Source organism: Gymnoscopelus braueri (assembly GCF_963280865.1).
Source record: "Gymnoscopelus braueri genome assembly, chromosome: 11".
In the NCBI taxonomy this organism is placed as follows: domain Eukaryota; kingdom Metazoa; phylum Chordata; class Actinopteri; order Myctophiformes; family Myctophidae; genus Gymnoscopelus; species Gymnoscopelus braueri.
In genome coordinates, this window is record NC_137613.1 from 5,522,424 (window position 1) to 5,594,512 (window position 72,089).

The 72,089-nt window shown below is 41.9% G+C and overlaps 4 protein-coding genes across 5 annotated transcripts in view; 2 read left to right on the plus strand and 2 right to left on the minus strand.

Moving 5' to 3' along the window:
- The window catches only part of LOC308096100 (uncharacterized protein), a 55,550-nt gene extending 52,488 nt beyond the window's left edge, over positions 1-3,062 (minus strand). Inside the window, exon 1 of the mRNA XM_080443391.1 lies at positions 2,926-3,062. Coding sequence (XP_080299517.1) covers positions 2,926-3,049 — 124 coding nt within the window. The 5' untranslated portion in view covers positions 3,050-3,062. The remainder of the gene's footprint in view (positions 1-2,925) is intronic.
- Positions 3,063-21,531: 18,469 nt separating this feature from the next.
- On the plus strand, positions 21,532-45,578 carry LOC308095768 (uncharacterized protein). 2 transcript variants are annotated; one of them, XM_080442813.1, is made up of 13 exons: positions 21,532-21,665; positions 32,658-32,996; positions 33,890-34,165; positions 34,560-34,682; positions 34,868-34,894; positions 35,104-35,148; positions 37,286-37,903; positions 41,691-42,185; positions 42,287-42,447; positions 42,531-42,751; positions 43,148-43,331; positions 43,600-43,751; positions 44,453-45,578. In XM_080442813.1, exons 1-13 carry the CDS (start codon positions 21,605-21,607, stop codon positions 44,586-44,588), a joined length of 2,838 nt encoding a protein of 945 aa, XP_080298939.1. In that variant the 5' UTR covers positions 21,532-21,604; the 3' UTR covers positions 44,589-45,578. The 2 variants fall into 2 exon arrangements, with proteins under 2 accessions (XP_080298939.1, XP_080298940.1); XM_080442814.1 differs by lacking the exons at positions 34,868-34,894; positions 35,104-35,148.
- A 1,250-nt stretch (positions 45,579-46,828) lies between these two features.
- Positions 46,829-60,323, minus strand: mterf3 (mitochondrial transcription termination factor 3). Its single transcript, XM_080441928.1, has 8 exons — positions 60,271-60,323; positions 58,060-58,482; positions 57,052-57,258; positions 54,592-54,781; positions 52,949-53,096; positions 52,241-52,312; positions 51,679-51,840; positions 46,829-48,654 (listed from the first exon to the last, which is right to left on the minus strand). Exons 2-8 carry the CDS (start codon positions 58,469-58,471, stop codon positions 48,460-48,462), a joined length of 1,386 nt encoding a protein of 461 aa, XP_080298054.1. The 5' UTR covers positions 58,472-58,482; positions 60,271-60,323; the 3' UTR covers positions 46,829-48,459.
- Positions 60,324-67,959: 7,636 nt separating this feature from the next.
- rbm24a (RNA binding motif protein 24a) overlaps positions 67,960-72,089 on the plus strand; it is an 18,637-nt gene continuing 14,507 nt past the window's right edge. The window contains exon 1 of the mRNA XM_080441941.1: positions 67,960-68,557. Within this exon, the coding sequence (XP_080298067.1) occupies positions 68,390-68,557 (168 nt within the window). The 5' untranslated portion in view covers positions 67,960-68,389. The remainder of the gene's footprint in view (positions 68,558-72,089) is intronic.

The window sequence follows — 72,089 nt, forward strand, 5'->3', positions numbered from 1 at the left end:
TGCCTGTGTACATTATGTCTGGAAGCAGCCGTACATTGTAGAGACTGCAGTCAGTCAGTCAGTCAGTCAGTCAGCGAGCCAGCCAGCCAGCCAGAGTCATGTTCTGTATTTAAAGGTAGGGTAAGTGATTTGCAATTATTCAAATAATTGCAAAATAGCTCTATATTCTGATAGTACTCGATAGGGTGTCCTGTCCGTATAAGGAGTCTCCCATGTCTCTCCAGCTCTTTATTAAACAGAAAATGCATTTTCAGTGCTCTCTCCTGATTGGCTTAAGTGTTGTCACCTACCTGAAAATGTACTATATTGTGTTTACTAAAGAGCTGGAGAGACCCCTGTGACCGAACAAACGCTCTGTAGCAATGATTACTATCACAATAAAGTACTTTAACCTTTTAACAAAAAAATAAATAGACGTACTGTATATATTTATTCAAGTGGTCAAACAGAGTAGTAATGCCTGCCAATACCAGCGCCCACACATCAAATAGAGTAGTACCGTCTGAATGCCAGCACACACACTCATCATAGTGTAGTACTGCCTGAATACCAGCACACACTCATCAAATAGAGTAGCACTGCCTGAATACCAGCACACACACTCATCAGTGTAGTACTGCCTGAATACCAGCACACACTCATCAAATAGAGTATGTACAGTACATACTCTATTTGATGAGTGTGTGCTGGTATTCAGGCAGTACTACTGCCTGAATACCAGCACACACACTCATCAAATAGAGTAGCACTGCCTGAATACCAGCACACACATTCATCAAATAGAGTAGCACTGCCTGAATACCAGCACACACACTCATCATAGTGTAGTACTGCCTGAATACCAGCACACACTCATCAAATAGAGTAGTGTACTGCCTGAATACCAGCACACACACTCATCAAATAGAGTAGCACTGCCTGAATACCAGCACACACATTCATCAAATAGAGTAGCACTGCCTGAATACCAGCGCACACTCATCAAATAGAGTAGTACAGCTTACTCACACTGGGTGTGATTTTTTTCTGTCCACACACAGACAGACACACGGACACACGGACAGACAGACAGACAGACAGTCAGACAGACAGACAGACATGGGGTAAAACCTTGGTTCTGTCCTTATGGATGTTTGTTTGGTCACAATATAACGTTCAGTGTTCAGCATAAAAGCAATACTGTATTGAAGTACATTATGTTTGGAAGCAGCCGTACATTGTAGAGACTGTCACTGCAGTCAGTCAGTCAGCCAGCCAGCCAGCCAGCCAGTCAGTCAGTCAGCCAGTCAGTCAGTTGCCTCACTGTTTCTGAGGGAGAGCCCTCTAAGTCTTAACCTACCCCCCCCCCACACACATCCCCCTCCCCGTTTTGTTCTTCTCTTGTACATATTTTTCACTCTACATACCTGATAACTTAGGAAAAACCAGGAAAGTATGCTTTCAAAAAGGATTACCGTAAAAAGAAGTAACACGTCTTAAATAATAATCAGGTTTTCTTAATTATTTGCACAGGAGAGACAAGGTGGTACAGCATCACAATATTCTCTACTGGTAATACAAAATGTTCATCAATATAACAGATATATATCTTTCATTAAGCCCACCCCACAAAATAATATCAACATGAATAGGGGCGAAGGCTCATCTTGGATAAACTGTAGCCACAACTTTCATGGGTAAGAAAGAGTAGGCCAGGGAGCAAGGACATCTTATATTAGTAGTTACAGAACTGTCCCTTCTGAGCAAATACATCATACTTTATGCAATTATCCAAAGTGATACAATACAATAATCATAATCTAATACACTATGGATTATAAATTATCTATCAATACCAGTAACCTGTAAGCTGATTGTATGACGTTCTGTATAGTAGTGTGTATATCTGTCTGTCTCTTATATGTCATCATGATTTGTGTGCATGGGGATCTCATCTTAAACAAGCTCTGTGCTTAATGAGTCTTCCAGTTTAGTAGACCTTGTATTGTGAATTTGTACTTCCATGTACTGTTGTTCTCATGTCTTTAAATAAAGTACATCAATCAATCAAAGCCCCTCCCTCCAGCTTGTGTAATACATTCCAGAGGTGAACTGTCTCTCTTCAGCCAATCCAAACTCAACTGAACGGATCTACCCCAAAGTGTTCTGTATTTAAGAAGAGATCAACGCTGGAGCAACACACACATTTTAAGCCTTTTTTATTTAGGTGCAAGCATACAGTGACTGACGTCTTTCGACCTTCCTCAGAGTCATGTTCTGTATTTAAAGGTAGGGTAAGTGATTTGCAATTATTCAAATAATTGCAAAAATACCTCTATATTCTGATAGTACTCGTTACTATAGGGTGTCCTGTCCGTATAAGGAGTCTCCATGTCTCTCCAGCTCTTTTTTTAAACAGAAAATGCATTTTCAGTGCTCTCTCCTGATTGGCTTAAATGTTGTCACCTACCTGAAAATGTACTATATTCTGTTTACCACTCTGTAGCAATGATTACTATCAGAATATAGTACTTTAAACCTTTTAACAAAAAAAATCACTTACCCTACCTTTAAATTGTATTCATTTACTGACTGGACAGTTTCGCCCTGAAACATGACAGCGCTTGTTCCTGGTTTTCTCCATTTACAACCCGTACATATACATGACACAGTCATGTTTCAGGGCTAAAGTATGTTATACAGATACTTACTTTACTATGAATTGAGGGATGAAGGGTAGCCTATTGATTTCACTACATTTCATTTTGTTTACTATCAGAAACACATCAATTTCATAAGAAAACAACAAGAACAAACGAAAACGTCAACACATTGTTTTTTTCCCCCCAGTAAATACATTATCTGCTTAAATTCCCGTCCATAACTCCACTGTAAATAGTGTAGAGACCCGTGCTACTCTATGTGATGAGTGTGTGCTGGTATTACCTGTGACAGATGTGTTGTAACAGCTGCTCCACATCAGCAACATGTAGAAATAAATACACATCCATGACTTTACTGTTAAAACACTGACTTTTAAAGATAAATGTGAGACGGAGTGAAGCTCCATGTTTTGCTGCTCTTGCACAATAAATCATAAATCCATAAGTTTCGTTTGTGTCACAGTAGCCCTGAACCAGTGGTTCAGGGCTCTTTAACTCATAGAGACACACGGGGACTACAAATTTCACGCCCACTTTTGAGACAGCGCCGCTACTCGAGGTCCGTTAGAACGATGAACTGCAGCTGCCAATGCAATCCCTATGAGAGGATATGAGAATTAGCCTACTTTTGAAATATTCGTACATTAACTGGAGACGATATTGATTTAAATAAAAATATGTTTCCAAATGTATGGAGTGTCTTTGTCAACATATCTTCTTGTTTTCTTAATAGTTGATGTGTTTCACATTTAATTTGCCACTTTAACGAGTTACCCATAATGCTAACACAGCAGAGGGTAGACAGCAGACAGGCATTTCAGTGACATCACTGTCTTTACGAGCGCCGAGCGCCGACCGACAGCGTACCCACTGTAGAGGCAGGAGAGGCGGTCGCCTGCCCAACTAAGATCTCGCCTCCCCTAAAAAAAAAAATAACCCGAAAATGTGTCATTGCGTGCTTAATGTCCTCAAAGTCACGCATCCAACAAGCTTTAAACTGAGCAGATTGGACCTTCTGTTCCAGAGATAATGACCAAAACCTATTGAAAACGTCCACTTTCGCCAGTTTTCTGGGTATTGAAAACCTCAAGGGATGCGTCCGTGATGCGACCACTTAAAGTCTGGATCTCCGATGCTAGCGGTTTTGACATACTGATGGAGTATATTATAGTATATTGTGGGTAGTATATCGAGATGAAAGATATGGGACATTAAAAAGGACAAATTAAACAAATGGGACAGATTATTAGAACACCAAAAAAATCGCTACAGCCTCAGTAGTTAACCAGTGAAATGACGGTATTTTACAATGCCTCTCATAGAGATTGCATTGAGAGCTGCAGTTCATCGTTCTAACGGACCCCGAGTGTCAAAAGTGGGCGTGGATTTGTAGGCCTTCCGCTTCCGGCCGTGTGTCTCTATAGGCGTGTACTGTGCTGTGCCTGTCATGCGTCGTATCTTAGCAACATCTTCTTCTGTCATGTTTTTTTGGCAGTTGGCAACCAATTAAGGAGCATTACCGCCACCAGCTGGACTGGAGTGTAAAACTATAACTTATGCACTGCAAACTAAATGATTTATAAGTGTCCATTCAAATTGTTCTCATTCCCTAATAATCCCACTGTGTCCATTCTGTGTCCATCCCTCTCCCAGTATAATGTCCAAATCCTCCTCTCCATGACATCCACCACATCCAGGAATCTCCTTGCTTGCATCCAAAATCATTTTAATTCTTTCCGACTTGCCTGTATCTCCACTGCAGAGGCGTCAATTGGGTATGGCAGGGGTATTGCAGCTGCCATACCCTGGCTCCAGGGGGGGGGAAAATAAAATGTACTTTTAAAAATAAATCCATGAATGTCTCTGTCTATCTGCGTTATCAGCCTATAATGCAGGTGTAAGACCATTGTGTTATAGCTATAATGCATAGTTTTCTATGCATTTCGGGAGCGTTTTGGCTTGTTTGATCCCCCAAAATAAAATCGAAAAAGGGGCCAAACAATTAATGACCACGGCAATAAATGCCAAGAATCTTTTCTTATCCATATCCTTCCCAGCTGCATTCACTCTTTCCTCTGACTTCTGTTGTGTTGCCATCCTTTCATTACTCCCCTGAGTCCCCTCCACTCTCTACACTGCTTCAGCATATAACATGCCCCTCCTTTCTTTCCTGATCTTATTCACTTTAATCTCCTTTACTTTCCTGGGACATTGTGATGCCCCTACATAGTGATCGCCTTCACAGTGTATGCACTTTGCAGGCTCTTTCATCTCCTTACATTCCTCCTTGCCATTTTCCACCCCACATCTCCCACACCTCCTACTTCCCCCACACCAGTGGTTCTCAAAGTGGGGTCCGGGGACCCCCAGGGGTCCTTGAGGGGGTTCCAGGGGGTCCCCAGCTAAATGATGGATAGTTAGGAAGGAATGGACCCTTATGAGTCTGTAACTCTGAACCAAATGGACCATTCCATTTGGTTCCATTTGTACACTCTCAGAGTTAAATTAACATAGATTTTACGATACAAATTGGGGTCCAATAGATAGAAATGCCATTAAATGGGGGTCCGTAGCCCTAATGCATGTCAAACTGGGGGTCCTTGAAATTAAAATGGTTGAGAATCACTGCTAGAGCCGTAAAAAATCTTCTCTTATGGGGGTTCCTTGGCATATCTTTTCAAATGGGGGTCCGCGGGCTAATAAGTGTCAATTTGAGGGTCCTTGACATGACAAAGTTTGAGAACCACTGCCCTACACACTGCTGCGACATGCCCGTACTGTTGACAACAGAAACCTCTGAGTGGTGCTCTTTCGTAGGGCCTAACGGTTAGGCCCTACGAAAGAGCACCACATTGGAAAACGTAAGAATGTAATGTTTCATGTTTGGCAAATATGAAACATACATTCTTAAGTTTTCCAATATTGTAAAAATTGGTAGAATAAAAAAAAAGTTTAAACATTGCGGTCAACTAAAATTTGCGTCATAGCCTGCGACACATTTATTGGCGAGGAGCCAGACAGGTGGCTTGTGTAAACAAACCGGTGTGATTCCAAATGCCAAAAAGTAAAGATAACTGAGAAAAATAGAGAATTGAATAGTTCATAGACAGAGTTGTTTGCTTTCACAGCCAATGCTGCTGGATTACCTGTATGTTTGATCTGCTGCGAGAAGTTATCATATTTAATGAATGCTCATTAACATGCATTTGTATTTAGTAATTTTGATAGGCTAATATACACTTAATAGCCCGTGTTGCCTTCATTATAAGACTCATATTTATGTTTGCGGCTCCAGACAGATTTTGTATTTATTCTTTGGTCCAAAATTGCTCTTTTGACATTAAAGGTTGCTGACCCCTGGCCTAACCCTATAACACAAATACTCCACGTACACTCGATCTGGGAGTGAATCCCCTTCAAAAGTTAAACACATTCTCTCAGTTTCCTCCCGTATCCCTTTTCGCCTTGCGTATGCCGTCCGTGTCTGGCTTCATAGACCGTGGTACACCGCTTATTACTCCCTTCCTTGTTTCCCCCATTCCAAGCCGAAACACCTCTACCTGACATTCGCCAAACATAGATATATCCAGACCTCTGCACATCTGTTCAAAGTTTGCACATTCTATCATGACCATGCCTCTTCCACTAATTCTCACTAGTTAAACTTTTCCAATTCTCCAAACAACAAACTTTCCCATGCACTGCATGCTGATCTCTGAATAGGCCATCAATTTGTTTGGCTGCTACCATCCCAATCACACAGTTCTCTTCTTGGTCACTTCCTTCATCTATTTTCCTTTTCTTTTTCTTTTCAAGTCCTCTTGTGTCTTCCTCATCATCCTCATCATCTTCACTATCACTGACAGTGACAGCTGAGTATTCACATACTGACTCCATTTCGAAACGCCCGCCGTCAGCCCGTATCTTAGCAACAATGAAAGCGCTGACTCTCATTGGTAGTGTTGCCATATTTACCGCAACTTCTGGACAACATTTTGCTTGTTTTTCTGGCCTTAAAATGGTTTTGTTGCTTTGGTGTGGACTGGCCTTAATGCCATCTACAGGTTTTAGATTCTACCACTAGATGTCAGTGCTGAGTCATATTTACAGGCCACCTGAGGCCTCCACAAGTCAACCCACAGTAACTGGAGAGTTCTCTGTAGCTTTATTTATAAAATCACAAGGTCCACTTTAAAGTCTATTTATTCATATAATACGATAAGGCAATCCACAGCATAAACGAGCCCCCAGTTATTAAGACAAATCATTTAAAACTGTATCCAACTATATTAACATAGTTGATAAGCCCATGCAGGGATGTTGAGGAAAGTAATAATAGTCCCCACTCCTTGGGTGTTTTTTTGCCTCTGTATATTTGCACCTGTATAGTCAAAGGTTACTTTGACTATACATGGGCCTCATGGTACCACAACACCACCAAGGCCTTAAAAACAAGGCTCCAGACATCCCAAAACAAACTGGTAAGGCTACTTCTTGGCCTCACATCTACGACTCATCTAACCCTTTTTTTTTGGCTACTTCAAAAACGTAAACGAAGTCCACAATCACAACACCAGAGGAAGCTACTAGGAGCAGTGATGTCATTACCCATCCTATAACTACTAAGAGCAGGGATGTCATTACCCATCCTATACTGTATACCTACAGTGTGTGGGGGGGAAATACCTTGTGTATTTATTAGAGATTGCCTGGAAATTTGACACAATTACGAGACATGAAGTGATGCGTTAAGACGTTATCACACAGACATTTCCGCAAATTTGCAAAGAAAAAGCTCTAAATACTCGAATACATAAACATATCGTTTACCACACTATAATGATCTCACATCGGATCAAGAATAGGTTCAAAAGTCGGCCATGTTTCAATCAAAGTTCACAGGGAAAAGTGATGTTATTACATTTTATTTCAACTACAGTATAATAAGTGGCAAAGGACAACAATCTTCTCAGTATTTTAATGACGTCACGTGCACGTTGTAACGGTTTCCACTGAATTGGTTAATTTGTATTTGGGGGTGCCAGGTAGACTCTGTCTACCAGAGAAATAATACTCCTTATTCCTCCTTTTTTGTATTTAGTGAGTTCTTCCTCATCTCAGTTTTTTAACCATTAGTGAAACCACACAAAGGACTTATTATAAAATATAAACCCTTTTGTCATTGAGAATAAACCAACAAACACACGTTTTAAGTTCCGTTGCAATTGTTTTAGTGAAGAAATGTCATATTCAACACACAAAGCAGTTCATCAAACTCAATTCAACACCAGAATGAACAAGAAGCCAACTCAATTGATCAACAGTTTCAAAAACAAACAAAAAAGAACAAAATATAATTCACAGAATCACAAAACCCAGGTTACGTATGTAACCCCTCGTTTTCAACGCAAATCACAATTCAATGAATTACCATCAGTTCACAACATCGCACAACACAAGGCCATCATAAACCAAGGTCTTTGATAGATAAAGTCACGTACCACGGGCTTTAATAGTCCGTGCCCGGTCCTTAATACGAACGCAGCACGCAAGACGCAACGCAACGCACGTTATAGTTCAGTCAGACAACTCTTAGATTGGATTAGAATATATATTTATTAGCAATATATATTTAGCAAGCTTGAGCATGGTATAGAAACAAGAGGAAGCATAGTTTGGCGTCAGGCCTCTGAATCCATTCATTCCCTGTAAGGATAACATTTTAATGAATGTTACATGCCAATTAGCATTTACAGGGAATGAATTAAACCCCCAAGGGGATCTAGAAACAGAGCCTACAGGTGGATGCCGGGGAGGCGGGTGGGATGACTTTCATGGGCAGCAGCAGAGGGAGCAAGCAAGGGCAGCAGATCCGGCAGGATCTCGGCAGCAGAGCAGCAGCAGCAGCAGCGTCGCACGTCAGAGCAGCAGAAGAGCGCAACCAGACTGAACAGGTAGGCAGAGCATTACTTATAACTCACCGACCAGGAGAAGAGTGCATGTGACTTAGTCACCTGATCGGTTAGCCCAATCCCTTGAGTTGCCTGGCCTGAACTAGCTCCGTAAACTGCGCCTCATTTCAGTCAGACAACTCTTAGATTGGATTAGAATATATATTTATTAGCAATATATATTTAGCAAGCTTGAGCATGGTATAGAAACAAGAGGAAGCATAGTTTGGCGTCAGGCCTCTGAATCCATTCATTCCCTGTAAGGATAACATTTTAATGAATGTTACATGCCAATTAGCATTTACAGGGAATGAATTAAACCCCCAAAACAGCAAGAACCCCCAAAACGGCTTGAGAGCACAGGGCCTGACGCCGGACCAACCATCTGTGAGAATGGTGGAGCTCCATGACTTGTTTCTTACTAACATGATAGTGTTCCTCACATTTAATTTTTTAAGTTTAACTTGCAAATGCAGCATGCACCATGTGTTCAACAAGCCTGATGAATCCAGGTACCTGCTGATCCCTGAATTCAGGAGTCCTAGACGGTATCCTAATATGGTGTCCACGCTGTGCCGCACCAAATCGGATTCGAAGAGGACATTCTATATTTATTTCTTTTTCAAAGAAATCTGCTATATATATACACATATATATATATAATGAGTCATCCTATGATGAATGATAACTATTGTTTATCATCCATAATAAATAAAGTGTACTGACTATGTGTGTAAAGACGTGCTATCTTTACTTAACATCTGAATCAGTACTATATATATATAATATATTAGCCTGACTGCATAGTCATAAATAGCCCAACATTTTAAAACCCAACATATTAAAGCCCAACATTTTAACGCCATGAAGTCACCACTAACTAAATCCCCAGCAATCCACCCGAGTTGTAATTAAAGCGACAATAATGCGCAAGCAGCATTTATTGAATTAGCCATAGAACAGCGTGAGCACTCATACTCATGAGCTTTTAGCCTGCAGCATGTCATCCTTATTAACCAATATCTACGTTATCTACGTAAGCTCCTGAGGACCCTTGCCCCATAGATTTAAGAGAAGCAGAAGACAAGCAGCGCTGCAGGTGTAGCTACACCAATACGGAGGATGGAGAAAGCCCGCAGCTTGAGCAGATCTCTCGCAGCTTTGCAGTGAACCAGTTCAAGTTTAGGCCTACAGATGGAGAGACAAACACAATGTTATTGCAATTCTGGATTAGCCCGGCCATCCTATGACCAATTTAACCCATTTTGGGTTCATGTTGCCATTTACCGTATAGCAACATGCATTTTATATATATATATATACATATATTTTTTTTTTTAATACTATTTGAAGTTTCCAGAATTTAGTCAGATTTAGAAGGCGATTTTGAATCGGCCATGGTCTAAATGGGTTAAGCGCCATGTGGCAGCATGTTAGCAATTAGCATCATAGCAGTTGATGCAGAAAGAATTTGGTATACAAGCTTAAATTATAGCTTGCAGAGCTTGACGCAGATTATTAGACATGTGAATAATGTTAGCTAACGCCGATATCCCTCTCCATCCATAGCCTAATAGATTTAGCACGAAATGCCATCTGTTGCAAGTCTGGATCGGCCCAACAGAGCCAGACGCCAGAGGGTTGGCAGAATTGAATTAGCAGAGTTTAGCAGCGAGGCTAGGCAGCTCAGTAGATGATGCAGCATAGGTGCCGAGAAGACATTGAGAAGCCCACATCTCAAGCAGCTCTCTCACGCTGCCTTGAGAGCCTTGTGCTGGCCCGCACAGTAGATGATGCAGCATAGTGCTGAGAACATTGAGAAGCCCACATCTCAAGCAGCTCTATCACGCTGCCTTGAGAGCTCACAGTGCCGCCAAGAGCGTAGGTAGCTCAACCTGGAATCTAGAACCAGAAGCAGAATTATTCTTGCAATTACCATGATAAGCCACCCTGGACGAGATGACGCCGTTATAGACCGCTGGGACAGGAATTTACTTCCTGAAGCCACTCACATAGCCACGGTGAATCGTGCGTGCTTCACTGTGGATGAGTGGGGACGCATGCTGCACGTCAATGCACGAGTGTGGCCTCAATCCTGACGCAGTCAGTCGCACACCGCAAGCTGCTGGTTGCGCTGCAACACTCGTCACCAGTGATGAACACACCGTGATGTGGTGCTAAATATGCCGTGAGCATCCCACTCTGGCGGATACAGCAGCGCCTCTTATACGGACGGGGACAAATACTTCCAGTCACCCAGCTTTTGATAAGCATGAGACCAGCAAAGAGCCCATCAACATAGTGTAACTATTGATAACAGGAGCAGCCAGGATCGGAGTCCCTCTTTTATCCGTCCTGCGAGATATGTCGCGGCAAAATATATATATATGTATATTTATTTTATTTTATTATTATTTTTTTTCTTTCATTTTATTTAATTGATGCGCACCAGCCAACCTGGACAATGACTGATATCTTGACTCTACTGAAGCCCCACTATCTATCCTGTTGCAATAACTTAACTTCTGTAATCTTGATGCTCATGACAACATCACTCAGCAACCAACTTTTCTATATACCATGTACCTCCCACATGGAAGCAAGCATGCAGTGTTTAGCTTGTGCTACGACAATCCAGCGCTATCTACATAAGTAAGCATGCTGAGTTTAGCTTGTGCTACAACCAATTTGATAGCTTTACGCATGGGAAGCAAAACATGCTGTGTTTAGCTTGTGCTACCAACAATCCAAGCTTCCACATGAGAAGCAAACATGCTGAATTAGCTTTTGCTACGAACAATCCAAGCTTCCGCGTGGGAAGCACCATGCTATGCTAGCCTGTGTTACAACCAATCCAGAGCTATCCACGTAGCGAGCATGCTGAGATAGCTTGTGCTAAGACAATTCAAGCTTCCACGTGGGAAGCAAACCATGCTATGCTAGCCTGTGCTACAAACAATCCAGAGCTATCCACGTAGCAAGGCATGCTGAGATAGCTTGTGCTAACAATTCGGCCTCCACGTAGGCAAAACATGCTGTGCTAGCCTGTGCTACACCACTCTAATCTTCCACATAGAAGCAAACATGCTGAGCTAGCCTGTGCTACAAACAATCTAAAGCTTCCACATAAGAAAACATGCTGTGCTAACCTGTGCTACGACAATCTAAAGCTTCCACAAAGAAGCAAACGTACTGTGTTAGCCTGTGCTACAACGTCTGTACCATCTCTTATCCAAGTGTATGCAGCAAAATGAGAATCCCTTTAGCTCATCCTGATCCTTAACAAGTGTAATTTAGCAATACAAGAGCATAAGCAACGGTAGAATGCAACCAATAACGTCTAATCTGCACTGCAAGTTCATTTGTTTATTTCATCGTAATATGAAAGGCCTACTTTACCTCCACCACATATTAGAGCAATTGAACTGCTACATGAATTGACAACGTCTGGTGCCATTTCCTACTCTGCAAATAGATGCCAGACATAGCTACACGAGATATAAACTATAGCCACCATCAGCACGTGGAGATAAATCATCCCTACCACTATCCGCCCATAAATAAAATTAACGCGATATAATGCCAGTCTGCACAACTACAGACTGCTTTAAGCATAGAATGATCTATGCACATCCTTACAACATACTCGCAGCCTTCTGATAAAGATACTGCTAAATGATGATTGGAATCCGAACGGACCCGTAACCTATGATATTTAACACCAACTAGACTTGCACATTTATTAATCCTACGCTGTGATACTTAGTATTATTGCTGTTTAACTCATATTGCAAGTCACAAGCAAGTTCATAACGTATAATAATTTTATCAATATAATGCTTTAGTTGCTGTGGCTTACTGAGATTACTTAACATCTTATGCCATCCAGCCTGATTGAAATTTATTTTACCACGCAGACTACATAAAATAATAAATATAGCTTATGCCGCGATCGGCACGTGAATAAAATCTCTCTGCCTGTATCATAACCACTGATCTGACGCCGGAGGCTTGAGCAGAGACTACAATTCCCAGGTTACACCAGAAAAGTCAACCAATCAGAGTCAGACAGCATGACTACGGAACCAAACTTATCCCTTTATCCCATAACGTAATAGTTCATCCGTTCCAGCCCTACGCCAAAACAGAACCTCCTAAATCAATTTCAATGAATTCTAGCAGCATTAACAACTACTTCTTGAACGCTACTCACAAGTTAGCTTCCCATCTCTCCTTCGCATGGGTAGAGAAGTGTTCGGTCATCAACTATAAGCCTCAAACAACATCCGGTGGACGATCTCTTCAGAATAAGAGTACCATCTAAAGCCACTGAACTAACCATGATACATTAAACTATAAATTTAAGCAAGATGCAGCCAACTGAGCATATCCGTGTTTTAACCAGTACATAAAGATATTAATCTGAACATTAGAGCCAGAACAAGCAAAGCAAATCACAAAGTGAAGCCATGCCCTCTCTCTACCAAGCAGTAGCACTTACCAGCCATATCAGCGCGCACAGATCGGTGACGTCATCTCTTGAGAGAGAAGTAAACAACCAGGTCTAGAAACCCAATCTTGAGATAAAGTGAACTACTTTGAACAAATACACGCTAAACTGGGGACCATAACAGAACCCCAAGCCCATCGTTGCTTACGATAAGAAAACATAGCAACTTAAGCAACACTGTTGGTGAATTACCGTCAACCCAGTGCCATAGAGAGAGTTCTGACACTAGCGTCGACTCCCATTGTAAGAATGGAATGCGGAAGTGCTCCGTCTAACTCAACGAGGCAGTCCCATTGTTTGGAACTATAGCCCGGAATGCGGAAGTGCTCCGTCTAACTCAATGTTTGGAACTATAGCCCAAGGAGCCCGTTTTGCGGCGGAATCAAGCGTGTCGTTACTCTATTTCTACACTCTAGTTGACCATACTGATATCGATCAATGACGAACGCTACTGCTTTTGAGCTGAGCGTTTAGCAAGAGATTTAGCCATAATTTAATTTAGTTTTTTACTTTAGTAAAGAAAGTAATACCACGATTAGGACCAGTAGCACGCAGCTGAGTAGCTATGATTACAACCATCAACCAAGAACACCGACGCCGTATGACCACCTACATGAACAATATGTGACTTTCATGGGCAGCAGCAGAGGGAGCAAGCAAGGGCAGCAGATCCGGCAGGATCTCGGCAGCAGAGCAGCAGCAGCAGCAGCAGCGTCGCACGTCAGAGCAGCAGAAGAGCGCAACCAGACTGAACAGGTAGGCAGAGCATTACTTATAACTCACCGACCAGGAGAAGAGTGCATGTGACTTAGTCACCTGATCGGTTAGCCCAATCCCTTGAGTTGCCTGGCCTGAACTAGCTCCGTAAACTGCGCCTCATTAAGTCCTCTTCACCGAGTATATCGGCTCCTTGTTTAGGTTCCCCCAAACAATAAACAAATAAATCAAAATAAAGTTCGCTCTCCCCAAAACAAAAGTAGGCCTATGAGCTCAAATAATAAATAAAATACCAGTACGGCAGGCAGCGGAGGTGATCTGGAACGGTTCCCTGCGTGTCAGCAGGAACGGCCAGAATGCGGGGAATCGCACAGTTGTTCAGGATCCGTTGGCGGGGTGTGTGGCTCCTTCTTTCGTGGGATCAACGTCCACTTCACGGCGGGCTACGAACACTGTTAACGGTCTAAAACACACGGTACAAACACTGAGGGAACGAGGGTCTGACTTCCTCGTCCTCCACGCTTCCCACGCTCACTCTCTCGCACCGCAGGTGCCAGCACCGGGACATTTAATGACAACGGGGGGTGACGAAGGGGTGATTGACGGGCGGCTCGCGGACCATTTCGGGCCGTCGGGTAACAGGCGGCTTGCGGACCATTTCGGGCCGTCACACTCCTCCCCCCCTGAAAAAAGGAAGGTATTATCCTTCCGTTTCTATTCATTTCTTTTCCATACTGTTTTGGACTCCTTTTCCTTAACTGGTAGCGAACAGTAGGAACCTTAGCCACCAACAAACTTTCCTCCTCATCCTCCTCTTCATCTGTATTCACAGGATTCTCTGCTGAGGGGAAAACAACTTTAGGTTGCGAGACTTCTGGGTCCGGAAAGCCAAGAAAAGTCTCCTCGTCGCTTTCCTCCTCAAAGATATCCAGAACTTTGCGGCGTTCCAGCTCCTCCATTTCCTCTGCCGAGGGGTAACAGGCCTTAAGGCGTGAGACATGGACAACACGCATGTCTTCACCTGTTTCTTCCTTAACCGCTCGGTAGTTCAGAGGGCCCAGCTGCTCCACAATCCTATATGGACCTTGCCATTTAGGGGCAAGCTTGGCTGTGAAGGATTTTTCTTTCTTAGAATACGGATGAGACCTCAACCACACCCGATCGCGCATCTGGAACTGAAGTTCCCGTCTCTTCTTGTCATAGTTCCGCTTCTGTTTAACTCTGGCTTTTGTCAGATTCTTGTCAACCAGAGCTTTCAGGTCATGAAGCTGAACTACCTGGTCATAACATGCAGAGTCTGGAGTAGCATTCTGGGGTTGAAGAACCAGGTCTAAGGGTCCGCGAAGAGGACGGCTTAGGTTCAACTCTGCAGGTGTGACTCCAATGGACTCTTGCACTGCAGAGTTAAGAGCGAAGCGGAATTCATCAAGGTGCTGATCCCAGTGTTTGTGCTGGGTCCCTACGTAAGAGGCAATCATTGTCTTCAGAGTGCGATTCACTCTCTCGGTGAGGTTCGTTTGAGGGTGATAGGCTGTGGTCAGCTTGTGCTTCAGGTTCCACCGTTCGCAGGTCTCCTTGAAAAGGTCTGAGACAAATTGGGAACCTCTGTCTGAAAGAATATATTCTGGTACACCCCAGCGCGTCAAGATCTCCCTTGTTAGGATGTTAGAGACCGTCTTTGCGGTGGCCTGGCGAAGTCCAAAGAGCTCCACCCACTTGGAGTAGTAATCTACAAAGACAAGTAAGTACTCGTTTTGCTTGGAGCTCCGAGGGAATGGTCCCATTATATCCACTCCTAACATTTCCCAAGGTTGGGAGACAATGGTTTGCTGCAACATGCCAGCAGTCTTCCGGCCTTCAGGCTTGTACATTTGACAAACCGGACAGTTTTTGGTGTAGGTCTTAACATCCAGGCTGAGGTTTGGCCAGTACAGTAAGCCTTGTAGTCGTTTGTAGGTTTTGAATCTGCCCAGATGACCTGCTATTGGGTGTTCATGGAAGTGTTGTAAGAGTGATAAACGGAAAGGTTTTGGCATGTAAACTTGGTAGAGGGTTCTGTGGGGTAACTCCAACACACGGTAGACTTTGTCTTCAATTATGGTCAACTTTGTGGTAGAGTTGAGGATCTGTTCTCCATCATCCAGGATTTTCTGGTAGATGGCCTGTATTTCAGGATCCTCCTGTTGGGCTTTCCAGACAGTCTCGTCTGAGACAGGGAAGTCATCCTTGGGTGAGTCCCGTTGGCTAGACATGACCGTAGCACAAGTAGGTTGAGATCCAGGGTTGACATAATCTACCGGAGCTCTTGATAAAGCATCCGGGACTGTGTTGTATTTCCCCTTCCTGTACTCCACTGCAAAAGTGAATTCTTGTAAGCGGAGCGGATGAGTCTGGTACTGGGGTTGTGTGTTTTGAACACCCACACAAGGGAAGAATGGTCAGTGACGACAGTGAAGAACCGGCCTTCAAGATAGTATCGCCACTTTTCAAGAGCCCATACAACAGCAAGACATTCCTGCTCGGTTGTTGAATAGTTACGTTCAGCGCTGTTCAGGGTTCTACTGGCAAACGCCAATACTTCTTCAGTACCAAGTCCAGTCCGTTGAGCAAGCACTGCCCCCAGCCCTACATCGCTGGCATCTGTGTATACCACAAAAGGTAATTCAAAGTTTGGGTGTCCTAGTATTGGTGGGGTGACAAGATGGTTTTTAAGGGTGTCGAAGGCAGCCTGACACTCCGCCGTCCATTTAAACTTTGCCCCCTTCCGCTTCAAGGCATTCAGAGGGTCTGCTATCCGGGAGAAATTTGGCACATACCGGTGGTACCATCCGGCCATACCTAGAAATCTTTGGAGAGCCTTGAGGTTTGAAGGTACAGGCAGGTCCTGGACTGCTCTGATCTTTCCAGGATCCACCTCGATTCCTGTGGCAGACACAATGTGTCCAAGGAACTTAAGTGAAATCTGGCAGAAGTTGCTCTTTTTCATGTTGACAGTTAAGCCAGCGTCCCTTAGTTTGTCCAATACTTCCTGGAGGTCTTGTGAATGTTGCTCTCTGGTTTGTGAGTAAATGATTATATCGTCAAGATAAACAAAGCACTTTTTCCCCCTCAGCTCACCCAAAGCCGTCTCCATAAGTCTTTGGAAAGTGGCAGGGGCATTCTTTAGCCCGAATGGCATAACCTTGAATTGGAAAAGGCCTTCTGCACAAACAAATGCAGTCATGTCACGGCTAGATGGATCCATTTCAACCTGCCAATAACCACTATTGAGGTCAAGGGTGGAAAAGATGACTGAACCCGACAAGGAGTCCAAGATTTCATTTATGGTAGGCAGAGGGTAAGCATCATTCTGGGAAACACTGTTTAACTTCCTGTAGTCCACACAGTACCTGTAATCTCCTGTCTTTTTGGGGATAAGGACAACAGGCGAAGCCCAGGGAGACATTGACCGTTCAATTATGTCATTGGCCAGCATATCCTGTAGGAGTCCATGTTGGATGCTGTACTTAGCTGGAGACAACCTGTATGGTTTTTGCTTGATGGGCATATCATCTTGTGTAAGATGTATTTTATGCTTCAAGAGCCCAGTGCGTCCCAGCAGTGATGTACATACATCAGAATTCCTACGCAGCTGTTCCAACAACTTCAACTCTTCGGACTGTCCCAACTGAGCTCTCTTTACTGCGAGTTCAAGTAGATCCTCAACTGGTTTGTCCTGGTTGGGCAGAAGGGGAGCAACAGCAGAAAAGAATGCAACAGTGGGCCGCCAATCCTGTAGCTTTGCCCCTTCTGACAGGAAAGAGTACTTCTTGCCTGGGTGGTGAGGGAACCAGTAATAGTTGTGGGTGATATCCATCTGGATTCCACTGATGTACATGAAATCAAGTCCCAACACTGCAGGAAAAGCAAGGGTTTTGGAAGTTAGGATCACTGAAGGGATTACATAAGACTGATTATCCAGACGAAGTTCAACCTCACACCATCCAAGTGGTTGTTTGGGTTCTCCATCAGCCAGATACAAAGGACCTTCGATCCAAGGTTGTAGTTTTTGATTTTTGCCCCTCACTTCATTCCACAACTGTTCATTGAGTAGGGTGAACGATGATCCAGTGTCCAGGATGGCCTTTCCTGTCCACACTCCTACAGACAGTGGTAACACCAGCTGACGTGGTATGGGTCGATGGGGAGGTACTATGGAAGGATGGACATAAGCATTTCCTCTGGTTCTTTCCGGCGGAGTTAAAGCACTTAGGGTAGGTTGGTTTGTCTGTTGCTGAGAGTGAGGATTGGATGATTGGTTTTTATTGGACTTATTGGGGTTTCTGGGGTGCAGAGAGTAACAAGTGTCCGGGGAATGTCCCTTCTTGTTACATCTCCAACAGAATAGTCCAACATTGGATGCAGACTCGGACTGAGGTGCTTGACTTTGGTTGGTTTGGGTGGGTTGCTTGGTTTGCTGCTTGGTTGAGGGTTTGGTGCGCAGTTCGTATTGTTGTTGACATTCTCTGTCCTTTTCAAACTGCTGCCCCAGCCGAACAAGGGCATCAACCGTAGTTGCTCTCTCTCTGAGTTGGCTGGCAAGAAGAGGGTTGATATTTTTGAGAATCAACTTGATTACCTCATCCTCCTGTATGTCCGTCTTCCAGCGTCTGCACAGTGAGTGATAGCTGTACGCAAAGTCTCGAATACTCTCCTTCTCGCCTTGAACTCGATTTCTGACTCTGTCGGCCAGCTCATCAGTATAGTCTTCAGACAAGAAAGCAGAAGAAAACTTGTTCTCAAAGCCAGCCCAAGAGTGAGTGTTCAAGCGTGCCACATTCCACCAATCTCTAGCGGTTCCATGAAGCACATTTCTTAATGTGGCAAGCAATTCGTCATCCGCTAGAGGATTGAGAGCCAGGAAATCGCGACACCTCTCGAGGTAAAGGAGGGGATCAGAACTGTCATCCTTCTTCCCAAAAGAAGGAAATTCCAATTTAATTGGCCGTACAGGGCGTCTATACCCATCTGTGTGAGCAGACGTATGAGTAGATGAACCAGAAGGAATTGCAGAGGTGGTAGGTGAAGGACTAAGGAAGGAATGGGTTTGAGGACCAGGATGCATAGTGGACTGCATCTGGGAAGGTGTGGTCTGGGCAGTAGTAGACACCATAGAAGCTGTGTGCAGTGACGTTCGGAGTGTAGTCATGTCGACCGTCATGTCCTTTAACATTTTACCACATTGTGTAAGCTCCGCCTGTAAATGGTCAACTGAATTAATCAAAGGAGTAGTGGTTGCTTTGATTTCCTGAAGAAGCGCTTGGTGGTTCTGTAAGCGCCACTGAACGGCAGTGGTGAGTTGTGTTCTGTGGTAGTCAAATTGTTTGTCCATATAATTGGTTATTTCATCCCTTCCCTTCTCATTGAGTGGTGTTAAGTTGTTAGACAGTGCGTCCATGGCATTCTTAATCTCCTTTGTTTGTCCTTCCTGTTCAACGCGGAGCTGTTTGATTTGATCGATGATGAGTGTTTGAAGTGTTAGCTGATTTGTATGCAGACTGCTTATATCATCCTGAATTCGTAGTAATATCCATGAAGGTGTGAAAGTAAGTGGAGGTTGCTGTTGTCCAGGTGGCAGATGGCGACGTTCAGTTAAATTAACGAGGTCCATGTCAAGTAAGGTATGGCTAGTTAGCATTCCTTCCTCCTGCACATCCACAGGGATCTGACCATCTCCAGATTGAGTCACAGCAACAGGTTCCACATTGCCTTCCTCCTCAGAGTCAGTTTCGGATTCAGGTTCACTTGGTGCATTGGTGACATTGGTTTCTGGGGTGTCCATGTTGGCTCCATTGATTGGCTGATTGAGTAGGTTTGGTTCTGTGTTTTCCAGATTGGCTCCATTGATTGATTGATTGACCGTGTTTGGCTCTGGGTTGTCCATGTTGATTTTATTATTCTCAATGTTTTATTTGTCCCACCTGGGGTGCCACTTTTATGTAACGGTTTCCACTGAATTGGTTAATTTGTATTTGGGGGTGCCAGGTAGACTCTGTCTACCAGAGAAATAATACTCCTTATTCCTCCTTTTTTGTATTTAGTGAGTTCTTCCTCATCTGAGTTTTTTAACCATTAGTGAAACCACACAAAGGACTTAAATATAAAATATAAACCCTTTTGTCATTGAGAATAAACCAACAAACACACGTTTTAAGTTCCGTTGCAATTGTTTTAGTGAAGAAATGTCATATTCAACACACAAAGCAGTTCATCAAACTCAATTCAACACCAGAATGAACAAGAAACCAACTCAATTGATCAACAGTTTCAAAAACAAACAAAAAAGAACAAAATATAATTCACAGAATCACAAAACCCAGGTTACGTATGTAACCCCTCGTTTTCAACGCAAATCACAATTCAATGAATTACCATCAGTTCACAACATCGCACAACACAAGGCCATCATAAACCAAGGTCTTTGATAGATAAAGTCACGTACCACGGGCTTTAATAGTCCGTGCCCGGTCCTTAATACGAACGCAGCACGCAAGACGCAACGCAACGCACGTTATAGTAAGTCCTCTTCACCGAGTATATCGGCTCCTTGTTTAGGTTCCCCCAAACAATAAACAAATAAATCAAAATAAAGTTCGCTCTCCCCAAAACAAAAGTAGGCCTATGAGCTCAAATAATAAATAAAATACCAGTACGGCAGGCAGCGGAGGTGATCTGGAACGGTTCCCTGCGTGTCAGCAGGAACGGCCAGAATGCGGGGAATCGCACAGTTGTTCAGGATCCGTTGGCGGGGTCAGGGTGTGTGGCTCCTTCTTTCGTGGGATCAACGTCCACTTCACGGCGGGCTACAAACACTGTTAACGGTCTAAAACACACGGTACAAACACTGAGGGAACGAGGGTCTGACTTCCTCGTCCTCCACGCTTCCCACGCTCACTCTCTCGCACCGCAGGTGCCAGCACCGGGACATTTAATGACAACGGGGGGTGACGAAGGGGTGATTGACGGGCGGCTCGCGGACCATTTCGGGCCGTCGGGTAACAGGCGGCTTGCGGACCATTTCGGGCCGTCACAACGTGCGCGCACTGCACGCGCACATTTTATTTTTTACTTTAAAGTGTATTGGAGGATAAACCCCTTGAGAGATGCATCATCTCGTCTTCCAGGGGGTCCTCAGGCACAACACACAAACATTGATACAAAACAATCACATAACATTCAACAATAACAACAACAAAACATACACAGGGCTCTCACACCATCCCAGACCAGTCTATAAGTTATAACATAGACATGTTTGTATAGGAAATGTTTTTAGCGTAGTTTTAGTATTTTTAAACTAATACAAATTCAAGGAATGCCATGAATTATAGAGCTGAAACAAAAGGTTTGCTTTGAACAAGTATCTTTCTCTTCTTCGAAGATGGCAGGCTGAGGCATTGCTGCGTGCAGAGAGGATACTGGCAGCAGCCCTACTGAAGCCAACATGCTGTGTTGCTGATGTGAGGAGTGAGGAATCTGAGGAAACATTTTCACACTCACTTGTAAACCTGTTATGCAAAGTGGCCATTTGGGTACTTGGCTCGTGAATCTAGGGGGAGGGCGCGTTCTCGCGTGCACGTGCGTGCAAGCGCGTGCTCTGTACCATGCCGTTACCGTACCTTGACACATTTACCAGCCACACTGCCACAGCCACCACTGCATCCGTGAGAAGGAGCAGCAATACTGAGCTTCACTCCGTCTCACATTTATCTTTAAAAGTCAGTGTTTTAACAGTAAAATCAAGGATGTGTATTTATTTCTACATGTTGCTGATCTGGAGCAGCTGTTACAACACATCTGTCACAGGTAATGTTATACGAATCTACTTCTAGTCTGTACACTATTTACAGTGGAGTTATGGATGGGAATTTCAGCAGACTGTCTTTATTGGGGGGGGGAAAAGTTTTGGAAAAAAAAGGGCAAAAATGTGTTGATGTCTTCTATTCTTTTGTTCTTGTTGTTTTCTTATGAAATTGATGGGTTTCTGATGTTGAAAAGTAAACAAAGTGAAATGTAGTGAAATCAATAGGCTCAGTGGTGTGTTCTAGATTTTTTTGGAGGGTATACTGTAACAATTCCCCCCCTAGTTCCTCCCGCACGCACCGCACGCACGCGCGTATAATTAATTAATGTTAAAAAAAAATGCGCGAGCGGAAACTCGGCCAGGCCCACTCAGGCCCAGTTTCACAGTAACACACTGAGTAGGCTACACTTACAATATGCTTTGTACTGATTTTCTACTGTTTCTAATGTTAATCACCCTGTAACTCAACCACTTCGGAGCTGCTTTTAGCCTTGGATGCATTTCTTTTTTTATTTATTTGTATTACCATAGAAGTGCAAGGATTGTTATAAATAAATGCTGGTTAGGCTTATCAGATATAATAGCAGTGTTAACAGCAAGCATTCCTGTATCTATTACAGAATAGTATTAACTTGGCATTGAAGACACAAACTGTATTGAAGATTCAAGATTTTGCTGTGCTATGATGCACAATTTGAATACTAATGAAGTACTCAATTCAGTGACCTACGTTCAATGAAGTGAATGGCAGGTGTTGAAATGTGTGCATTCCTTCGCCAGTAGCCATTAATTATCACCTCAAGAACAATAGCCACACACATGATAAGACTTCACCTCAGAGTTTAGCTCCATAAAGAACCTCTCACTCCGCTATACAGCTCCGAGATGAGGTTCTATGTCGTTCTCATCCAGGATCGGGCGAACGTCCGCCAAGGCTCCGCTGTTTACCCTTTTGTATACATCATATCCCAAAACTAATGGTAGATTTCAAACCGCACGGATGTTTAAAGTTTGGTTCGGAGCATAATATTTTAGGTCCGAAGCGAAACTACCCGTTTAAATCGCTTATTTAGTCAGCCTGTGGCCATGTTTCCCATTGTAGCCAAACCTGGAGCAGTACTGGCAGCGGACGTAGGGGGGTTTTCCGGGTTGAATGGGTACACACACACACACACACACACACACACACACACACACACACACACACGGTGCAAAACATAGTCTCGGTCACGCCTTCGGCTTGGAGGAGACAATAATAAGGTTATCAGGTTCAGTATCTGTTGTTCTGTTCCCATTGTTCCTTTTAGCACACCTTACATCTCACCCACGCATGCTTTAAGACTCTCTCATCAACACAGAATACCTGTTCACATGAATGGAAACCACAGCTATTAAAGCTACCGTGACAAACACACATCTGGTCAAACCTGATCTCCTCTTGTCCTCAACTAACACTGTCCTCACGCTGTGCCATCCACACACCTGCTTTATTATGGGGCCAGGCTCTGCAGAGCAAGGCTCCGTTTTGTTATTGCCATTATTCACTATTTATGGGGCCAGGCTTCAAGCATGGCTCCGTTTTGATATTGGCAATATTCTGTTTCTTCTCCTTCTTCTGCCGTTTCTGGCTTAACCGTGCATACGCTTTTTATGAAACTCGGCCATATGGTAGATGGTCATGAAAAACTATCAAGAAATTAATCTCACAATCTTTCGTCAAAAGGTGGCGCTATAGCACTCAATTGAAAGTGCAAACTTTAAACAGGTACAACTCATGCCCTTTTTGACCTAGAGCCATAAAACCTCGATAGGGTCTTTCCAAATATCACTGAAACCAATCTTACTCCAATTGGTCCAATTGGCGCTTTTTTTTTAAAATGCAAAAGTCATGCCTCGTTTGGCCGACAGCCATTAAACCTGCTTACACATGTGCCTTGACTCTCTCTCTTTGTCTCAATTTCAATCTATTCCGTTTCCATGTGTTATTGTGCTATTATTGCACTTTGCTTTTTTGTCTGTCTGTCTGTCTGTCTGTCTGTCTGTCTGTCTGTCTGTCTGTCTGTGGGTCATTCCAGTTTTTAATTGCATCGCACAAAACATGACTGCATCAAATAATGCATGTGCAATTTTTAAAGATAACATGAAATGCTTATTTGAGAGTATGTTTTTACAATGTGTGAAAATAGCCGATCTACAATCACACAACTTTTCAGATAGCAACCCTTTGTGAGCTTGTAGATCGGATACTTTCACTAGTTTTCGTTCCGAGGAGACAAAAAAAAAAATGAGGCTTGGTTCATAATGGACGGAAATGATTATAGATGTCAACATATACCGTCAGGGAAGCCATATATCTAGCTCAATGAGAAGAGAGGCAGCCTGTGAATCCGTAGGTTGCTGATTCGATCCCTGTGCCCGACAATGTATTGAAGTGATCATGATTTGGCTTTCTTAGGTTTACACATAGTTTCTTGAGGATAGGCTTAGGCGTTGTTTTAGTGAGGGTTTAAAATGCTCATTTGTTAATTGCATGGTCTTCTTTCTCTCAAGTTCAGTCTTCTATGTTTCTATGGCTTATTGTGCATATTACTTATCATTGCTTCTTTCTTTTTTCTTTCTGCATTCACTGGCCCCGTATTATCGCTGCTTGCAGCTATATTTCTTGTTGTTTTCTTATGAAATTGATGTGTTTCTGATGTTGAAAAGTAAACAAAATGAAATGTAGGAAAACAATAGGTAGGCCTACCCTTCTTCCCTCAATTCATAGAGGAAGTATAACATACTTTAGCCCTGGCCTGAAACATGACTGTCATACCTTTATGTAGATGTACGGGTCGGGTTGTAAATGGAGAAAGTTCCAAAACCAGGAACAAGTATGTTTCAGGGTTAAACTGTCCAGTCAGTAAATAAAAAAATACAGAACACTTTGGGGTTTCAACCACTGTCTGTGTGGTCTGACTCCACCGGGTGTACCGTGTTGTGGCATCACGAACAAACGGCTCAAATCAACCTTGGTGAACGAAATTAATACACTTCCTGAAAAGATCTATTCAGTTGCGTTTGGATTGGCTTATGAGAGGCGGTTCACCTTCCTCTTTCCTCATTGGACTGTATTACATGAGCTGTAGGGAGGGGCTCTCCCTCAGAAACAGGCAGCCGACCGACCGACCGGCTGGCTGGCTGACGGCTGGCTGGCTGGCTGACTGACTGACTGATATCAACTGTGACCTTTTTGTCAAGATACAATATATATATATTATTCAGCTTAAAAGATTAGGACATGGAGCTAGCTTTAAACTGAGACCATCTGTTCTAAAAAAAAAAAAAAAAAAAAAAAAAATGCATAGAGTAACTGTCATGAAGGGCGTTTTGATTACTGTGATTACACATATTATTTCACCAGATTATAAGCAACATCTGGTGATATGACACAATACCTTACATGCTCATTCTGCATGCATACAGTTGACATAGAAAACAGAACATTCTCTCTGTTCAGTGTATGTTTGTGCAGAGACCTGCAGACATTAGCGCCAATCCTGTGGGTGCCGGGGAGCCCGAGCACCCAAGGAGAAAGCCAAGCACCGACAGGGAATGTGCTGGTCGGATGACTATTGTGTGATGCTTTGTAACGTGCACAGGATGCATGATGTACCCGCTCTGATACCGTGTGTTATTGTGAACAGATTTCTCTCCCTGTAATCTGCAAAGTCATTATGCCAGTTATGGTTTCATCATCAGCCAATAATCAAATTGTATGACTTGGAATGTAGTAAAAGAAAAAAAGGTCATTTTGCACACCTACTGGGATAGGTGCGTAGGAGTTGAGTATGCCTGCAGAGATGGTAGTTGCAGAGAGGCAGGTGTTCGTTGCAAGGCATGTGGTACATCCTGTGGTACATCCTGGTCACACAGAGGAAGCTGTTATACGCATTTGCATATATTATGCACACTCACAACCGTTAACTTCACCAAAACAAGATGACGCCGACATGCACAGCGGCGAACTTCACCCTGTCAAAACGAGATGGCACAGAGACAAGTTGACTTGCTTGGTCTCATACAACCTTTGATTTCCTTTTCTACAAGTAAGACGCGCGAACGCTGGAAGCGAACGCAGCTCGAAAATATTGTGTATTTACGGACTTGTAATCCGTGTTATTTCACCGTGATGGGGAGAGAACATTGACATCGTGTGTGTGTGTGTGTGTGTGTGTGTGTGTGTGTGTGTGTGTGTGTGTGTGTGTGTGTGTGTGTGTGTGTGTGTGTGTGTGTGTGTGTGTGTGTGTGTGTGTGTTTTGCAGGCTGTTGTGCATTTTAATCAGAGCATTGTCTACATTCCTGCACTCTGGCGCACTCTGGCGGCTGCACACAGGCAGTGCATGCACACAGAGAGACACACACACAGACAGACAGAGACACACACACCCCGAGCACGGTTTCATAGTAAGCTCCACTTGCGCGCCTTTTTTCGCTGCGTTCGCAAACACATCTCACCTGTGTGAGACATGACCTTTGACACGATCTAAATGTCTCAATAGAAGAGCAGGGAGACAAAATATAGCCGCCCCAATTGTATAAGTTATATTGTATTAACATACTCTACCATACAGATTGGACAAAATTACATTTTATCCATTAAAAAAAAGTTACACAGTGCCTCTTTAAGTAGATCTCATGTCATTATTTTTACAGTGCTTTTAAAAATACGTAAAGTAAAAGTAAAAGTAAAAGTACATTTCTTAATTTTTATATCAATGAATTGCTGTAATGTTTTCACAATGAATTTATAGGACCTTGTAACTCTTGTTTCTGATAAGTAACTCTCTGAAACCACCTGCACTGCATGCATCAAAAAAAATAGAAAATAGAAATGACTAAGGTGACTCTCCATCAAACAGACTCGGAACCAGAACCAGAACTTTTTGTTAGGGATGTTGAGTGTGACCCAAGTGCACAGCAAGGAGGAGGCAAAATGGAGGATTAAAGCCCACCCGGGCGAGTTTATTAACAATAAGCTCAACAACAACGGGGGGAAGAGGGGTGTAGGCTCCGATGGCTGCTCCAACTCAGCTCGGGATCCCGGGAAACTGGAGAGGAGAGGAGAAGCAGGGTCAGATATAAATTCACAATGAAAGTGTGCGCTGCCACTGTGTAAGGTGAACAGGCTAAGAGCTTTACTAAACTGGGAAACTAGTCAGCAAGCTATACTTTACCATACGAGTGGAATGGTTAAGATCTGGCACTGAGCTGCATGCCGGCCAGGCTCTTATAGCCTCAGGGGTGATTGCCAACGCAGGGCAGGTGAGGAGATTGGGGACTGGAGGCAGGTGTGCTGAGAGTGTGCTGTTGAGCCCTCTGGGTGGTGCTGATGAGTACAGAGAGGCCACAGCAGCAGAATGTGGAGGCGAGGGGGAGCGAGACGTAACAGGACCCCCCCTCCAAGGATCGCCACCTGGCGACTGACGGGGGACGTTGGGGTGAACCCGACGCTGACGACGACCCCTCGGCTGGGGAGGAACCCGGGCAGAAGAACCCTCAGCTTGGGCGGAGGTCGGGGCGGGCCGAAGGCAACAGACCTGGCAGGCGGCGCTCCAGCTGAGAATGCGCCCAGAACTCCAGCAGACGTGGGGGGTGTGAAGCTCCAACCAGGGTCTGCCCAGGATGAACGGGGCGTCCGGGGAGTGAATGACGTAGGGGCGGATGTTCTCCACGTGATCTCCCGAGACAGTGAGGGACAGGGGCTGGGTCCGATGTGTGATGGGACCCATGGTGTGACCGTTCAGAGCGAAGGCAGAGAGAGGTCTCATCAGAGCAGAGACCGGGAGTCCCACCTTCTGAGCATACTGGAGGTCAACAAAGCTCTCATCGGCCCCGGAGTCGATAAGAGCTGGAATGGTGAGTGTCTGCCCCTGCCAGGCGAGTGTGACAGGGAATCTGGCAACACTGTTGAGGGGCTGGGAAGTGACGAGGCGACTCACCCGAAAACCCAGAGTGGGCGAAACTACTCCCCCTGGTGCCCGAGAAGAGGACACTCTGGAGAGCAAAATTGGACAGGAGTGAACACTGTGCGCTGAGCTGGCGCAATACCTACAGAGTCTATGTAGTCTGCGGTGCTCACGCTCAGCTGGAGATAAGCGGCCCCTGGGAGTCACACGGATTCGGCCCAGTTGCATGGAGTCCTCTCCTGAGGAACCAGGGAAGGCAGAAGGGACCTGCACAGGCCGAGTGAGACTGGACAGGGTGGAGGAAGATGGCTTGGAAGCAACATGATGCTGGGACGCCCTCTCACGCTTGCGTTCGCGGCGGCGCTCATCAATGGAAACGGACAGTGAGATGAGCTGGTTCAGAGTGGAGGGTCTCACACTCTCATCTAGGGCGTCCTTCGTAGCCTCACCCAAGCCATGGAGGAACGCGCTGTGAAGCGCAGGCTCGTTCCAATCACAACGGGCGGTGAGGATGCGGAACTCAGCGGCATAATCTGCTACAGAGAAAGAGCCCTGCTGTAGAGTGGAGAGAGCTGTGTCTGCGTCCTGCCCCTGGACGTCATGGTCGAACACATTCTTGAACTCCATCACAAAATCCTTGTAGATCTGCAAATAGGCTGCAGACCCCTCACGGCTAGCCAAAATCCACCGGCGCGCCCTTCCGGTGGTCAGGTTAGTTATGTAAGCTATACGGGCAGGGGAGGTGGAGTACATGCTGGGCTGGAGATCAAACATGTACTCACACTGCATGAGAAACTCCCGGCAGAGGGAGAAGGTACCGTCATAGGGGGCCGGGGCAGCAAGATGGGGCTCCCGAGTGGGAGGTATGTCTGGTTCAGGGACTGCGTTCGGCACAGGAGCTGGTTGGACAGGAGCGGGGGCCGGATGGCCCGGAGGTGGAGTGAGTCGAGCGCAGCGACCTGGTCAGAGAGATCCTGGACCAAAGTAGTGAGTCGGTTAATCTGGGCTTGCTGCTGAGTGGCCTGGGACTGCTGCAGAGTTGAAACCCCCTGGAGCTCCTGTTGCACATTAGAAACGACAGCAGACGCTTCCTGTAGCAGGCGGGAGTGCTGTGCTAAAACCTGTCCCTGGGCCTGAAGCGGACTGAGAGGCGGTGGTCCTCCTTCCATGCTGGCTGGGTCCAGATGGCCAGATCTTACTGTTAGGGATGGTGAGTGTGACCCAAGTGCACAGCAAGGAGGAGGCAAAATGGAGGATTAAAGCCCACCCGGGCGAGTTTATTAACAATAAGCTCAACAACAACGGGGGGAAGAGGGGTGTAGGCTCCGATGGCTGCTCCAACTCAGCTCGGGATCCCGGGAAACTGGAGAGGAGAGGAGAAGCAGGGTCAGATATAAATTCACAATGAAAGTGTGCGCTGCCACTGTGTAAGGTGAACAGGCTAAGAGCTTTACTAAACTGGGAAACTAGTCAGCAAGCTATACTTTACCATACGAGTGGAATGGTTAAGATCTGGCACTGAGCTGCATGCCGGCCAGGCTCTTATAGCCTCAGGGGTGATTGCCAACGCAGGGCAGGCGAGGAGATTGGGGACTGGAGGCAGGTGTGCTGAGAGTGTGCTGTTGAGCCCTCTGGGTGGTGCTGATGAGTACAGAGAGGCCACAGCAGCAGAATGTGGAGGCGAGGGGGAGCGAGACGTAACACTTTTACTCCTATACACCCATACAAGATGTAACCAAGAGGCGAGCGGATGGGGAAGCCAGAAACACAGCTAGTGTGAGAGCAGAAGTGAGACCAATTGCATTTTAGGGAAGAAAAAAGAAACAGCCAACCTAAAAGTACTCAGTACTTTACAGCCTTCCTCTTTGTGGTCACAAAGATCATATGTACCCACACGCACAACCGTTAACTTCACCAAAACAAGATGACGTCGACATGCACAGCGGCGAACTTCAGCCTGTCAAAACAAGATGGCACAGAGACAAGTCGACTTGCTTGGTCTCCATACAACCTTTGATTTCCTATATTAACACATCTGGTCAAAATTCATGTCAGATCCTGTGTGAGACATGACCTTTGACACGATCTAAATGTCTCAATAAAGAGGCGAGCGAAGGGGGAAGCCAGAAACACGGCTAGTGTGAGAGCAGAAGTGTGGCCAATTGCATTTTAGGGAAGAAAAAAGAAACTGACAACCTAAAAGTACTCAGTACTTTCCAGCCTTTCTAGAAATGTACTCGAGTAAAAGTAAAATATTTTTCTTGGAAATGTACTCAAGTAAGAGTAATAAGTATACAAAAAATCTAATACTCAAGTAAAGTACATATCCTCAGAATCTGTACTTAAGTACAGTACGCAAGTACATTTACTCCATTACTGTCCACCACTGCTCACTTGTAAACCTGTTATGCAAAGTAGCCATCTGGGTACTTGGCTCGTGAATCTAGGGGGAGGGCGTGTGCTAGCGTGCACATGCGTGCAAGCGCGTGCTCTGTACCGTGCCGTTACCGTACCTTGACAAATTTACCAGCCACACTGCCACAGTCAGACACCACTGTATCCGTGAGAAGGAGCAGCAAAACATGGAGCTTCACTCCGTCTCACATTTATCTTTAAAAGTCAGTGTTTTAACAGTAAAATCAAGGATGTGTATTTATTTCTACATGTTGCTGATCTGACTGGAGCAGCTGTTACAACACATCTGTCACAGCTAATGTTATACGCGGGATCTACGCGGGGTCTCTACAAACAATAAGCATTATGGACGGGAATTTCAGCAAAAATTTCTTTATTGGGGGAAAATACGTTTTGGAAAAAGGGGCAACAATGTGTTGACGTTTTCTTTTCTTTTGTTCTTGTTTTCTTATGAAATTGATGTGTTTCTGATGTTGAAAAGTAAACAAAATGAAATGAAATGAAAGGAATTTTATTGTAGGAAAACAATAGGTACCCTTGTAGTATATTTAATAACATAACATCCACATTTGTTAGCATTATTTAACTTCACAAGTCTACAGGGAGCATACAGACAGAAGAAGTGTGGGTGCTGAGTGTGATGAGTGTATGTGCTGGTATTCAGGCAGTGCTACTCTATTAGATGAGTGTGTGTGCTGGTATTCAGGCAGTGCTACTCTATTTGATGAATGTGTGTGCTGGTATTCAGGCAGTGCTACTCTATTTGATGAGTGTGTGTGCTGGTATTAAGGCAGTACTACTCTATTTGATGAGTGTGTGCTGGTATTCAGGCAGTACTACTCTATTTGATGAGTGTGTGCTGGTATTCAGGCAGTACTACTCTATGATGAGTGTGTGTGTGTTTTCTCCCCTGTGACTTCTAGTGTTGCCATTTATTGTGAGAGCAATAAGCTATCCGGTCTATGGATATTATATATGTTTATGAATTGAATACCAAGGACCTCAATGGAAACAAGACCGCAAGGACTTTTTTGGACGGACCTTTTAGACAAAGTGTTTTAACTGTACTTCTGCCTAATAAAATATTCAATCAATCAATCAATACTGTAAGCGCAAATGCATTGCTTTTTTCATAGATTTTCTTGTTAATACCTGGCAACCCTCCCCCCTCTCTCTCTCTCTCTCTCTCTCTCTCTCTGAATCAAATGCGCTGTGTGTGCCAGTGTGCGCTAGTGACACACGCGTGCGCACACGCAGTCACACACACACACGCGCACACACACACACACACACACACACACACACACACACACACACACACACACACACGTCGCGATGCAGCGCTCAGTTCCACCAGTCCACCACCACACGACACAAATATAAATTAAACTAGACGTGTCGCAATTCTGGGAAATTGCAAAGTGTGGTTGCGCCGACGCCGGTCGCAGGGTGCCGCCGCCGGGACTCGAGTGATACGCCGGGAGGAATACCCTTGGAGGCCGCGCGGCGTGCGATTCGAATTCGGTGCCGATCGGATCCCGCGTTTGTGATACGTGCCGTTTTGATTTTAAGAAATAGGCCCCTCCCAAAAATAAATAGGCCCCTCTCACAAATGTAACGGGCCAATTGTATTGTCACTTCACTCCTGAGATCACTCGCGTTTCATTTTGAGAGTATTGATCCCCCCAAAAATTATGTTTTTACATCGAACGGTTACGCATTTGTGGCAACCCCTATGGATCAAAGTGGAAATGCTTTTGGGGATTCGTTGAGTAAACCACCCTCGACATGTGATCATCATGAACCACCCCTATAAGTCTTGAAACGCTAGCCCTTATGGTTTCTGAGAAAAAAATACTTGAATGGGAGTTTTTTCATTTTCCCTTTAAAGTGGATGGGGAAATTTAATGCACTAATAAATCAATATCAATTAAACAATGTAACCAATCCCTTAGCAAAATACACGCACACGATTCCCGGTGAAGCCCGTCATTTTGACATATAGCACTAAATTGGGAAAAAAAACTGTGGGAGGAGTAGCGGGACAAAATAAAGTTTATCTAGAGGAATAAAGTGGGATTAATTCTTAAAAAGTTTGCAACGTCTCTGTTCCGGCGCGCCAGTCAGTGTTTATCAGTGTTTATCAGTGTTCATCAGTGTTTATCAGTGTTTTATCAGTGTTGAGAAGCAGCGATCAAATGAAAGAGGAAGCTCTATTTAAACTGTAAATAGAGCTCACAGAACAAATTTTGGCCTCTATAGACCTTCACAGTAAGGTACAGTCAGCAGCGAGAGGGGGTGGGGGGAGAACTGCCTCAGTGCCTCTATGAAGAAGCTGCCGGCGCCTTTTCTTTTTTCTCTCGTTTTTTTCATTAGAGGTAGTATGAATTAGCTTTTTTTTTAATCATGTCGCGGGCCGCATTAAACCCCTCCGTGGGCCGCAAAATGCCTGCGGATCACGAGTTTGACATCCCTGATTTAAAGAGACCACCCTGTTGAGAACATGAGCTGTGATTGACATGTAGAAAAGTGTGGCTGTTTGTAAACAACCAGCTGACAGACAGCTGATTACAGTATGACTCCAGTATGCATCATGAACTAACTCCATGCTTCATTTGGTTTTGTTTTAAGGACAACATCAGGTGATCGGGTCTCAGGACATCCTGGTCAAAGTGGGAGATGAGGTGATCTTTCCATGTCTCATTAAACCACTGTTCAACATGGCCAGGAAGTCAGTGGAGTGGTCCAGACCTGACCTGACGCCGGCTTACGTGCATCTCCTCCAAAATGGAGATTACAATAATGACGATCTGAACCCGTTGTACAAAGGGAGAACGTTTCTGTTTCCTGCAAAGCTTCCTAATGGTAACATCTCACTGAAACTGTCCAGGGTGAAGCTGTCAGACGAGGGGACCTACAGATGTTCTGCTCCACAACTGAACATCTACACTTTGATCCAGCTCCTTGTTGGTAAGTTTTATGGTCCTAGTGATGCTGTGACCAAAGATCCAACAGGCCTGAGTCACAATTCAACACAACATTGTACACTTCACATCAAAGACAACACTGCACTCCATACAGCCATTAATAAACCTCCCTCTCACAACACTGTAACCTGTGTGGTGTTATGAGGACAGACAGACAGACAGACAGACAGACAGACAGACAGACAGACAGACAGACAGACAGACAGACAGACAGACAGACAGACAGACAGACAGACAGACAGACAGACAGACAGACAGACTATTTCCCAATGTTAATCTTCCGTTAAAAACCTAGTTGTCACCTTTGACCTCAACCCAAGACGTTAATAGTCCGTAGGCCTACTGATAGCACAAAATAATATAACTTAAGTTTATAAAGACATAAGACAGAGCTGTCTTCCATCATTAAGAAATAATAATAATGTATATACAAATTAAGGAACCGTGTACAGTAGCTTCACCTGCCGCTGTTGCATTTAGGGGAAACACTGTTGTTAATAAAGTATTCAATGACTTTGGAGACTAAGACTAAGACTAAGACTAAAAGACTAAAATACTAAGGTTTTGATATTTAGTCGACTAAGACTAGACTAAGACTAAACAATTTCAGAAGACTAAAATGGGACTAAAACTAAATGGTGTGTTATTCAAAAGACTAAGACTAAGACTAAATCAGAATTTGCTGTCAAAATTAACACTTACTAATCTAATTACAGCAGAACTCAAGCTGTGTCTGGAAAGAATGTTTTACATGTACTCGCTTGTTGTAGCATCCATAGCTTTAGATTTTAGATTTGTAAATATTGTCAGCATTGTAGATGGATGGATATATTGATTGATTATATTATTGATTAATATATTTTTATGTTTTTGCAGGGAATGTGTCTCAGCCAGTGATCTCTTCAAATGGACCAGAAGACAGTGGTTTATCTTTGACATGTGATTCTGGGTGCTGGTATCCACAACCTGAGATGTCTTGGCTGGACAGAGATGAAAACATCATCACTGCTGGACCCTCAGTGACACACAGACCTTCTCATCACTGTTACATTGTCCAGAGGAATGTGACAGTGAGGCGAGCAAAGAACGTGACCTGTAGAGTTCACCTGCCACGCTTCAACTACACTGCTGAGACACAACGTTACATATCAGGTAATGTTTATGTTTATTAAAGGATCCCCATTAGTCTACTCTTCATCCATGTGTGAAGCTGCATTTAAAATGGACTCATAACAAACATTACATGTACATTTATTTATGTATTAATAAATGTGCACTTATTCATGTGTTAATACATGTGCATTTATGTATGTATTAATAATGTAAATGTACATATATTTATGCACAGTGACTAGTGTAGCATGCAGGACACATGGCTGTTAATGCAGACCACAGTGTTAGTGTAACATGTAGGACAGGTGGAGACCAGGCAGGAATCAAACCTGCGAGCTTTGGACCACAGGACTGTAACCATTATAACACCACTGTTGATTTGATTGATTGAATTGTATAATGTTTACAGTTGTGTCATAACTATGTGTTTCAGAGGATATGATTCACACAGAGAAAGGATCAACTGGATCAGTGATTGCAGGGATTATTACACTGATCATCATCATCTTAGTGGCAGCAGTACTGGGATATTTATACTGGAAGAAGAAGCACCCTGGTGAGTTTTGTTTTATTTATGTTTGATAAATCATCCATCTATGCATCTATAATGACATGTCAAAGACTTTGTCAATATATTGATTATATTGATCAAACATGTGTTCATGTTGTAAATGTATCAGTGTTTGTAAGTTAAGTTAGTTAACATGATGTGTATTAACCTGTAATATTTCTCCTCTATAGATGTGAAACAGACTGGTGATGTTGAAGGTAAGATACAATCCGTGATGTTCTGAGTTCCACTGCATGCAATCAACTGCCGTACTGCATCTGTTATTTTACTATGATTAAATAAAATAAAGTATACATAATATGTATGTATTTATTTATTTATAAATGTAATACTGTATTCATGAAGTGTTACCACACTAAGCTCCAGTCTACAGATTAACACATGATTTTACTCTAATGTGTTTCAGAGATGGCTAGATTGAATCCAGCAGACCAGCCTATAACTTACTCAGGTAGGTCCTCTGTTTTATTATCAATCTGTATTCTGAGGTGATTCAGTTCTACTGGTTGTTTCTCTCTCTGTATTCTGAGGTGATTCAGTTCTACTGGTTGTTCCTCTCTCTGTATTCTGAGGTCCTCTGATTCAGTTCTAGTCGATTTGACATTTCTACTTTATCTGTTCAATACTAAACGTAGAAATGATCTTCCCATTGCTTTTTTTGTTGATTTGCATTCTTATGGGGACCTAGACATATTTTAGACTGACCTGCAATTTAAAATATAACATCAGAAATGGATTCTACACACAGGAAAACCCATTCAGTGACCATCTTGGATTATGCAAATTCCCCCAATGACAACTTTGGGCAACCAAGCCAAAATTCAAATGGACTATGTGGACATTTAGAGTGGATGTGTGCTCTTTGCATACAGTGAATGAGACCCTCACTTCATTTAGGCTACATAGGCTATATAACAGTCAAACATACCACAGTGGTTGTTTAAGAAGACTCATATTTAAAGACCTGGCGAAATGAAAAATATGTTTTTCACCCTCAAGACAAAATAAATAAAGAGTAAAGAGAAAAAAACGAGATGTACTTGATAATTGCACAGTCAACTTTTTATCAGAGCTACAGCTGTGTGGACATCTCTCTTCACCCCAGCGCTACTTTAACCAGCATGAGATAATTAACACACTTCCAAACGGTGAACATTGTTTAAGTCACAGGAGCATGGTTTTCATATCATAAATATGAACTTTAGCCAAGATCTTGCGTTTAATCCACGTGATTTCTTATTTACTTCTGAAAAGCATCATAGTAGCTTAGCAGCAACAGAAGAAGTATTTCCTCTCAAAATGGCCAATTCTCCCGTAATATGTATATATTAGTCAACCGGTTTTATTTTTAAGTCTACTTACAGGAAGTAGATGGACTAAATTAGAAGTACATGACACACCAGAGCTCCGCACCGTATAGCCTAGTAACTGACACTATACATTTTTTTTTTTTAAGTAAACACCAACTGCTCAAATCAAATTATTTGCGTCGACTGAGGTGGTCTGGACTGACTAATCGACTCGTTGACTTTCAGGGGACAGGCCTAGTAATAAGCAACATAGTAACATAAACACACTTTCTGTGTGAGATGCAGGCTACATACAGAGCCTTCTCTGGCTGATGCCTTTCCCATAGCCCAGGGGGATGGGACCTTCTGATTGGTTCAGAAGCATACAGTTTCACACTGAAACTTAAAAATAAAATGACCGAAAGACTCATTTCACCAGGACTTTAAGTGTTTGTCCATGATGCATGTGCGAATGGATAACAAATATCTAAAGGAGACAGCGTGTGTGTGTGTGTGTGTGTGTGTGTGTGTGTGTGTGTGTGTGTGTGTGTGTGTGTGTGTGTGTGTGTGTGTGTGTGTGTGTGTGTGTGTGTGTAAGCACACCGTGATGTAGCTTCATTTCTTTATTATTTATTCATCTAATAGTTCATTTAATTGGTTCAGGCAATGTCACAAACGCCATGGCCAACGCTCCATATCAGGACAGTTTTTAGCGTGATATCACTGTCAGATCACCTGTTCTCTGACAGGTTGGAGGCTGTGTAGTGCAACGCCACAGTGATAGGTTGTGTGATCACTGGTGATGATGAAACAGCCGGAAGGAGAGAGGTCAAGAACCTGACACAATGGTGTCCCTCTTTAGGGCATGTCATTAAACACACTTCATTGGAAGGATACACATTTTTCCTTTTTCAGTTGTCAAAAAAAACTAGGGGTCCCGACCCATAGTTTGAGAACCTCAGGTTTACATGGTATCACTGTAATCCTTGACCATCAAATAGAGGTAGAATCACATCAAGAAGAAGCGCACCATTCAAAGTAATAGGGCGACAGAAAACAACATGGCGGCCTCTTATGTTGTCATTTTGACTTCAGGAGAAATGATGCTAAATGCATCACTTGGTTATGGCCACCAGGGGGCGATTTTGTGACGGCTCCATAACTGAAAATGTTCAGGGCCCCAAACTGTACAAGTGTAGCAAGTCATCTGTTGCTAGAACATGATAACACACTTCAAATGATACATTCATACATTACGGATGCAGTCATTGATGTCTTTTTTTTTATATTCTTATTCAGATCTCATAACAAATGATGAAGAAATTCGTATTGTGTTGGTTGGGAAGACTGGAGCTGGAAAGAGTGCCACAGGAAACACCATCCTGGGTCCTGAAGCATTTGAATCCAATTTTTCACCTGATTCTGTGACATTGAGCTGTAATAAGGCCAGTGGTGTGGTTGCTGGTAGAAAGGTTTCTGTTATTGACACTCCAGGCTTGTTTGACACTGGGTTTAGCGAATATGTAACCATTGAAGAGGTCAACAACAGTATTACTTGTGCTGCTCCTGGTCCTCATGTGTTCCTGGCTGTGATCAAACTAGACAGATTCACAGATGAGGAGAGGAACGTTGTGGCAAAGATTCAGAGAGAATTTGGACAAAGTTCAGATAAATACACCATGATTCTCTTCACTCATGGTGACAAGCTTGAAGGTTCAATTGAAGAATTTGTGAATGATTCTCCAGAACTACAAGAATTAATCAGCAAATATAGTGGTTTTTATCATGTCTTTAACAACGAAAGTAAGGATCCCTCTCAGGTCACTGAGCTGCTGGAGAAAATCAACCAGATGGTGGAGGAGAACGGTGGAAGCCACTACACCAATCAGATGTTCCAAGAAGAAGTAAGGAGACAAGGTAAGAGAAACAAGTCATTACTCATTAAGGGTAGCTGATATTGGAGGAGTAAGTGGTGGGAGAATGGACCCTTCGCTAAGCCCCACCCACTCCACGAAGTTAGTCACACCCAGGCCTGGCGCAGCGCCTGGCAATCTCTGCTTCTCACCCATTGACTTGCATGTTAAATGACGGCTTTTCCCCTTAAAAATAATCGATCATTTCAGCAGCAATAGCTTCAAAATCTCTTCTAAATCTAGTCAACAAGGCCTGCAGTAGGCTATGCACTGGACACATGTGCATGACATTATTTCAATAAACTAAAAACACGGGAAATGTTAGAGGGAGTAATAGCCATGGATACACGACGGTCGTCTGTCTCGACCGTCATGGATGAATTTCAACCTGGTGTTTGCACTTTCTCCATTTATAGCCCGTACATCTACAGAAACGTTCATATTTCAAACATAAAGTGCTTATCCCATGGCCACGGATGTTACATTTATGTACGGGCTCTCAAAAGTACAGGTATCATCCGTATTGTTCAATAAAAAGCGTTTTAATCTGATCGGTGGCCATTTTTTCCATATGCTTTCAACTAAGCGACCCTATCGGTTGGTAGGTGTATTGCACTCTGATACGTTATAACTCTATGAGAAAATGGCCACCGATCGGATTAAAATGCTTTTTATTGAACAATACAGAATATACGGGTACTTTTGAGAGTCCCGTGCATCATTTTAACATCCGTGGCGGCGTGGCCATAGGGTAAGCAATTTATATTTGAAATCTGAACGTTTATATATACAGTATATGTACGGACCGTAAATGGAGAAAGTGCAAACACCAGGTTGAAGTTGATCCATGACTGTAACAGGAGTTTTCATGTACCGCAGGGTAAGACTACAGTAGCAGTTAATAAATAGACGAACAAATGAATGAATATACTTTAACGTGCGGAATCCGAAACAGGCAGCGCTGTGATTCTGAATTTTGTTACGATTACGGTGATTAGTAGCCTATAACATTGTAAAGCGCTTTGAGTAAGTTTGAGTACTTAGAAAAGCGCCATATAAATGCAACTCATTATTATTATTATTATTATTGACACCACCTGGGCGAGTCAGTCGTGTCGTGTAACTTTCTGACAGCTGTGTATGTGTTCAACAACACAGCCATATTCAGCCTTGCCGTTTAAGTGGCGATTTCAGCTTAATTGGGAAAAGCAGCCTCCAACGGGTTTGGTTACGTGGTTCATAGTCACCATTGCGTTATACAGGCTACACAGGTTCGTGGAACAATGAAAGCATTGGCAAAAATAGTGAAGCAAGGCAGTGTTGAAGGTAAAGCTAAATACCCAATTTTACACCCAACTACACTAAACCAAATCTAAAATGTAACCGAACAAACAATAAAAACAAGCAGCAATGATAAGAATGCTGGGTAGAGCAGCACGGCACGGCAGCACGTCTTCATACACCTCCACAACCCCTGTGGAGGACAGAAAGACTGGGGCAGATCACTGGTACAATGGCTCTTTGAGCTGTTGTAGTGGCATAGCCACATTACGTAGGTCAAGTGCTGTGTAGTCAGAGACTTACCGGCGAGGCAGAGTCATAGACCCTGCCTCTCTGGTTGTTGCGTGTACAGCACTAACGTCTCCGGTCTCCGTCTGCTCACACTGCCCGTCCTTCCCTCTGCTTGTTCTCCTGTGTATCGTTCCTCTTTCCCCCTGCAACCGGCCTGACTCTCGAGGCAGCCTCCCACGGACGGGATCCACACCTGGGGCCAGTTGCACCACCTCACACTAAGTTCAAACTTAGCCTAGTTATAGCTTAACCCATTCAATCCGGGGATGCATCTCTGTCATTTTTAGATTTCTTCGGCTATTCAAAAATAGCAGATCTACAAGCTCATAGCGCGGCACCGAGTGCCGCGCTATGAGCTTGTAGATCTGCTATTTTTGAAAAATCGTGCAAATGTGTGCAAATCTTTGAATATATATATATATATATATCTCAAATCTTTGCTTCTGGGGGTCCCTGGAACAAAAGTATGTTACAAATGTTTAAAAAAAATATATATATATATATATTTAAAGATTTGCACAAATTCTCACGATTTTTCTAAAAATAGCCAAATAAATCTAAAAATGACAGATACTCTCCTGGTCTAAATGGTTTTTGTTAAAGCCATGTAAGCTATAACTAGGCTAAGTTTGAACTTAGTGTGAGATGGTGCAACTGGCCCCAGGTGGACAGGACACCACCGGATGTTGCCGAACAACATTCGGCCAGACGGATGGAGTGTCCATCGCACAGCCTGGCCCCTCATCGGCGGTGGCGTCCCTGTCCCCCTGTACTTCCGCCCGTGGGAGCTGCCCTCCTCCTATGCCAGGTCCTTGTCTCCTTCTCCTCCTCTGCTCCTCTCCTGTTCTCTTCTCTTCCACTTTCCCTTTCAAACATTTCCCTCGTTCGCCCATGTACCCTCCCATGAGCTCTGACTGGCTCTGCGCACTGCCAACGTGTGCTCTGGTTGGCCGAACATCTCCTGCGTCGCCATGGTTACTGTGCCCAGCTGTAGGCATTTTCAGTCATTAGTATCAGTGTCTGTCAACAGGAGTGGTATGGACAGTGACAGGGACAGAATAATTAATACACACTAGTCCATACCTGGTGAAGTGCGCTGGCGAAAGTAGTTGCAAACGTGGGGTTAAACCCCCCGTCCGTCCGTCGCGTCACATCGCGTCCCGTTGCCCCCTGCGCCCCCCCCCCCCATAATAATAATAACAATAATAGTCCTGCCGACTGACAGTTACATATAGACAATGCTTGCTAAAAATGTATTGACTGATTTGAAAATGACCTAAATATACTGTACTATAATCTCATTATGGATTATTATTTTAAAACATTTCATTTGAGTTCTGCTACAGTATTACCACACATTTATGAGACTAAAGAAACACCCACACTCTTAAATAGAAGTGTGTATAATGTTTCTTTTGACCTGTTGGACAGTGTTTCTATCTCATGTCACTTCAAAGGAATAAACAGCAGATAATGTATGAAATCCATAATGAGTTTAGTCCAGGTGGTTATTAATGTTGAAAATGGACAGTGTTTCTGATGTGAACCTTTTAACCCATCTTTTCCTGCCATTGACGAGATTTCTCGTTTTTCTCTGCATGGCTCAGCCTGCCATCGACGAGAAAAACGAGATTATTATTATTATTATTTATTTATTTTTACTTTTTACATTTTTCGTTTATCACAAAGGAAGCAGGAGATAACGCGATGCGAAGATTTTCTGCTCCATTCACTTCAATGTTGAAAAATAAACGGAGACAAAATTCACATTTTAGCTATTTTTGCAATGTATTTTCTCTAGCAGGGAAGGGGGTAGATTGTGTATATACTCTGGCAGTTAAAGAGTTAAGACCCAAGGCCGATGCAAAAAATGTCTTCTAACAGTTTTATGAAAAACCCATGTTTCTGTGATGCTCAAAACCTTTTCATGTCAAGGACCCCCAAAATTATATGTATTTGGCCACGGACCCCCATCTGGAAATATTTTGTTCAGGGACCCCCAGAAGCAAAGATTTTAGTTAAAAATGTTCGCTTTAAGAAAATGTATAGATTCGATTTGTGCACATTTTCAAGAAATAGCAGATCTACAAGCTCATAGCGTGGCACAAAGTGACGCGCTATGAGCTTGTTGATCTGCTATTTTTGAATAGTCAAAGTATATAATAATGGATAAAGTGGTTAAAATGATAGTAATGGTATATTAACTCCTCTCTCCCAAGGACCCCGGCGGGAATGGCACCGAGTCAGTAAAAGATGGAGTCGTCAGTTAGAGAAGCTTGCAAACATTGATGACTCTAAAGTTACCAAAGTTAAGAGTCTTGTGTTTTGGGAAAGTATAGAATTCCGCATAGGAGAGGGAAGTGATGGAGTTGAGGTCTTCTTGGGGTTAAGAGATGATGGCACTGAAGTTGCAGTTAAGAGAATGTCTAGAACCCACAACCTGTACGGCGACCTGAAGAATGATGAACTATATCTACGTCTTCCAGAGCTTGATGATCCTTCGATTGTAAGATATGTTGACTTTGTAGAGGATAAGGTCTTTGGTTACCTTGCTCTTCAGTTATGTGAATACACACTGGAAGAATACATCACTAAACTTCCAGAACAGGAGAGGAAAAAGCTTGCAAAACAGTTCCTCAATAGCTTAAGAATTCTTCATTGTCAGGATAGTCAAATTCTCCACCGGGACATCAAGCCTCAAAATGTCTTGATTGGTAAGAAAACAAGCAAATAATATCAGAATTATAAGCAACTATGTTCAATTTATTTTAATCTAAAACCTGTTATTATATTGATCTACCTACTTTCCCCGCAGATATACTAGGCAAGGCAAGATTGGCAGATTTTGGAATAAGCCGACGAATAGACCAAAGAAATACAACGTATCACACAAAAGTTGCAGGAACACCATGCTGGATGGCAATGGAGACTTTGGATCCCGATTTTGTCGGATATAAAAGAAGCACTGATATCCAGGTTAGTTTTTTATCTGTGAGAACAATTTAATTCATGAGAAATACATAAAAATGTCTTAACTCATTTTCATGCTCATTCTTAAGCCGGCTGGGATGCTGATATATTACATCCTTTCTGGAGGACACCATCCTTTTGGCGACAACATTAGATGTGAATCCAACATTAGGGGAGACAAGTCCAAACTGGATCATGTTGATGATATGGTTGCTAAGGATCTTGTTGAGTGGATGATCCATGGAGAACCAGAGAGAAGACCTAAAGTGGAGCAATGCTTGGCTCATCCCTTCTTTTGGCCAAACACACGGTACGAGTTTTTGTTCCACACATCATTCATTCATTGATCTATACACAGTATTTCATCATATTATGTTAATCTGTTTGATCAGACAATAAGGTACTCATATATTACCAATATGTTTGAACAGAATCAGAATCTACTTTATTGTCACATCACTGGTTTATAGTTGTAAAGATGTAACTTACGCAACATATGTTTTTGCATACGTTTTTTTCCATTGGTACTTAGGTCCACATAGTGGCAGGTGCATGATTAGACATAATAACAATAATAACACATAGGGTAGAAAGTAACTGCACAGGTAAAAAACTCACATGGCAGGTCCACAGGTAAAGTAAAGTCTGCACAGAGGAACATATCCACATGAAGAGTAGGCTCATGTTTTCACTATTTTATTCCCAGGAGAGTGGAGTACTTGGGAAAGATTGGAAATGAAAAGGAAGTTGAGATGCATCGAAAAGCTGAACAGGACGAGGACAAGGCCAAGGATGAGGAGGAGAAGAAACTCATCAGGTCATTGAAGGTCCTCATCCCTGCATTAGAGCAGTATGCTGAGCAGGGACAGTTCAACGCATGGAAACAAAAGGTTAGTTTATTACTAATAATATGAGAAAACTGTATGCTAACACGTTTACCTTTATTGTTTTATATTCTTAATTTTATTCCTTGTGTTCTTTATTTCTCTTTAAATGCATTTTAATGCCTCTAAATGCCTTTGTTTACGACATATACAAATAAACCTTTCTAAAGTAACTAAATCATAATTTCATGCTCACATCCATCTTTATGTTTTTAAGTGGTACTGTGTTTTTAAGTTGGACTGTGTGTTTTTAAGTTGTACTGTGTTTTTCCAGTTCAGAGAAGCAGAGGAGGAGACCAGACAGTTGTTTGAGAGGATGGATACATTTCAAATGAAGAAAGGCCCTGATGGGAAGCCGATAAAGAAGTTCTACTCTGACAACTCATTTGGCCTGCTGCGCTTCATACGCAACTTCCATGCACACTAGTAAGTTGAATTACATCAACACAACCTCCATGAACACTAGTAAGTTGAATTATATCAACACAAACACAAACCATGTGTTGAACATTAGCACTCGTGCCATTACACTCAAACAAAACATCTGGTTGTTTTGTCCAATGTAATTTGTGATGTCCATGTCACATGATATTTAAAAAATATTCTAAATGTGTGGAGCACTTCTCAGAGCATTTCTCTGGATGATTTAAAAACAAAACAACAACGATCTCTCATACATTCTCTATTGCAGTGGTTCTCAAAGTGAACACTGTAGTTCTCAAAGTGAACTCTAGTGGAACTGCAGTGGTTCTATTGCAGGGGTCCTTGAGGGGGTTCTAGGGGGTCCCCATCAACATTTGTAGATCTGCTGTTTTCAAAGATTTTGATATTTTTAAAACATTTTAACAAAACAAATCTTGTATGTCTCGATGTGAAATATTTTCACATCGGGTTCTGCGGCCAAATACATCAATCAATTTGGGGGTCCTTGACATGAAAATGTTTGAGAACCACTGCTCTATTGAATATTGTCTATTAGGAGCCATGGAGCTGAATTAAATGATAGTGATAGACATAGTGATATGATTTGAATTGAATTTAATTGATTGTGATAGTATCACTATAGTTGTGAATGTGGTCACTAATCAGAAGTAGTGATTTGAATGAGCACTGCTTTGTGTTCACAGTCCTGAGGCTGCAGCTGGTATCAACCTGATGGAGATGTTTCCTGGTTTGTTTCTATACGTTTACAAGTTTGCCAGAGAACAAGACTGGAACTCTAGGCCCGCCCTGAAGGAAATGTTTGACTTCTCCCAGATGTGAGTTCACTTCCTGAACGCAGAAGAAGATACAGTATGAGCATGCTGCATCCACAAAACATTGATTCATGCCCATAGGGGCTGGAGCCTATCTCCTGTTAATGTAGCGTGAGGCAGCTTGATGTACAAGTACATCCTCTGGAGTCTGGACATGATGCTAGTATGTCACAGGGACTTATCCCCCAATCCAAGCCTTGATGCTGAGAGCCAAGCAGGGAGGCATTGGGTCCCATTCTTTTTTTTGTGTCTTTGGTATGACCCGGCCGGGGATCGAACCCCAACCTCCCAGTCTCAACGCCACTGAGCTGGATGGTTTTCCAATATTTACATATCCTTAATTTTTGCATCTTTTCATGTTTTATATACACCCAGTGATACGCTAGTTTAGAACAAAGTAAAACAAAAAAAGAGCTTGTAGATCTTCTGTTATTGCTATTTCTACCAAAACCTTTTTGTTTTTTGGAATGTCCACAATAGAGTCCAGGTTGAAAGTGGTTAAGTCTGTCTGGGTTTATACATATTTAACCAATAAACAAGAGCTTGTGACTAATAATCACCAGTTCTTATTTCCATTTCCTGAAATGTAATGTTTATTTTTTAATATACAAGTTATCCACCCGACAGTGACGATACAATACATTGTATTGGTATTGTTTAATGTGCCTTGATGTGCCTATTCCAATGTGTCTCAAACTTTCCAGGCCCCAACCCCCCCAAAATAATATATATATTATTTTGATTATATTTGAATTGCAAAATTAGCCGATCTACAAGCTCACAAGGCATTGTGAGCCTATCGGCTATTTTCAAAATGTTTTCCCCTTTCTTAGGTAATATTTGACAATTTGGCCAACGTCTGACCATTTTTTAATAGTTTTTTTTTATAGTTGATTACTTTTGATGCAGTAATGGTCTTATTTATTTTAATTTTAGACGTATTAAAAAGGTTTAAAATACCCTTAAATTGTCACTTTAGAAATGTGCAGATACCCTGTCTACAGTAAACAAACCAACATACAGTATAAGTGTACTTATACTGTATGTTGGTTTGTTTACTGTAGAGAAAACAATATTGCACATTAAGCATATCATCTGGGACCCCCCAAGATCATTTGGAGACCACCGTGCTGGCTCCGACCCGCAGTTTGAGAACCCGTGCTCTATTCCACCTCTACATCTACTGATGTAGAGGTGATCTATTGATTATCTTTGACTATATTCCAACAGGCTGTTTATTTCTGACTTTTCTTAACTTTTTATTTGATTGTTATGATACTTTGTATAATCCAGCTGTTCCCATTTAGGTTTTTTAAAAACTTTGTGGGGAAAAAAGTCAAATGTTTTCCTATAATGACCAAAACAGGGACTGCAGGTTAGTTGGAAGTTTAACGTTTTGTTAAAACGTTGGATTTTTTAATAAAATGTCATTGCATCGTGGCTTTGAGTGTGTGACTCTGCTTTTTCTTAAAACATTTTTTAATAAACAGCCCCTGAAGTTTCAAAATGCCCCGGATATCAGAAGGATCATAGAACCTCTAGAATTATTGAAAACCTTGATAAAACTGCAGAAAAAGTACTGAAGAATTGGATTTTTTTTAAAGAGAAGGCAATGGATAGATTTTTTATTTGACACGATTTTACACATTTCTACAAAATCTGTATAGCCAGTCATTTTGGGCATAAACAAGAAGTTGAAGGGTAAATTTAAGTCTGATAGATAGTGATGTACCGTGCATGTTCAAATCATACATGCTTTATGTTACAAAATGTAAAAAGTAAAGAATTTGAAAGTGGTCTTAAGACCACTTTCAAATTCTTTACTTTTTACATTTTGTAAAACAATAGCCAATTTATCATCAAGGTGCCCCCACTCTTACTGTAGCCATCCTGGATGTAATGGCTGGCCACTAGATATCCCAATAGCAAAGGCTTTGTTCTAAATTAAAATGAAAGGGAAAATCTTTGCTCATTTTGAACCTCCATTGTTTTGATGTGAGATCATATACCTACAGTGTGTGGGGAAAAACACCTTGTGTATTTAGAGATTGCCTGGAAATTTGACACATTTACGACACATGAAGTGATGCGTTAAGACGTTATCACAGACATTTACGCAAAATTGCAAAGAAAAAATACTCGAATACATAAACATATCGTTTACCACACTATAATGATCTCACATCGGATCAACGGGATGCAGGTTAAAAAATCGTCCATGTTTCAACCAAAGTTCACAGGGAAAAGTGATGTTATTACATTTTATTCCAACAATAATAAGTGGCAAAGGACAACAATCTGTCTCTCTCACTCACCTTTCTCCATTTTTACTTTCACACAAAAACAATCTTTGTAAATTCATACTATAAGATGGACTTATCTCAGCCATGGGGTCACGAAGTACTGTAGCCTGGTGAATGCAGTATGAAAATTAAATGTGAATTCCGCGACCGGGACGGTTCACCAGGCTATAGTCATGAAGGGCTTTCAGCCAAAAGAAGAAAATGACAGTCATGGTTCCTACACATTTTTAACAATGAATTTTCTAAACTTTCCCATAACTTTTCCAAAGTATTTTACCTCATTGCCAGGACTATAGAATACATACAGTGCAATAATGAGACTCTTAAACCAGTGTGCCATCGATGCCCCCGATACAGACATGAGCGAAGGTGTCACGTGACAAAAAGAACAGATCTACAAGCTGACAACGTATCGAGTAACACTGCATGTTACCACATTTTACCAATCTTTCACGTAATGTTAGACATAAAACAATGTATTTCGTTGCCGTCGGGCAGAAACCTCTCATCTCCGTAGTTTAACTTTTTGTGTTTTTTTGTAAATCATACAAGCGTCACACAAAAGCAGCAAAAGTAGCAGGCTTCGCGCCGCGTTTCGAGCTTGTAGATCTGCTACTTTTGCCATTTTAGAATTTGAATCCTGAAAAGTAACAGTTTTGGACATAATGAGGTTTCCACCCGACAGAGACGATAGACAAAGATTTTCCAAAAACCCTTAATTAATTCCAAACCTCACACAGGCCTGGAAAAACTGTTTTCCTAATGTAAAAATGTTTCATGACCGTGGGAACCCTGGACAGTAGTGTTGAAATTCAAAGTGTTCATGCGTCATCATTCATAAGGCGTTTTATGTGTCTCTGACACGTGGTTTGGGAACGTAGCCTACGGGACCGGTTGGCAACCCCCCCCCCCCAGTGGAATGAGGAGATTTTAGACTGCAGGAGCAGCTCTGTTAAGTTAACCCCCGCATCCCTGTCATAATGATATAGAATATAGATTATATATAGAATATATTGAGATAATGATTATTCTGGTTCCTTTTCTTTATTTCAATGGATTAAGTAACAGCCGTCTGCCAGCCTGCAGATGGATGGATAATATTGATAATTCTCATCACCAAATGCCTAGTCTCAGTAGTCTGTACTGTCATATATCTAAGTAGGCTACTGTACTCGACTATTCCGCCAAAAATTTGAACGGTACATACCGCAAACTGTACAGGAAAATAGGGCATGTGAGAACGCCTCTCCTACTGCACAAATGCACAAAAGCTGTCTTTTATATTGTGTCCTGTCACTAACTGCATGACATAACATGCAGCAAAGCCCTACCTTTCAAGCAAGCGTTATTCAGTCAATGGAGACAGTGGGGGGGGGGGTGGGGGGGGGCGGGGTTTGCCAACAAGTCCCGTACGTTCCCAAATCACGCGTCTCTGACCTTTCGGGCTTGTGTTTAACTGTGGTGTCTCTGTGAAGCCTCTGTTCTGGCCATATGTCATCGTAATAGGTGGCAATAAGCTGACCCCCCGGGGTCATGGTGAAGTGTCTCATTATGATGAAGGACTGACTACAGTAACTACAGTGTCTTCTGGAACAAGTAGAAGTCTTCTAGCGTGGCCGAGGCCACCTCGGTGCAGAAGGCGTCGTCGGGCAGGGCCACCAGGCGGTCCAGGGACACGTAGTTGGGCGCTGAGGGGTCGTACTGGTCCTTGGACAGGTACTGGAGGAACAGGTGACGCTCTCTGATGCGCAGGTACCTGCAGTTAAGGACCTGCAGAGGGACAGAGACGATGATGATGTCACATGAACACAGAAGAGCAGTGTTGATTTCGTCGACTAAAACTAACGACGAAAAATGTTGGTCGACTACCTTTTTCCACTGACGAAAACTAAGCTACGACGACTAAAAATAAGACTAAATATATTGACAATTTTGTCAACAAATACAAACTAGACTAAAATGTTAGTGAGGGACTATGGTGGAGAAGAGATCCAGTAGAACTAAAAGACAAGTCATTTTATGTTTGGTTGCGCTCGGGTGTTGCGCTCTGAAAATAGCAGATCTACAAGCTCACAACGCGTCGCGCTGCGACGCGTTGTGAGCTTGTAGATCGGCTATTTTCAGCATGCAAGCAAGTGTAAAACCAGCCATTACGATGCCATCAAGGCACCGACTGAATACATTCTAGTTGATGAAATCAACTGTAGATTTAGTCGACTATAATCTTATGATATTTAGTCGACTAAAACTAGACAAACTAAAACATTTCAGATGACTAAAATATGACTAAAACTAAATGGAATTTTATTCAAAAGACTAAAACTAAAACAAAATTTGCTGTCAAAATCAACACTGACTCTAGTGCACCTGTAGAACCACTAGACCAGGGGTCTGCAACCTGCGACTCTGGAGCCACATGTGGCTCTTTAGCCCTTCCCTTGTGGCTCCCTGTAGCTATAGAAAACATTATATGGAAATTAACAATGTTTTTCCTTTTTTTTTCACATTTAAAATTGTATTTATCGTTGCTGTAATATGAGACACAGATTCTTGCATGCTCCAATACTGTAAAGATGTGTAGAATGAATAATATGTTTCAACATTTCTGTCAAATTTGCGTCAAAGCCTTTTTTATTTTTTTTGTATATATATATTTTTTTTTTCATGCTTTTTTTTGTACATAGTGGTATTTTTTCTCTGTATTTTTATGTAGATTTTTGAACTGTTTGGTTGCTACTATATATGTCTATGAAATTAATTCAAGGACCCCAACGGAAACAAGTCCGCAAGGACTTTTTTGGTCGGACCTTTTAGACAAAAGTATTATAAATGTAACTGTGTTGCTGTGTTGTTTTACATTATTTTGCCTAATACAAATTTCAATCAATCAATCAAACATATTATTTATTGGCGCGGCACCGGCATTAGTGGGCTAAAATAGGTTTTGCGGCTCAAGAGAGATTTTGTATAGATTTTTTGGTCCAAAATGGCTCTTTTGACCTTAAAGGTTGCAGACCCCTGCACTAGACTGTAGCGTACCTGTAGAACCACTAGACTGTAGCGTACCTGTAGAACCACTAGACTGTAGTGTACCTGTAGAACCACTAGACTGTAGTGTACCTGTAGAACCACTAGACTGTAGCGTACCTGTAGAACCACTAGACTGTAGTGTACCTGTAGAACCACTAGACTGTAGCGTACCTGTAGAACCACTAGACTGTAGTGTACCTGTAGAACCACTAGACTGTAGTGTACCTGTAGAACCACTAGACTGTAGCGTACCTGTAGAACCACTAGACTGTAGTGTACCTGTAGAACCACTAGACTGTAGTGTACCTGTAGAACCACTAGACTGTAGCGTACCTGTAGAACCACTAGACTGTAGCGTACCTGTAGAACCACTAGACTGTAGCGTACCTGTAGAACCACTAGACTGTAGCGTACCTGTAGAACCACTAGACTGTAGTGTACCTGTAGAACCACTAGACTGTAGCGTACCTGTAGAACCACTAGACTGTAGTGTACCTGTAGAACCACTAGACTGTAGCGTACCTGTAGAACCACTAGACTGTAGCGTACCTGTAGAACCACTAGACTGTAGCGTACCTGTAGAACCACTAGACTGTAGTGTACCTGTAGAACCACTAGACTGTAGCGTACCTGTAGAACCACTAGACTGTAGTGTACCTGTAGAACCACTAGACTGTAGCGTACCTGTAGAACCACTAGACTGTAGCGTACCTGTAGAACCACTAGACTGTAGCGTACCTGTAGAACCACTAGACTGTAGCGTACCTGTAGAACCACTAGACTGTAGCGTACCTGTAGAACCACTAGACTGTAGCGTACCTGTAGAACCACTAGACTGTAGCGTACCTGTAGAACCACTAGACTGTAGTGTACCTGTAGAACCACTAGACTGTAGCGTACCTGTAGAACCACTAGACTGTAGCGTACCTGTAGAACCACTAGACTGTAGCGTACCTGTAGAACCACTAGACTGTAGCGTACCTGTAGAACCACTAGACTGTAGTGTACCTGTAGAACCACTAGACTGTAGCGTACCTGTAGAACCACTAGACTGTAGTGTACCTGTAGAACCACTAGACTGTAGTGTACCTGTAGAACCACTAGACTGTAGTGTACCTGTAGAACCACTAGACTGTAGTGTACCTGTAGAACCACTAGACTGTAGCGTACCTGTAGAACCACTAGACTGTAGCGTACCTGTAGAACCACTAGACTGTAGCGTACCTGTAGAACCACTAGACTGTAGTGTACCTGTAGAACCACTAGACTGTAGCGTACCTGTAGAACCACTAGACTGTAGCGTACCTGTAGAACCACTAGACTGTAGCGTACCTGTAGAACCACTAGACTGTAGCGTACCTGTAGAACCACTAGACTGTAGTGTACCTGTAGAACCACTAGACTGTAGCGTACCTGTAGAACCACTAGACTGTAGCGTACCTGTAGAACCACTAGACTGTAGCGTACCTGTAGAACCACTAGACTGTAGCGTACCTGTAGAACCACTAGACTGTAGCGTACCTGTAGAACCACTAGACTGTAGCGTACCTGTAGAACCACTAGACTGTAGCGTACCTGTAGAACCACTAGACTGTAGCGTACCTGTAGAACCACTAGACTGTAGCGTACCTGTAGAACCACTAGACTGTAGTGTACCTGTAGAACCACTAGACTGTAGCGTACCTGTAGAACCACTAGACTGTAGCGTACCTGTAGAACCACTAGACTGTAGTGTACCTGTAGAACCACTAGACTGTAGCGTACCTGTGGGAACTTGATGATCAGATGATGGGGCACGTTCATGGTGTTGTGGAGGTAGTCAAATATCTGGGTCAGCTTCTTCTTGTTGGCCGTCAGGACCTTGGGGACGGCGATGATGATGTGCTGGATCTCATTTTCCTTAAAGCCAAACTCTACTTTACACACCTGTAAGTGAAACGCACACACACACACACACACACACACACACACACACACACACACACACACACACTTAAGACTGGGAACGCATCCGTGTCATTTTTAGATTTCTTTGGCTATTCAAAAATAGCAGATAAACAAGCGCACTTGGTGCCACGCTATGCGCTTGTAGATCTGCTAATTTTGGAAAAATCGTGACAATTTGTGCAAATCTTTGAATATCTTATTTTTTAAAGCAAACATTTGTCAAATATTTTTTTCCAGGGACCCCTCCCCCCAGAAGCAAAGATTTGAGTTACAAATATATATATATACTCAAGGATTTGCCAAAAATGTCAAGATTTTTTTTAAAATAGCAGATCTACAATCTACGGCACTCAGTGCCGCGCTACTCGCATTCCAGTACCTTCAGTGTTTCTTTGACGGGCTCCAAACTGCCACACAGTAGGCGGGGGAGACGAGCTACGACGTCCCTGGTCTAAAAACAAGAAACAACACATTATTTCTCATTGATTCCACTTTGTAACAGATCAAATTCATTAGCCTGGGATCAATGCCTTTTTTGGGTTTGTGATCCGGTCGGGAGCGGAAGTAACCCTACGTCACCAGGCGCGTCATCAGGCGGGCGGAACCCCCAAATCCGGAAAGACCTCACCCCAAAATAACTCCGGCCGCGATCAAGGGCCTTGTAATAGGGCCTACCTAATAAAATCCTTGATGCGGCGTAGTTTAGCTTATTTTTTTTAAATAAATATAAATGTGAGTGTACTTTCCGGAGACTATTTAGTGTCTGTCTACCTTTGTTATCCCACGGGGAAATTCTATTCCATTTAAATAGGGATTGGGGAAACAAACAGGGGGAACCAAAACAAAGCGGCTCCGCCAAACCGGAACCCGCAACTTACGGAAATATAATTGCTTTTTTTTTTTTTCAGTAGGTGTGGCCTAGACAGGATCACACAGGCCTTTAATAATGAATACCAGGCTTTCCTCCAAGGTGGAAAGACTGGTGACGCGAGGTTACAAATTCATTGGTCTTTTTGGTCGTATCGATCACTTGATACTGTGATGATGATGTGTAGAAAACGCCTCAATAGGATGGAATAAGGCTTACGTTGTCGGGGCTGAGCCCGAGATGCTTCTGGAAGAAGCCCAGCCTGTTGTCCAGCCTCTTCACACTGAAGTTGAGCAGATATGGAGCCCTGGCCACCATGGAGGCCACCGTCTGAGAGCTGAACTTCTTGGAGAGGAGGTAGTTCACCCTTCACGAGAAAACAAGAGGGAGAAACATGGTTAAAGGGATAGTTCAACAAAACAATTACTTATTTTCTATCAATTACACACCCCATAAAGCCTTGAATTCATGGATTTTTTTTTTTTTTGTCGCATTCCTGATTTGATAGCCGGCGAAAAGATGCTAATGTCTCCGGTAGGAGACTCAAAGTTGACAATTTGTGTCTCCTACCGAAGCCACCGCCGGTCATCAGATTATTGGCTTAGGAATGCGACAAAAACTAAAAAACTATCCATGAATTCAAGTCTCCATGGGGTGTGTAATCGATTAAAAAAAAGTCATTTTGGGGGTGAACTATCCCTTTAAGCATGGTAATATCACAATCTAATTAACACATTCACTGCCAGGTATTAATTCATCCATTAAGACCGGGAACGCATCTGTGTCATTTTTTTTTGTTCTTTGGGCTATTCAAAAAAGTAGCAGATCTACAAGCTCATAGCGCGGCACCGAGTGCTGTGCTACGAGTTTGTAGATCTGCTATTTCTTTTTTTCAATCGTGAACATTGTTAACTCAAATCTTTGCTTCTGGTGGTCCCTGGAACAAAACATTTTGAGATGGGGGTTCCGCGGCCAAATACATATCTACATGTTTTTCCTAAATCCTAACAGTTTGTTGCTCAGTTTTGATCCAACTTTTCCATGTCAAGAACCCCCAAAATCATATGTATTTGGCCGCGGACCCCCATCTCAAAATATGTTGTTCCAGGGACCCCCAGAAGCAAAGATTTGAGTAACAAATGTTCGCTTTAAAAAAATATATATTCAAAGATTTGCACAAATTGTCACGATTTTTCAAAAAGAAATGGCAGATCTACAAGCTCATAGCGCGGCACTCGGTGTCCCATTGACTGTGGTTTGTGTCCCATTTCACAAGTTCAAAATGTATACAAATCTTTTGAAAATAGCCGATCTACAAGCTCAATCGTGACGCATTGTGAGCTTGTAGATCGGCTATTTTCAAATGGCCAAAATATATATAGTGCTGAAGAGGTTAATGTATGTTTTGTAATAACAATCAAAATCTACAAAGTAACTAGTATCTAAAGTTGTCAAATAATTGTAGCGCAGTAAAAGTACAATATTTGCCTCTGAGACGTAGTGGAGTAGAAGTAAAAGTATTGAAAATGGGAAATAGTCCAGTAAAGTCAAACTTCCTCAAAAGTGTACTTAACCCATTAAGACCTGAGGCAATTCTTTAAAAAAAATCTAAATCTAATTTTTTTTTGAATTTTTTAAAAAAAAAAAAACAATTTTCACGATTTTTCAAAAATAGCAGATCTACAAGCTCGTAGCGCGGCACTCGGTGCCGCGCTATGAGCTTGTATATCTGCTATTTTTGAATAGCCAAAGAAATTTAAAGTGACACAGATGCGTTCCAGGTATTAATGGGTTAAGTACAGTACTTAGAGTAAATGTACTTGGTAACTTTACCCCACTGCTCCCCCTTGTGTCAGCCTAACCTGGCGTGCAGGTTCTCCAGGCTCTCGGTGAGAATGAAGGGGTTGAGGGACAGCAGGCGGCCCAGGCCAGAGTCCTCCAGACCCAGGTCTTTGAGGAAGAGCAGCCTGGGAGCCACGTCCGCCTGGAAGTCCAGCCTCAGCAGCATGGAGCCCACGTTGGGCCTCTGCTCCAGCCTCCACAGGTTCACGCCTGCATGGAGAGAAGGTTAAAGGGATATTTTCACTTTCTTTTTTTATTTTTAACTTTCTTTTTATTCTTTTTTGTTTTTTAGAACAGGCAGGTCATTTTAGGCATCACATTACATTAACTCTATAACTGCCAAAGACGTTTATAAACGTCTTTGAGAAATTAGCTGTTGCCTGCCAAAGACGTTTAAAAACGTCATGAAAAAAAAAAAAAAAAAAAAAATCTAAAAAGATTCTCTAATTATTTAGTATTGACACCTTTTCGATATTCCAAACGAATAAGGAGATAACAATTTCCAAAGATTTGCTGCTCCATCCACTTCAATGTTAAAATTGAAACGGACAAACAATTCACAATGTTTTTTGGTTTGAAACTACTGGTTTTGAGCTATTTTCAAACATCAAACAACACATGACAACAAGGTCAAATTGACCTCGTTGACATTTGTGAAACCACACCTGAATCTCATCTGTGATTAGAAATTTTCTGGGGATCAATCATACTTGAGAAAAATATTTTGTGGCTATGCGAAAAGGTACCAAAATCGGTCAAAACCCTGGCAGAGGCTACAGACTGTTCTGAAAAAACTCTGGCAGGGTAAGAGTTAAAGTAGTACATTTCAAGCATCATTAACACTTATTATGTTGTGGGCTATTCAGTCCAGAGGAGAGGGATCTTAATCTAAAGCAACCTCAGTCTTGTTAAGAAAGTTCCCAGTTTGTTTCTACTTGATGGTAAAGTCCATGGTAGTTTTGCCAGCAGATATTCCAATGATTCCCTCCTAATAGACCAATTATTTGTTTACCAACGTTGAGACTGGACGCACAGGTGACTGTTTCATGTAATCAATTCCCAACAGATCCCCAAACCTGTTGTTTTGGGGTGCGCTGGTTTCAGTTCATTCAACCCCCTCTGGCTTTGGCTAGTGAGGTGCGCCCTAGCGAGACATATACCGGTATACTTCATCGCTTAACGGTATTGCGCGCTGAGAACAGCTGACATACAAGCTCACAACCGCGTCGTGGATGCGACCGTTGTGAGCTTGGAGGTCTGCTATTCTCGGCCGTACTCTGCGCGCGACACATTCGCGGGACGGAGCATAAATTAGGCTCAGCTGCTGTGCCGTGATCATAGAGCGCTCACTCCGTTCTTATGACAGCCACTGGAGGTGGGGTTTGGGGGACAACTGCTTTGAATTGCTATTGCAGAAACCAAGGATTATATATTTCAAGAGCGAGAGATCACAGTAAAAATCCTAAGCATTCTTCCTCCATACTCTGAGGAAAACAGCATCTGAAAGTTTAATGAGATGCATTTTGACACGCGAGTGCAGTGACCACTTTTACATTGCATCATATGAGCGGTGGGGTTCACTTGGTGCCGGCCTGCGTGCGCATACTGGTTTTTATCAGTGTGACGTTGTCCGTTAAGGTGTCTATTCTAACAGCGTGGTAAACAGGCCTACAAATATTGCAGAAAAATAATTTTCTAATACATACATAGAGAAATAAAATACAATAAAAAAATGTATTTTTTTATATTACCGGTATATACATTTTATAAATGTATATAATATAAAATATAATTTACCTCCACACATAACACAGATTCACATACCTACATACAGGGATATTTCACTTTCAAAACATTTTTGGGTCATTTTATCGTCTACTCAGGCTTTTGTGAACACCCCGGATGTTTTTTAAGTTGCTTGATTCAGTATTTATATATTTGATATTCATTCTATCAGACACGCCCCCTTCCTAAACAAACTTACTATTGTAACTTCAAACTCCATTTTAACCATGTTAGATTCATAGGAAACACCCGTCCTTGGTTCTGGTGACTGATATTGTCCTTCTAATACGTGTTTTTTTCAATTCCCATAAGCAAGGAAATACTTTGTTTTGTTGTTACTTTTGGGTCAATGTATTTATTTATGTATTAAGTAGCCGTGTAATAAGCAGGATAATGTATGGGGAGGTGGTCATTATTGAAAATTAAAGTCCTTCAGGGTGATTATCCCTGTCGGGCTTTAAATGTCAATAATGACCACCTCCCTGTACATTATCCCTGGCTTAAACTTCATCGTACTATGACAGTGTCGTGCAAAAATATCCGATCTACAATAATCTCACAATGCCCGGCTGCAACGTGTTGTGAGCTTGCAGATTAGCATTTTTTTAAAGTATTGAAAATTGTAAATACTGAAGTAATACCTAAAAAAAAAAAAACGTAAATGTACTTAGTTACTTTACAGCGCTGGTTCTCACCTAGCTGTACCAGCTTGCTGAGCGTCTCAGACTTGTCCACGTATTCTGACAGAGACAGGGAGGCAGGAGGAGGCAGGGCCGAGGAGACGGATATGGAGATGGCCTCCTCATCGCTGATCTCCTCCAGGGCAGAGAGGTGTGGCCTCCTGGCCTCCTCATCGCTGATCTCCTCCAGGGCAGAGAGGCGTGGCCTCCTGGCGTCCAGATCTGGTCGACGACGCAAACCGAAAACGCAACAACAAAAATTAACTGACACGCAGTGGTGGAAAATGTACTCACATTTTTTTACTTTAGGTAAAAGGTATCAATACTTACAAAATGGTAACTCCAGTAAAGTAAAAATTCCTCAAAAGTGTACTTAACTTAAAGTAATACTAGGTAACTTTTTCAACAAAACTAAAGTTAAATTGTATATCTTTTGTGAGTGGCAAAAGTTTCACAACACCCACTCCATGAATTTCACCCCCGGAAGCCTTTTATTTATATATTTTCTATTGAACGGTGTCGGGGGGGACTTTCCCGGGAAAATGACGTCATCTGGCCGGAAAACGGAGGCGGAAATGCACTGGTTTCCTGTTTGGCCAGGAACTACCGCAACGGTTTCCTGTTTGGCCAGGAACTACCGCGCTAATAACAAAAAGGAACCTCACGCTGATTTTAAGAGAATGTAGGATTGGAAGATCGAAAAAGAACAGAAAAAGAAAGCACAGCTCATGGTAACTAATGCTCCACTGGCTAAGAGAAACGATCCGTAGATAGTATAAAACAATTAAAAGAACGCTTTTTGAAACGCTTCCGGCTTCCGGTGAAAACAAATGGAATTCTGGGTAATCGAGGACTACGGAAATTGTATGCAGTGACAGTAGTGACCAGCAGAGGTTGCTTAAAATCGTTATTTGTGAATCTGCATTGTACAACTTTAAGTACAGTACTTGAGTAAATGTACTTAGTTACTTTGCACCACTGATCATGGCATGCACTCAGGTCAAGAAACAGCAGCATACGTACCCAACAACGCCGTCTGGCTTGCAGCCGCCGGCACGACATCGCTGATCCTCCGCGATAAACGGTTCTTCTTGTACGGAGCAGCAGCAACAGCAGCAGCATTGGTTCTTCTCGACAGTTCTCCCGCGGTGTCCTCGTTTCCTTTGGCCTCGGTTGACAACGGTTTCCCGCTAACGTCGCCGTAATAGAGATGTTGTTTCCACCGGTGTCTGGCGTGCGGCGCCGAGTGGCTCCCAGACAGAGCAGGGAACCCGGTGGCCTTGTTGTTGGTGGATGATGATATCCTTAAGGCTGTGAAGGAGCATCGCTGGACCTGGATGGTAGAGTACCGCAAGGCCACGCCCCCCGCCACCTTGGAGTGAAGAACACTCCTGGTACATCTGTGGCACAGACGCATGCAGGAGCTGGAAGCCATGGCCGTTTACACTACAAAAAAAAAGAACACAGGCAAGAAGTTAAACATCATATATAACTCTGAGAGTTATGGACCTGTAAGGGTCCATTTGGTTCCATTTGTACACTCTCAGAGTTACAGACCTGCAGGGTCCATTTGCAACCCTCTTAACCCATTAAGACCTGAGACAGATTTGACAAATGTCTTCTAAATCCTAACAGTTTTCTGAAAATACTGTTTCTATATCGGTGGGTGCTCAAACTTTTTCATGTCAAGGACCCCCAAAATGCTGTGTATTTGGATGCCGACCCCCATCTCCAAATGTTTTGTTCCAGGGACCCCCAGAAGCAAAGAATAGAGTTAAAAATGTTCGCTTTAAACAATATCTATTCAAAGATTTTGCAAAAAAATCGATTTATCAAAAATAGCAGATCTACAAGCTCACAACGTGTGAATGTTCCCCCCAAAATAGGGATGCTGTAGGGTAAATGTCAAGTTATTTTCAATCTGTCATAATGGAAACGATTTACATATTTACGTACCATAATATGACAAACGTAAGGTTCTATAAAGTAACAATGTAATTCAGGGGTGCCTTGGATGCAAAAGTTATTTATTTAGACCTGAGACAAAAAGGTTTGAGAACCACTGCACTATGGTACATCAGGAGTCCACTAGGACAGTGGTTCTCTAATCGTTTTATTTTCAAGCATCCTGAGTTCACTCTGAAACCTGTAAAGGTCATTAAAGGCTATAGCTCTTTATGTGGTTCTGGTAACATTATTGTCCACTCATTTGTATGTCCATGGTGGCAAACAATAGAATTTTGACAACAATGTCCACCTCAAGCCAGCATGGCGATGACCCCTGACCCCTGGTCTAAACCAAAAAAGTATCTGTACATTGAAACTATAGGATACCAGGTAAACAATGAACCTAGCATCTATCTAAATAATAACATGCATGCTGTCTGAATTATAGTTTTAAATATTGTGGTCAATAAACAAAACAAGCCTATTAGTAACAAAAACAAGAGAAACAAATGACCAAGTTATGTCTGTATGGTCGTTAATATCTAGGGTAAGTGCTATATAAGGGCTTAAAAGGTACATAATATTATGTATTTATTGTTAATCAGTTACACTGCATGTACAGCACATATATGTGTATAAGTTTCATATATATATTGTATTATATACATATATAATGTGTATATATTACACATACATACATTATACATACATACATATATTATACATATATAGTATATATACTATATATGTAATATAGTATTCGTATATAAGTATATATATGTGTATAAGTTTCAGGGAGAGATTGGCCTATGCATTCTAATCTGTCATAAACAGTTACTGTTTTACAGGATATTAAGGGTATTCATTCATGATCTCCAACCACACAACACCCAATACAAAGTTATTTATGTTAAGATCACCAGTGATGTAAAGTAACTAAGTACTGGAGTATTTCCAGTTTTCAGTACTTTACTACTCCACTACATCTCTCAGAGGCAAATATTATACTTTTACTCTACTACAATTATATGAATTTTTTGAACACAGGCCTTTTACTTAGAGTACAGAGTATTATATTGTGGTATTGCTACTTTTAAAATATCTGCCACCACTGAAGTTCACACTATAATATAAAGACATACATATAGAGACAGGCATAAGGTTTAGCTCAGTGACTAGAAGTAAAGGAACAGTTATGTTTTCATAATGAATAAACCATGTAAGATTTAAATGATTTTTAAATGAAAAACGTGTTTGTTGACAAAATAAGACAATATTGTCCCCAACCTGAACGTTCCTCCTGCAGTGGAGCTGAATGTCAACTGTCTTCACAATGTGGACCCGAAATCCCATAGCCCGGGGGGACAGTCGTACTGTGATTGGCTCAATTGGTTGTCATAGGAGACAGCCTGCTTTTTATTTTTTAATACAATACATATTCAATGAGGGAGATTTTTTTTAAATAAAAAGAATAACAAAATATGTACAAAGTTAAACGTATTCTAATGAAGCTCCGGGTTAAATACCTCAAAGTTGAGCTAATAAAGTAAGTGTTGGTAGACAACCATCTATAGCCTATCAACGCGGCCGTCCTTCCGGACTATGGGATTAAACTGATGATCACAACGGAAGTGTCACTATGGGCTGTACCAAACACGGTCATTGTGTAGGGGTGGTATTAGTATTATTATTATTAGGCCCATAATTATGTTTGCGACCGCATACAATTGAAATATTAAGCTTAATTTGTTCAACTACATACACTGTTACACACGTATAGAATGGAATCATTGTATGTGAGTACTGAGTTTTTCTGCTTCGAATTTAGACAAAATATTCCAATACACATTCCCAAATTCCTAAACATGGTACAGACCTAGCCACGGTTCACATGACGCTTGTCTGTCAGAAGCGTCATGGCGCTACTTGCTCCTGTTTTTTGAAAGTTTTACATTTACAACCCATACATCTACATAGACGTTTAGATTTCAAATATAAAGTGCTGACCCCCCGGACACGGATGTTACAAGTTAAAGCGCTTGGAGTTTAAGTACCTGTATCTTCCGTATTGTTCAATAAAAAGCATTTTAATCCGATCGGTGGCCGATTTTTATAACGTATCAGAGTGCAATACAGCTCCCAATCGATAGGGGCGCGTAGTTGAAAGCATATTATGGAGAAAATCCTGCTAACTGCCATATCCCTGTCACTTGTTGAACCACAGCCTCCTCTAGTGGCCAACGTGTGACAAACTAACAGTTTGGGGAAATTCAAGCCAAAGCCAACAGCTTACACACAGGTAGACACTCCAGACTCCACCAGTGGTTCTCACACTGTTTCAGGTCAAGGACCCCCAAATTGACACTTATTAGCCTGCGGACCCCCATTTGAAAAGATATGCCAAGAACCCACATAAGAGAAGGTTTTTACAGCTCTAGCAGTGATTTTCAACCATTTTAATTTCAAGGACCCCCAGTTTGACATGCATTAGGCTACGGACCCCCATTTGATGGCATTTCTATCTCTGGGACCCCAATTTGCATTGTAAAATCAATGTTAATTTAACATTTAAGTGTACAAATGGAACTAACGGGTCCATTTGGTTCCATTTGTACACTCTCAGAGTTACAGACCCATAAGGGTCAATTTGCTTTGTTTCTAACTATCTATCATTTAGCTGGGTGGGGACCCCCTGGAACTCCCTCAAGGACCCCTGGGGGTCCCCGGACCCCACTTTGAGAACCAATGCAGTACAACGCTGACCGAACACAATGCTGTTCCCTTTGTTTTAAGGAAGTGTCCATTTTATACCATCTTGAGTCTCATTTGCATTTCTGTTTTTTGTTTCATATTTTTTGTGAATATGTATAGATTTTCTAGATGTCTATCAATTATTATACATTTTATTTTTTAAATTTAGCTGACTCTCCAAATGAAGCACATTGGTCATATATCTGGTGAGATCTCTAGACTATCTGAAAGTTCTTAAAGCTCAGTTTTTAGTTTAGTTTACTTTATTTGAAATGCAAAAAAACACAAGGTTACAGCAGTTTGAGGATCTTATATCCATTGTGGTTCCTCTCACAAGCAACAATTAATAAGTTAAAAACACTTTACAATACAAAATGACATAAACATACATAAAAATCAAACAAACGATGAACTATCTATCCCTAGACAAGCGACCCTTTACAGTGGAACCTTTTCTAACAGCCCAGCTTTAGTCTGCTGCTTAAAAGACCTCAGATTGGTTAGTCTGACATTGGTATCCAGGCTGTTCCACACAGTATAAAAGGTTAATAAATAAAGATGGAAAGTTATCATAAGCTGAATACGCACTTTGACGTTTCCAAGACGCAAGGTTATTGCCAAAATACCAAACATGCTTTTGTCATGCACTAGGGTTTTACATGGCAAAAGGAGGGAGTCCACACGAGATGCAAGCACTTATATTTATTTGACTATAACTAAAGAAATAAAGCAATAAATGGAATAAGGTGTGAATAAGTCAGTAGTCAGTCATGTATGCTATGCAGTGTGTGAATGAATCAGTGGAGTGTGCTGTGTGAGTGTTAGCCTATATAAAAAGGTGCAAAACTATACAAAAGGGCTAAACCCACTCAGGGCAGGTGGCACCCAAGACAGACTCTGGAGAGGATATGGAGAGACTGAAACACAGCAAGGAGAGGACGTTATGTACTCCCCCAAACCCATAACCCCAGGTGTACCAAGTCGGCCTGGCGGCCTGCTCCACTCTGGTAATCACCAAGGCTGCCGACTAGCCAACAGTGAGGCAGAGGAGCAGGGCCGTTACAACTTTAACTGGATTCTCATCTTGAATTCAGGTGAAATGTGGTCAATGTTGTTTTGTAAAGAAGGCTGAATATTCCTCCAGCATCAGGTGTCAGTTCATCCGACACGCCACAAGATGGTGCTGTTTCAGTGGAATAAAGGTCCACATGCAGCTCTACAGGTGGAATGCACAGCCACAATGCATTGTTGAAAAGAAGGAAGGGGACAAAAACACATGTTTTGTTAAGAGGGGTTCTTCTAACCAAGCAATAAGATGAATGCAATCAGTCTGCATATTATGTTATTCATCCTCTGTCTGTGTGTGTGTGTGTGTGTGTGTGTGTGTTTGTGTGTGTGTGTGTGTGTGTGTGTGTGTGTGTGTGTGTGTGTGTGTGTGTGTGTGTGTGTGTGTGTGTGTGTGTGTGTGTGTGTGTGTGTGTGTGTGTGTGTGTGTGTGTGTGTGTGTGTGTGTGTGTGTGTGTGTGTGTGTGTGTGTGAAATCCAATGTTCTAACTTCAAACTGCTGCAAGTTACCTCATTTCAGAGACGAGCAGTGGATGAAGTGCAGGATTCAGCATCCGTTTACATGACCCCTCACCCCTGACCTTTTGGCTTTCTATGCAGGAACAGGTGTGAATGCCAGCAAACAGACAGGATTTTAATTCCAATACCTTTTCTATTCATAACTGCAACCTATATGAGCTTAAATTATTTTTTTTACATTTATTTTAATGCTGTTTTATGCTTTTGCTTTCCTTTATTGCTTTATTGTGTATTCGTGCCGCGCTGCGAGCTTGTCGATCTGCTATTTTTGAAAAATCTTGAAAGCGTTTCAGATGGGGGTCCGAGGCCAAATATTTATCACTTTGGGGGTCCTTGGCACAAAACGGTTTGAGAACTACTGATTTAAGAAACATCTATAGCACATATAAGTATGCCTTTTGCGAGTGTGTGGCGGACGTAAATACAGAAGATAACATGTGGATAATAGGGTCTTATAATCCAATAGTTTCGGCTATTGTAAAGGTAAGAGGATTCTGACTAGTCAGCATGCTGCACGCCAACCAAGACAAGAGAGGAACGCAACCTGATCCCCCCCCCCGTCTCATTGTCCTAGCCTGGGACACTCGACACTGGCCCCTAAACTCGACACTGGGCCCTTTAATGAAGCCTCTACAGGGCGTGTGTCTGCATGAATAAACCAGTGAGTGAACCCAGATGGAGAGATGTTCCCTCCTCCCCTCTATGCTCTTATCCATCTATCAACAGTGATGGGGAACAAGTACAAACAATGTTTTACTTAAGTAAAAGTATCAATTCTGCAATGTAGAAATACTCTGTTACAAGTTTTTTTTTTTTAAGTCTGAAAATTCAAAATTTACTTGAGCAAAAGTACAAAAGTATTGGCATCAAAATGTACTTCACCAAAAGTAAAAGTACCTATAATGCAGAATGTCCCATTTCACAAGTTTCAAATGTATCAGAGTCTTTTGAAAACAGCCAAAGTTTAAATAGGGCTGAAGTGGTTAATGTATGTTTTGTAATTATAATCAAAAATCAACAAAGTAACTTGTAACTAAAGTTTTCCAAATAATTGTAGTGGAGTAAAAGTACAATATTTGCCTCTGAGATGTAGTGGAGTAGAAGTAAAAAAATAAATTGTAGTTAAGTACAGTACTTGAGTAAATGTACTTAGTTACTTTCCCCCACTGTCTATCAAATTGCCTCCGGCCACCGTTGTGCCAGCAGATAATAACCCTGTGATTTATACTTCGTAGTACCACGGTGATGTATGTTGTACATGGAGATCTATTTATATAGGCTATAATGTATGTAGGGTTAGGTTGGGATGCTCACACCGCAAGGGACAGGAACAGTGGATTAGTCCAAATGGAACCGCCTCTGAATCATTTACACTGCCTAGTGCCGTGTCACATTACCTGGGATAAAGTTAGTTTAAAAAAGAAAGGAAAAAAAACCTTTGCTAAAGAGCCAGTGATGGAAGAAGTACTCATATTTTGTAGGCTAAGTTAAGTAAAAGTATCAGTACCCTAATGTAGAAATAGCCTGTTACAAGTACAAGTCCGGTATTCAAAATGTACTTGAGTAAAAGGACAAAAGTACCAAAAGTAAAAGTACTCATCATTATGCAGAATGTCCCATTTCACAAGGTTTGAGATGTATAAAATGTGTAAAAACCCTTTGAAAATAGCAGATCTACAAGCTCACAACGCGTCGCCTTGCGACGCGCTGTGATCTTGTAGATCGGCTATTTTTTTAAATAGCCAAAGTATACATATGGCTGAAGCAGTCAATGTGTGTTTTGTAATAATAATCAAAATCTACAAAGTAACTAAAGCTTTCAAATAATTATAGTGGAGTAAAAAGTACAATATTTGCCTCTGCGATGTAGTGGAGTAGAAGTAACTTTACTCCAGTAAAGTAAAAAATACTTCAAAATTGTACTCAAGTACAGTACTTGAGTAAATGTACTTAGTTACTATATCCACCACTGGCTAAGAGCCCACTCTAGAGAACGGGCCTTCATGTCATCATCAGCTGTTTAAATGATTCATGTTAACAGACTGACAGCTGTCAGGATGCTCACCAACGGGATTGATGGATTGATCTTTGATTGTTTATTTATTGATCTTCTTCTTCTTCTTCGCCCTGTGCGTACTGTCGTGCATAATTGCACACATGTGTTCATATAATATTCACATTGTGTAAGTATGATAACCAGACACTGTGTGTGTGTGTGTGTGTGTGTGTGTGTGTGTGTGTGTGTGTGTGTGTGTGTGTGTGTGTGTGTGTGTGTGTGTGTGTGTGTGTGTGTGTGTGTGTGTGTGTGGTGTGGTGTGGTGTGGTGTGGTGTGGTGTGTGTGTGTGTGTGTGTGTGTGTGTGTGTGTGTGTGTGTGTGTGTGTGTGTGTGTGTGTGATGCAACGCATTGTGAGCTTGCTGATCTGCTATTTTCAAAGGATTTTTATACATTTGAAAAGTTGTGAAATGGGACATTCTGCATAATGAGTACTTTCTACTTTTGGTACTTTTAAGTACATTTTGTACTTTTACTCAAGTAAATTTTGAATTCTGGACTTTTTCTTGTAACAGAGTATTTCTACATTGCATTGACACCTTTACTTAAGTAAAAAAATGTGAGTACATTTTCCACCCCTGGTTGTTTCAGAGATGAGCAGCCAGTGGGTGATGAGCAGGTTGCTGAGGCCATTTAGCGTCCGTTTACATGACCCCTGACCTTTTAGCTTTCTATGCAGAAACAGGTGTGAATGCCGGCAAAACAAAGCTGTCACATTTTTCAGGATTTTAATTCCAACACCTTTTATATTCATAAAACTGCAACGCTTGAGCTCAGATTTAAAGCGTAGCCTATATGTGGTTCTATGGCTGACATGTCTCCACTGAACCAAGCTCTGCTGGCAAACTGGGAGCCTTGAATGACACATGACATAATGGTGGACAAACTCAATTTTTATTTTTACTTATAAGTAAAAGTATTAATACTGCAATGTAGAAATAGTCTGTTACAGTCTGGTAATCAAAATGTACTTTTACAAAATGGTTTTCAGCCAGTGGTCCGGGGACCACCAGTGGTCCTTGAGGGGGTTCCAGGGGGTCCCCAGCCAAATTAATAGTTAGCAACCAAATTGACCCTTATATGTCTGTAACTCTGAGAGTGTACAAATGGAACCAAATGGACCCTAACGGGTCCATTTGGTTCCATTTGTACACTCTCAGAGTTAAATGAACACTGATGATGGTGATACAGTGTAGATTGGGACCCCCAAGAAATCTAAATGGTTGAGTCCCTGGCATATCTTTTCAAATGGGGGTCCCTGGGCTAATATTTGTCAATTTGGGGGTCCTTGATGCGAAAAAGGTTGAAAACCACTGTCACAAGGTATAATATGATATATAGGGCTGAAGTGGTTAATGTGTGTTTTGTAATAATAATTCAAATCTACAAAGTTACTATAACTCAAGTTTTCAAATAATTGTAGTGGAGTAAAAAGTACAATATTTGACTCCAGATGTAGTGGAGTAGAAGTAAAAGTATAGACTTGGAAATACTCCAGTAAATTGTAAATGTACATAGTTACTTTATGGCCTTATGTCACCTGAAGAGGCAGACCATGGACCTGCTGACACAGACGCCAAGATATAGGAGGAGGATTTATTTATTTTTCACCTGTTCTATTTCCATTGCTATGCACTTAATGCAGGAAGACTGTAAAGTCCTGTTATGTGTCAATAATAGCCACTTAATTGAGGATCAGTGTGAATAGACCTGTAGTTTCCATATGGATGCAGAGCTGCTTCTTTTCATCCACTACTAGAGCTGCGCTGCCCAGCTGTTCATCCAGCTGTTGGCCCATGATGCAGCGCGCCGGGGGGGGGGGGGGGGGGCGGGCCGGGCCACTGGGGGCGGGGCTAGCTCTGGTCCATAGCGTTAGAAGGAGTTCTCCTTTAATAACTCTGTGTTACTTTATCGCCGTTTCCCGCAGCAGCCTCTCGTCTTTAGTAAAAATAACAAGTAAACTTTCGTTACTCAACAAAACTAAGACGGTTTTAAGATGTTGAAAGCCTGTGTTATTTAGTGGGAACACTCTGAGCCCCCCACCTCACGTCTAAAATACACCTTTTGACCAAAATGTAAAATAATCCACCGGATGGAAAAATGTTTTAGTTGCTCCACTGCGCCCCCTACAGATCTTGTCTACAGAAAGATTCCATTGACTTGATCTGTAGGGGGCGCAGTGGAGCAACTAAAACATTTCTCCAACCGGTGGAATACTTTCTTTTCTGGTCAAAAATTTGTATTTTAGACGTGAGGTGGAGGGCTCAGAGTGTTCCCACCAAGGAAAACAGGCTCTCAACATCTTAAAACCGTCTTAGCTTTGGTGAATAAACAAAAGCGTATTTTTTTATTTTACTAAAGACGAGAGGCTGTGGGAAAAGGCTCTAAAGTAACACAGCGTTATTATTAAAGGAGAAAAAACTCCTTCTAACGCTATGAACCAGGATCTGGGGGCGGGGCGGGCATCGAACCGAGCGCACCGCCCCTCCCTCCGCCCGGAGAGAGAACTGGGTGGAGTTTAACGGTTTTAGGAATGATGTCCCTCCACTGAGAGCATGTAGTTATTTAGACACAGACAGTTTACCAAGAACAGCCTGGAAAAAACACCTGATGAGCCTCCGTTATAGTGGGACTGGACAGGATCTATACATCTAGTTATAGTGGGACTGGAGAGGATCTATACATCTAGTTATAGTGGGACTGGAGAGGATCTAGAATAGATCTACATTATAACATTATAGTGGGACTGGATGAGGATCTATAATTAATATCTACCTCTGCATCTGTGTGTGTCACTGTAGTCTCTCTCTCATCTTCTCCTCTCTCTCTCTCTCTCTTCTGAAGCAGTAACTTATTGATAAGGAGACATTGCACTATTTATTTTTTTATTTTATTATTGTTCCTAATTTATTGTTCACAAAAAAAGTTGACTTTTTAGAAAATATATTTTTTTATTATTCACTTTAAAATATATATATAAATATATATATATATTTTGCACTAAAACAAGAGGAAGATGCACACCACGCAAAAGGACACGACCTACACTAAGATCTTTGTCGGGGGTCTGCCATACCACACCACTGACTCCAGCCTCAGGAAATACTTCGAGGTATTCGGTGAGATCGAAGAGGCGGTGGTTATCACCGACCGACAGACCGGCAAGTCCAGGGGTTATGGATTTGTAAGTATATTATGATTAGCCTACTATGATTATTATTCTGTGATTAGGGATGTGGAATGTGGAATATGTGCTTGAGTAAAAGTACAAAAGTATTGGCATCAAAATGTACTTAAAGTACCAAAAGTAAAAGTACTCATTATGCAGAATGTCCCATTTCAAGTTTTCAAATGTGTAAAAAATATTTTGGAAAAATAGCCCGATCTACAAGCTCACAATGTGCTGAGCTTGTAGATCGGCTATTTTCAAATGGCTGAAATGTATAGGCTGAAGTGGTGAATGTATGTTTTGTAATAATAATCAAAATCTACTAAGTAACTAGCTAAAGTTTTCAAATGTAGTGGAGCAAAAGTACAATATTTGCCTCTGAGATGTAGTACATGTACTTACTGTTACTTTCCACCACTGATGATTATTCTGATTATTCTGTGAATATAGAATATGGATGTGGTTATGGATTTCTAAGTATTATCATTATTGACTTCTGATATAAACTCACATGTGTGTCTGCAGTCAAGTGCCTGCCATGCAGTGGTGGAAAAAGTACTATTTTTTTTTTACTTGAGTAAAAGTAGGCTACTCAATATGGCAATGTAGAAATATACTGCTGTTACAAGTAAAAGTCTGGAATTCAAAAATGTACTTGAGTAAAAGTACAAAAGTATTCGCATTGAAATATACTGAAAGTAGTAGTACTGAAAGTAAAGGTACTCATTATGCAGAATGTCCCATTTCACAAGTTCCAAATGTATAGAAATGCTTTGAAAATAGCATATCTACAAGCTCACATCACGTCGCTTTGAGCTTGTAGATCTGCTATTTTCAATAGTATACATAGTGGTTACTGTATGTTTTGTAATAATAATCAAAATCTACAAAGTAACTAGTAACTAAGTTTACAAATAATATGTGGTGGAGTAAAAGTACAATATTAACCTTAAGTGTACTTAAGTAGCCTACAGTACTTGAGTAAATGTATTTAGATACTTTACACCACTGCTGCCATCACATGTCATTGCTTATGTGTGTGTTGATTGGTTGGTTGCATGCAGTTTGTTTCACAATATCATTGTAATTTAATTGGCCATAATTAGTGTTTTGATAGATGTAGACCTGGCTCTAATCTAAGCTCACAGTTCATTGAACCCTGGGCTGGGACTTTATATCATAGATGTATTTTATCCAGTCTGACTTTTGCTTTTGTAGATACGAAAGTAAAAGCCAGACTCAATAAAAAACATCTATGATAGATAGTCTTGATCCAAGGGCCAAGGCTATACCTGGCTGGGACAAGTGTACAAATGTAACCAAATGCAGTGGTGTAAAGTAACTAAGTACATTTACTCAAGTATTGTACTTAATTAATGTTGAGGTATTTTTTACTTTACTGGAGTATTTCCAATTTTCAGTACTTTTACTCCACTACAATTATTTGAAAACTTTAGTTACTGGTTACTTTGCAGATATAAATTATTATATTATAAAACATACACTTCAGCCTTATTTTATACATAGACTATTTGAACATTGCTGATCTGCAAGCTCACAACGTGTTGTGAACTTAATCGTAGATGTGCTACTTTCAAACATTTTAGTGCTTTTACTTTTGCTACTTTTACTCAAGTAAGATTTTGAACACAGGCCTTTTACTTGTAACAGAATGTTTGTATATTGTGGTATTGCTCCTTTTACTTAAAGAGGTGTTGCCATGGTTTTGCACTTTTTTCTGTCTTTCATGTGTCTATGAGGTTGATAGAACTTCATTAAGCCCCCTGGTGGTGTTTTTATGGTGTTTTATGTCTTCTCTGACTATTTTGAGTTTCTTCCTGGAGGCTGAAACCTTGAGGGTCAAACGTGCCAATAGAAAAACAGCGCTTTAATGACGCAGTAGAAATATACCCTCCCCCTCATTATCATAACACAACAGGTGTGGGCATGAGGAGGAGGAGGGACTAGGACAGGAGGCGGAGGGACTGGTTCAGGTGGGAGGTGCTAAGGTGAGAACCAGGGATACTTAATGAACTGGAGGCGTGTCCACATAAAAACATAATTTTAACACTTTCTGTACACTTTTTTGAAAAAAATCTTCCTCCTAGTATAACCATAATACCTGATGGTTATGTTTTAGGGGGGGGGGGGGGGGGAATCACTGAAAATCATGGCACCCCGTCTTTAAGTAAAATATGTGAATACTTCTTCCACCACTGCCACAATGCATTATCATCATCACCATGCACAATGCAAAAAAGCCCACCATGTGTCTGTCACTCACACAGCTGTCATAATGATGTTCTCTGCAGAACTAGGGCTGTATAAGCTTGCTGTAGAAAGTATCGTTCTGCAGTTGACTTTATACCCTTGTTTATATTTATACATCTGAAAAAGAGCCTTATTGCGCTCAACTCTTGTCAGATGAACTATGCTATTCATAAGGTCCATTCACAGAAAGTAGACTACCGGTACATCATTTGTTACTGTTCAGTTTAGCCGTTATCAGTGGTAAAAAGTACATTTACTTGAGAATTGTACTTAATTACACTTTTGAGGAATTTTTACTTTACCACTTCAGCCCTATACATTTCGGCCATTTGAAAATAGCAGATCTACAAGCTCACAATGCGTCGCGATTGCGAAGCATTGTGAGCTTGTAGATCTGCTATTTTCTAAAGATTTGTATACATTTTATTAATTTGAAAACTGGGATGGGATTTTAAAAATGTCGTTTTTCTTACTATCTTTCTTTCTCTCTGTCATGATGTCCATCGCATAATGAGATGTGATGCTATAGCAGACTCTTGGATATAAACTATACGTCTTAAAGGTTTATATTAACAGCCACAGATGATAGATCGTCCTCACCTTTTTTGTCTAAGAGTCCGGATTCTAATTTTAACTGCAGGCTAATACTTTACAAACTTTAATATTTAAAACTATACAATACCACCGTTAATATTTAAAACTCCCCTACTATGATTGTTCTTCACACCATCAGCAGGATCTTGTCACCTGAAATGATGAGATTTACATGATTCTTGCTTCATGTGCATCACCCTTAAAAGTTAAAGGGATACTTCACTTTCACATAAAATAAACATTAAAAAAATATATTAAAAAAAAATGAAAGAAGTTATGGCAAAATAAAGGCCCCCTCACACATTAGTAAGACACTCTAATGCGTGAGGGGGCCGTGATTTTTCCATTACTTTTTTCATTTATTTTTAATATATTTTTTAAATGTTTATTTTATGTGAAAGTGAAGTATCCCTTTAAATATCCACACAATATTTATATTCCTTTTACCCAATGTTTCCTTAAAAACACTTTAAGCCCTATACTCTGTTGTAAGTAAGTAAGTATATTCTATTTATAAAGCACCTTTCGAAACAGTTTTACAAAGTGCTGTACAATGGTACACAATATACACAAAATTAACAAGATACAAACAGTACAAAATAGTGAAAAATACAATACGACAAGGATAAAAAAACAAAACATTGACCTATGTGAGTCAGGTAAAACTTCATAGGACAAAGTG

Coding starts and splice junctions, on each gene's coding strand:
- mterf3 (XM_080441928.1), bottom strand. CDS start 58,471: ATGGCTTCCAGCTCCTGCATGCGTCTGTGCCACAGATGTACCAGGAGT. Junction 53,097..54,591: donor CTGGAGAACCTGCACGCCAG/GTTAGGCTGACA, acceptor TTTCTCGTGAAG/GGTGAACTACCTCCTCTCCA. Junction 51,841..52,240: donor CCGTCAAAGAAACACTGAAG/GTACTGGAATGC, acceptor TTTCACTTACAG/GTGTGTAAAGTAGAGTTTGG.
- LOC308095768 (XM_080442813.1), top strand. CDS start 21,605: ATGTGTATTTATTTCTACATGTTGCTGATCTGGAGCAGCTGTTACAAC. Junction 34,895..35,103: donor ACAGACTGGTGATGTTGAAG/GTAAGATACAAT, acceptor AATGTGTTTCAG/AGATGGCTAGATTGAATCCA. Junction 35,149..37,285: donor CCAGCCTATAACTTACTCAG/GTAGGTCCTCTG, acceptor ATTCTTATTCAG/ATCTCATAACAAATGATGAA.